Raw genomic sequence first — 71,702 nt, forward strand, 5'->3', positions numbered from 1 at the left:
TGGGAGCCACATTTTGAATAGAAAGGCCTAGTACATTCCAACAAAAACTTAGTGTGAACAACAGCCCCATTTGCATATGTGTTCACAACGGTCAATTTCTGATTGATCAATTTCCCTCTACCCAATTAAATCCACCGAAAAAAGGTGAAAATGGAATTATTCTATTTTGTGAGTACAGAATTTCCCCACTCCATTTCTGTATTACCAGATAGCCTCCAGTCAATACCATATTTTCTCTGCCTGAAAAAAAAAAAAGTGTTTTAAAGCCATGATGTAAGTGAACACTGAACCACATTTCAAGTCTCGGCCATAATGTCTTTGCTACTTGCATTGAATAAATACCTTATATTACAGCTGATATCCTTATATAGAAATGTATTTCCTTTCACTGTCAGCATTGCTAAATGTCTCTGGCCACCCAGCAGGACATGTTTGCAACTGTCCTACACCAAGGTCTTCAAAATGTAGCCCCATTTTGGAAAATGAGAATTTTGAGTTTGCTTCAGACAAAGCATTGCAACCAGGAACCCCGTCAAAGGTGGAGATGCTTGTCTAGCCCCAGGACCAGAGGAGCAGGTGGATCTTGCACGTCTGCAGGGTGCTCAGGGTGGGTCCACGGTGGTTGTTCGAAGGGAGCTCGGCCGTGGCAAGAACTGCAGAGGGAAACCGAGGCTGCGGTTTCTCAGACATTGCTCTGTTGCAACAACAGGCTGCGCAGCTCTCTTTCCCGCTGTTCCTCCTGCCTGTACTTCTCCTCCAGTTTCTGCTTCTCGGAATCCGCGCAGTAAAACGTGCAGTCGGCGCTCTTGCGGATCTGCTCGAACTGACTGAAGTCAGCCACGTACTTCCCGTTTTTGGACAGAGAGACCACAGGCACAAACTCGAAGCCCCAGTAGATCTCCTCCGGGATGTAAGACGTGCGGCTCTGGCAGACGGCGCTGGTGGATTCCACGGTGGCGTTGAGGAGCACCACAAGTTCAAAGTCTTTCTCTTTCAGGTTTTGGGGTGTGAGATCCCTCAGGGGGCTGGTCTCATCCAGCACGTGGTAGAATGTCAAGGGCAGGATGAGGAAGGGGCTCTCCGAAGACGAGTCCACGTGGAACTTGACGCTGGCTTGGTTGAGGAGGATCCGCTCGCCCTCCTTGGTGACATGGGTCTGGAGGAGCTTGCCAGAAAGCTGGCACTGAATCAGGAGACTCTTCCTCATGTTGGCCACCTGGATCACCAGGCACAGCTTCCCGTTCTGCTTGGTGATGACAGCGCAGTGGCTGAACTTGATGGTCTCCGCCCGCTTTTTGGGTCTGGCGATTTTGGCCAGGAAAGTGCCCGTGATGAAGATCTCAATCAAGGTCGTGATGACCAGCTGAGCAACCAACAAGAAAATGGCATGAGGGCATTCCTCCGTGATGGAGCGGACGCCGTAGCCAATGGTCGTCTGGGACTCCAGGGAGAAGAGAAAGGCCCCGGTGAGGGAATCCACCTTCAGGATGCAGGGGGTGTGGTTGGAAACAGGCTCACTCGGATCCAAGTCCCCGTGGATGAACGCGATGGCATAGTAGATCACTCCGAAAAGGAACCAGGTCATCACGAACGTGGCGGCAAACAGGGTGAGTTTGTATCTCCACTTCATGTCAATCACTGTCGTCCACAGGTCTTGAAGGTAGAGTAGGTATATGCCGTCCACTTTGTCGATCCTCACGTTGCTGTGTCCACTCTTGGACATGACACGAGGTCTGTGGGTCTTGAGCCCAGCTCCCGCTGTGTGCTTCACCAGGGGAGCGCTGGACATGCCAAGGTGAATTGGGTCCATTGTCAGCCTCTTGGGACCTCCTTAGGAAGTGAAATAGAGAGACGTGTTATTCTGTCACAGGTGGTAGAACGTGCAGAAAATAGAAAGAGGATAAACGTGTGAAGTAAGTAGGAATGCATATAGAGTTATACAAGAAAGGAGACTTCTGAGGCAAGATGGATCAACTTGAACTTGAGGAAGTGAGGAGCAGAGACCCCGAAGACAAGCAAACCTGGATTCAATGCTGACTCTCCAATTTCTTTGCTGTGTGAGCCAGGACAAACTACTTACCCTCTCTGGACCTCAGCTCTCTACTCTGTAAAATGAGAATAAAGCCTGCTCCTCAGGGTTTTGTGATGGTGAAATGAGATAATGGCTACAAAGCGCAGAAACGGAGCCTCATGGTGAAAAAATGACGCTAATCTTCCCTTTGTGATATTACATCCACACGCATCTACTCCGCAGAGTACTGTGAATTGTTATTCGCCTTCAGCTATCATAGATTTCTAGTATAGAAAGTTTTAAAGTAAGTTGACTGAGCATAGAGTCAGTATGGATATAACTAAAACTTACCATCCATAGATCTTGATAAGCGATGAAGACTAGTACAAAATTTTAAAACTTGGGTAGTGTTAACAAAAAATTTTAAAACTTACCCTTTTGCATGACATTTCCGATACTAGCAATTTATCTCCCCCCACCCAATCTAATGAATAGCTAATCCACCACCTCTCCTAGTCTTGATTACATTGGAAAAGGCTAAGTCATCAAAAGCCGAAAACAAACACATAGTGAATAATTAAGCTTGATTAATGGCTTAATCGATATGCTGGTTAATCTTATAAGTGCTATCAGCATACCACATTAAGTATGGCATTTCAGTACAGCACACACATTCTGTCTTACGTCTTTGGAATCGAGTAGAGCCAGCATAGGAATGTTTGAAAGAGAGAATAAACAATAAACAAGTGCAGGCATCAGACAGTGTAGCGGAGCAGACCTACCAGGAAGAAGGGATGGGGTCCCACGCTGGTTCACAGACAGGGACAAGCTGGGTCCCTGTATCTTATCACCCAGCATCTTATGGTACCTGCCTGGTGACTGAGCTAAGTCACCCCCCACATTCCTTGAAAAGATCATGGGAGTGATTAGGGGAAACTATCTGGTTGGCACGTTCTTTCCCCACCTTGTTGGCATTTGAGAAAGTAAAAAGCAGCCCCCCATAAACAGGCATGGGCGCAGTGGGCGCGATCGTGCCGTCATCTTCGCTGGTAGGGCAACACTTCCTCAACAGGGGTTTGAAAAGAATCCTCTGGGCAAATCCCTTCGAGGAAAGTGAAACGCTCCCATCACAGCCTGGCACCTGCGAAGCCCAGGACCCGTTGGGCTCTTCAGTTCCCGGTTCCATTAGCAACAGTGGGTCATTTCCTGAATGTCTCCTGAAATGATCTTTTTTTTTTCTTTCTTGGAAAGGACAATGACTTTCCTTTCATTGCAAAGAAGGGCGATAAGTTACTCCAAATTCATTTTACCCATTGAAGCCTAGTCACTTATTATGGGATCAATTTAAAAGCAAAGTACAGGGTATAACTGATGAGCTTGGGTCTTATCAGAGCCCCGGCAGCACCTCTCAGTGACCGGGAGGAAAGAGACCATGATGCTGGGGTGGGAACGACGCCACGCTGCCGTGCCCAGGGCAGAGTCCAGCTCAGAACGCCAGCCCTGCAAAACGCAAGGGACTGCGTGCCCTTCAGAAACAACCAGCCTGCCAGGGACAGTGCATGCCATTCCATCCACCGAATAAACACGGAGGCTTAGGTTTTCAACTGAGTGGTACACAGTGTCCTGCGGGCACCAGCTCCGGGGGGCCTCGGCCCTGGGTACCTGAGGGCAGCGCACGTGGCTCCTGCTCTAACCTCTCTCCAAGGGCAGCGGGCCAGCTCGGGATGAGCTGGACCCGGGTCCTTCTGTGCTTCTGCACATCTGGTGTTCCGGTCCACGACACCGGCAGCGCCTCCCATCAGGGTCTGGTAACTGTGCTTGGGGGAAGAGGCGCAGGGCCTCTGGGCAGGTCTTGGGTTTAGCGTCTCTCTCCGCAAAAGAGTGGCCGGTGGACAGCACCCAAAGGGTAAACTTCGTCCCCCCCTCAGCACCCTGGGCCTTCGGACCCGTTTCCTACGTGGTCACTTACTCAGCAGGTCAGAAGCCGTCTTCTTCAAGGCGGGCGCACCGTCCTGGCTCCCCTTCGCCCACCTGGCTACCATGGGCTCCTGCTACTGCCTGGAAGGAAGAGGGACAGGGATTCACAGGTGTTTACAAAGAAGCTGACCCGGTGAAACTGACCCTTAACAACTCCCCCAAGGGCTGGGCCCAGCATGCATTTCCAATCCCTGGTATCTGGCGTGGTGCCAGGGGGAGGGCTCAAGGGGTATTTTAAGGATTAAATTGAAGCCCCAGTCACAGCTTCCCCAGGGAGTCCTCACCCTCTGGAGGGAGCTCAACCGTCAAGCCCCCTGGAAAGAGGGTGATCTCGCCCACTGAGGCCCACCGTCAACTGGCCAGCACACAGGAGGCAGGAAGGGGAAGCGCGCAGGAAGTAAACAGTGAGGACTGCAAGGGAAGAGTCTAGAATATTTTTACCGCCTGTGGAAACGCATTATTATTGTTGAGTCATAGAACATTAGAGTTGAAAGGATTGTCAAAACCAGGGCATCTGCCACACAGTTTTCAAACGAGGTGGCTGAGACCTGGGCGGTCGGAGCAACTCGTCTTCCTCACGCAGGTGGATCATGGCAGAAAGAACGAGGCCGGAGTTCTTAAACCTGATCCCCTAGAGCTTAATGTAATCTGCTGCAGTCAACAGGTTATTTTACATCCTGCTTTTCTGAAACACTTCTTCCTAGACTACACACACACACACACACGCGCACACACACACACGCACACACACACGCACACACACACATGCACACACACACACGCACACACACACGCCGACACGTATTTTTATCTGTCACACACAAAGAAGCATACATACACTTCACACTTCTTTTCTAATCCACCAGTGATTGTAAATAATTGCAATAATGACTCTTTTATCATTTAAGTAGTTCCATTCATTACCCGGTTTAGCCTCTTCTCCACTCCGCTCTCCCAGGGTGTTGGTCTGTTTGGCCAATGGCCTCTTTCTTCATCAGCGGTGGGTCGGGATCCAGCTTCAACCTGACTCGTAAGCCTGCTCAGGGCTAACACTGCATCATGCGCTCTGAATTCATGGTATTTTATTCCCCGGCAGATTTCTTTGATGAAATTTACGTCTTGTTGATGGACACTCTTATTCCATTTACTTTTATGTTCCTGCCTATTTTCCCTTGGTGATTCTGCAACCTACCTGGCTTCGCTCCTAAAAGGTTAAGGAGAACTAACAGTCTACCAACAGCTAAGGATGGAAGTCGATAAGAGATACTCTCTGCTCATGTCCCCTCTCCTGATCCCACAAATCAGCAAAATTCCATACAAACCAAGAGTTGTTTTCTTTAGACTCTGGAAATTGTAATTATTTCTCCAGTTTGCATTATATTGTTCCAACATGTGGGTTGGGATTGTAATTCTTAGAATTGTGAGATCTGATTTATTTGTTTTTTGTTAATCCTCACTGGGGGATATTTTTCTATTGATTTTTAGATAGAGTGAAAGAGAGGGAAGGAGACACACACACACACACACACACACACACACACACACTCCGATTGGTTACCTCCAGCATGACCCTGTCCGGGGCTGGGGAACCTGCAACCCAGGTATGTGCCCTCAACTGGAGTCGAACCCATGACCCTTCAGTCCACGGGCCGATGCTCTAACCGCTGAGCCAAACTGGCCAGAGAAAAATTGCCATCTCTTTACTAGTCTGTGAAACTATTGAATGGAGAGGTCAATATCACATCCTCTTACTTCAAGCCAACAAAATGGACACGCATGAAGCCAGGTGACGCCCACGCGGTGCAGCGCTGGTTCTCTGGAGGTAAAGGAGGGGGAAGCACACGTCGGAAACGGAACTAACAGTAGGCACGGACAAAAGGTCATAGATCTGGGAAGAACCACACTCCCGGTGCTGAGGACAAAGCAATGGGGAAATGAAAAGCAGGTTCCCGTCACCATTCCTGGGGGGAAAGCGATCAGCTTTCCGGAGAGAAGAGGCGTCGTCAGAATGGATGGCCCAGGAAACCAACCAGAGCAAGCGGGACACACGGCCCTGTCCGGGAGACGCCCACCTGCAGACGGCCGGTCAGAAGAAAGCCAGATGCAGATACGAGCGTGAACGTCGGCGGAGCACAGCCAGAAGTGGTCCAAAGCCGGAAAGATGCCGACGAATAATCACAACGGCAATAATAAAATAACAGAATAACGACTCAAACGAGTAATCACAATAAAGCTCCAGACCAATACCAATCGCCATCCTCATAAATAGATGGCGCCAAAGGCCATACGCCAGCCAACCTTGGGAGGCAAGTGCCCTTGTCCCCCAGGAGGAGGGAACTGAGGCACAGACAGGCTAAGTGACTCACCCAAAATCTCAGCAGCTGGCACGTGACAGCAGAGTCCCCAGGAGGCTCCTGAGCCATGCTCGCCACCGCCTCACACAGGTGCTCAGGCTTAGTGGCGTCAGAACTACCCGGGAGGTCAGAGCTCTGATTCGGTCAGTCTGGGGTGGAGCCCGGGAATCTGCATGCCTGACCAGTTCCCAGGTGATGCTGCAGCTCTAAGAACACAGTCGGGAACCGCCACGCGTTGACATAGAGGTTAGAGGGTACCAGCGGCTCAGCCCCACCCCCGCCTCCCCTTAGCCTTCTCAAGCAACACTGTTGCACACAGGCATTGCAAACATCTGTTTATTTGTTTTCAGACTGTCCAATCTATACCATCTTTACAGGTGAATGCCAACTACCCAGTGGACCAATGCCAAGTATTAACTTTTTAAGAGCATTCAATTTTTTTTTTTTTTTTCTAGTTAGTACAACGTTGATACCTTCTAAAAACCTAGAGCTCGGCCGAGTCACATTTTGGAAGTGTTCAGTTTGCCCGTCCTGGGAAAGCTTCATCCTGTGTTCCACGGCGAGCGGATGAAGTCTTTGCTCTCATAGAAAACTAACTAATAGGAACTTGAGGAGTCGGTGGTTCCCGATCCTAGACTGTCTCAGGCCTCAGGTGAAGTCACCCCCTTCGACGGGATTCGGGTTATGGAGGGATGAAATCCAGACTGGAGCGTGACTTCGGGTTTCCGGGCTAAAACTAGAATTTGAGGAGATTTGACTTTCAGCTCTAGCAAAACAGCTTCCTGTTTGTCAGAAAAGTTGCTCCGAAAGCTTTCTTGGATGTCAAATATTTCTGACGAAACAATTTTTTGGTGATCTTTTTTTTGGCTATGAATCCAAACTGCCAGGATTACATTTCACTTTAAAGATACGCAGGTTTAAATATTAAGTAGAAAAAACAAACGCTCGACAAGAATGTGCTTGGGGTTCATTGAACTCAGACGGCTGAAAAGTAATTGAAAATGAAGTCAGTGAGGCTTAGCCACCCTTCCTGTGGATCCTGTGGCCATTGCACGGACCCCGCCGGGGGCCTCCCGCCGCGGGCCTCGCTCCCCAAGCCGTCCAGGACTTGCTGGTCTGACTTCTGAGTCCACGTCTTGATTTCACCCATGTCAGCTGAGGACGCGGGTGGCTTTGCCCTGGAGCCTCAGAGACGAGCATGCTCACTGAGAAAGAATGAGTTGGCCGAAGTTGACTCTCTGCAGATGTCAAAGGGCGGCCCCTTGGTTCTTATCTGCTGGGGAAATTCCTCTTTCCTCCTGCAAACCCATTTCTTCCCTGGGGCCCGGGAGGCCTGGGGATGGCTGGAGGCATGACAGCCTCTGGGAGGCTGTGGAATCGGGCAGCGTTCTCCGTGGGAATCACACTGACGGAGGGGAAACACCAGCTGGGATTGTGGCAAATTCATGACCTGGTTTCCTGTGTCCTAATGATGCATGTTTTAAAGATATGAACTGAGATCTAACTGGTAGAGCTGGTCCTTGTTATCATTGTCCATTGTTTGCGGCTGCCAGCGACTGGCCACCAGCTCTGCTGGGTCTGTCCAGAGCACCCCTCCTGGGCTTGCCCCTGTGGGGGCGTGTGTTCCACCTCTTATGTCCCATGTGGTCATGTGACTGGAGTGTGGGCCTTGGTGACTCACGCCACGCCTGGGCAGAGGCATATGGCAGGCTTGGGCGCGGCTCCGGGTGGGCTGCTCCTTCTGGGGGGAGGGGGGGACCCTGGAGCCCAGCTGCAGATGAACCGAAGCTGACTTGTGACACAGGTGAGGAAAAATTCCTGTTGCTGTGAGCCCTTGAATTCCTGGAATTGTCTGTCACCCAGACAAAACCTGGCGCAAGCCGGACCACAGACACACCCTTTCTACACGTTTCTGTACCTTACGAGGAGGTGCTGTGTTTACAGGACACAGGGAAAGCCTTCCCCATCCTTCATGTGAACTCAACGCTGTTCTGTGACCAAACACAGACTAGGAAACAATTCAAATGAACGAGATTCCAACAGGAAGAAGGAGAACACAGAAAAGAAGTGAAAAGTTGAATAATTTTCCTCATTAAAAAACTCTCAGTCAGTATTTAAGTTTATCTTGCCGAGACGACTTCTCGGGGCCAGGTGTCCGGGCCGTAGATCGCGCCCCTCCCGTGCTGTGTGTGACCAGAAGCCTTCGGTTAGGTTCGCGGTGGCCTCCGGGTCTGCGAGGACAGACACGGGGCGCTTCTGGGGCACCCTCAGCCGTGGCTCCCATTGAGAAGGGCGTACCAGACGCTCTGCAAGGCGGCGGCAGGCAGTGTTCTGTTTAACCCTTCTTTCCCTGTAAAGAACGTGTTTTCTCGGCTTTCTAGATGAAAGCTCAGAGACTAGATCATTCACACACGTTCATAAAGTTCATCTGTGGAGGACACGCTGGCGAGCCAGACCCACCTGTCCCCATCGCAGTGCCCCATCAACCGCTGTCCTGAGACGTGCTCCCGGAGGGCACCCCTTCTCCCTGCACGCAGTGCAGCCAAGGGAGGCCCTGCTCGTGCGTGTCGGCACTGCGCCGTGAAGGTGGACCTGTAATGTGCCGGTCCGTGTGCCACCTTAGTGCTCACACCGGTTCTGGAAGACACTCTGCTATGGCTCCGGGTTCCAGGCGAGGGAGCTGAGGGAGCACAGCGTGAATCCGCAGTCGGGGCTTCTCGCCTCATCTGAGTTCGGAGGCATTTACCTGGAGGTCTTGAAACGCACGTGGCTGGGCGTCACCGTGAGTTTCTGCATTTCTAAGGAGTCCCCAGGTGGCGCTGATGCCGCCAGTCTGGAGACCACACTGCGCGACCGTGAGCTACACTCCTCGCGGCTTAGTGAATGATCGAGACCACGTGGGACATTCACAAGCACGTAACCTGGGTGGTTTAGGAGTTCAGACACACTACCTTGAAACAAAGGAGAAGGAACAGCAGGTTCATGGCGTTGGAGAGACAGATTGGGTAGCTGCCAGGTGGCGTTTCCAAGTAGCCAGGAGACATATCCTGGGGGATAGAAGTTCAGGCATACAGGCATGGGGGAAAAATGAGAATTTCTGCGAAAAGGAAAGCAATCGGCTGAAAATTGCTCTGCAGTTTCCTCTGGGATAGTGGGAACCATCGGAGAAAACAGGGGAGGCCCGAGGAGAAAGCCCAGACAGAAATGCAGCCGGAAGGACCTTAGCGTCCTTGCTCAGGCTCCCCAAGTGTGGGGTATTACAGGTGTTCCCCAAATAAAGTGACTTGTGGGAAACTTTACCTACCAAACCTCTAAACACTCCACCGTCTGCACCCACTGGAGATTCATGCCCCACGTTTGTACAATACAGGCTCTGAGAAGTCCTGCAGCACAGACAGCCGCTTGACTACATCAGGCATTTACCTGACTTGTGGGGGACTATGAAGAGTACCAATCATGTGTAAACTGCACTTTATATCTGGGGAAAAGGTTGATCAAAAAGAGAGTGATTTGTTCAAAGTCGCCGGGCAAGGTTGATCCACTGTTTAGGCAGACACCCCTCTTGTTGTCGTGAACTCTGCTGAGATGAGCTGTCCGTCTCCCTGGACACTGGAGGCAGGGCGGCGTCAGCATCACTTGGATCCGTTAGAAATGCCAGTTCTCAGGCCCCGCACTTGCGCTACTGGATCACAATCTCCCAGTGCTGCCCAAGAACCTGTCTTACCAGGAACCCAGCTTCCCAAAGGCTCCCGTGGCGAGGGCGGGGGGGGCGGTGGGGGCGCCTGGGGAGGCTGGTGGGCAGGGGGCGGCGGGTGCACGGGGGTGGGGGGGGCGGCGGGGGCGCCCGGGGTGGCTGGTGCGCTGGCGAGTCTTTCGTTTGCCCTGTGCCTCACTGGAAGAGCGGCCAGCGCCGCTGTAAAACAAACCCCACATTCTGCATTGCATGGGAGCGTCTAATGATCCAATTTGCCTCTGTGGTCAGATATTTAGCCCTTTTCCCGTGTTTCCATTCCACTATTATTGTTTTGAATTCCATAAGTCCTGAAAAGTCCCTTTCCATCTCTGAATGTGGTTTGCATAGTTATACCCTTCACTCCTCAGTGCGGACTCTTTTTTAACTTTTTTCATTCCGTAGAACGTCAACCCTCTCCGCTCGGCAGAGACAAGTCTCCACAGACACAGGGCTCCTCGGAGACTCGTTCTCCGGGGCAGAGAATCTGAGCGCCGGGCTAAGTCAGAGGTATCATTTGCTGAATATTTTTGTAAAGACAGTTTAATTTCAGGCCCTTTATTTGCGAGAGAGTTGGCTAACCCAAATAAAACATTATACATCTGTCTGTTGTTACGAGTGACCAACTTCAGCTGAACGTTATTACTTAATAGCAGCGAACTTTCCTATAGAGCAGGAATGTGTAGCAGCTGAAGGGCAAATGGAAATTTCCTCTGGTTTACCACCCTCGGTGGCTCCCTGCTCCAACATGTGAGAAACGAGGTAATAGCATATTCTCCCCTCTAATCACAGCGTGGCTTGGATGTGCACGGCGGAGGGGGGACTGGGGAGACTTGTGTCGGGAAAAGCGCGGGCGGACGGGCTGCGTGAGCCTCAGCGTGCACTGCCTGGTCCTCTGGGGGGCGGGGGGTGTCCTGAACGGGCTCGGGGAGGCTTGTCTGCACGCTTTCCCAGGCAGCACAGAGAAGGTAGCTCGCACCGTCCTGTTTCGAGACCTGGAAGGAAACGCAGAGCGTCCGAGCTGGTCTGATGTCACCTGGAATAAGTCAGAACGGAAGGCGTGTCTTCGCAGGCAGACCCCGTAGAGAGGATGTTACTTAGTGTCTGCTACTTCTTGACACTTCAAGCGGGTCTCAGGTGGAGAGTTAGAAAAGGGAGAAAACGGGATGTTGTTCCCTCTCACCCTCGTTGCACTGGGAAGGCGCTCGAGTGGATCACTGATGTTTTTACAAGGCATCGTCAGAGACTCTGCGACATCTCCGATCGATTTCCCCCCAGATAACCTCTCCCGCACGAAGACAGCGAGCGCACCACCTTTAACCACCCACATATTCTGTCTCGTATGTATAATACTTTCTACGATGGTGAAGGCATCAGAATATAGAAAGAGAATGACATGAGGAATATACATACCGACTTCAGGCTGGCTTGCTATCCGGCTTCGAGCTGACTGCTTTTCCTTCTGTGTGAAGTGAATTTGGAACTGCTGGTCTGTACTGATGGATGATTAATGGGCTTCGGTGAGCTTCACCTGGATCCGAGGGTGGAATGCTTCTCCTTGGTGATTTCCATGCGCGTTATTACCACCATTGGAATCTCATCCCAGAAAAAGGAAATTATGACTTTTGCTTGATTTGGAACCAAGTTATTTATTTAACAATGGGACGCGTGTCAAAGGGTTTTGAAATTCAGTTTCACTGTCAGTCTAAACTCTGACCACATTTCTCTGATACAGAAACTGGAGATCACAGGGTCTCAGGGGAACGCAGCTAATACCCGCATTCTTGGATTGTGGTCAATGTACTTTAAGGACTGGCAGTATTTCTGAGTTGTCTGCTTATCCCAAAGTTGAAAACATAGATGCCTGTGATCGCTGAGTGATACTAAGAACATTTCAAACTTCAAAATACTTCCCTTCATCATCCATCAAAGTCTGAGACCTTTGGGAGAACCTATATCCATCGGTAAACAGTGTACGAAGACACGTTCTAACCATCTGTGGTTAATTAGCTCAAGGATCATTGGCCCAATCTTGGTGTTTTTAGGGTTGCCAGGTAAAATATAAGATGCCCAACTGAAACTAAACTTCAGATGGACAACGAATTATTTACTACCAGCATGTCCCGTGCAGCAAGTGACATAAACGCATCCTAAAAACTATCCATTGTTTGTCTGAAATTCATCTGGAGGTACTCTATAGTACAAAGGAGTCCTGTGTTTTCATGTGCTGAATCTGGTATCCCTAGGGAAGAGCAAATTTATGCCTTCACTCAGAAGGCCAAAACACTGAAAGACCAAGTTTAATATACAGACCACATTCTTAGAAGACCAGCAACCCAGATTTTGTCAGTGCTGGGAACCTGAAAACAAAGAGAGCCACTGTGGGGTGCGGGGCAGCCTCTCTGCTCCCAGGGCCCCCCCCCCCCCCGTGTCAGAAAGCCCGTTAGCTGGTCTCATTTTAGCATTTTAGCTTAGGGCACAACCATTTTTGCCTTACAGTCTTTCTTGGCAGACTGGTAATGCGTTTGATTGGCTCCTTAGAATGTGTTTGAATAGATAAAAACGAAACAACTATGATGACAGAAGACACCAGTCATGTTACAACGCACTCATTAAACTCTTTAAAAACCAAAACCGCTTCTTTCCCAGCATCCCTTGGAAGAGCTGGCGCTGTGGAGGGCGGCGAGCGAGATGCTGAGACCCCGGAACGCAATGCGGGGCGAAGCACCACCACACTCGCTGTGAAGAGGTGACTGAGGAAAACCGGTCCTGTCGTTCCCTGTCCGAGGTCCCGGGCCCTCCCCGAATTCCTGATCCCGCAGGCCCCGCGGCCCTGGGGTTAAAGGCTGCTGGGAAGGAGGCTCCTGCATGCGTCACCCCGAGACCCGCACAGAAAGCAGCCAACCTACTGAGTCCTTCGTGATCCATTTCCCCAGGGACACTCCCTTGACATTTCAGCCATCAGCCTAGCAGATACTGTTTCTTCTGTCAGCAGAGGGGACCCTTCACCACGAGGCGCACAGCTGACGTTCTCCTCCGGACCATCACCGGGCCAGAGTGAGCAGCGGCCATCGCCCTGGCCCACGGCCTTGCCCTGGGGACACATCCCAGCACCCCCCACTCGGGAAATCACAGCGCAGCTTCTCTGACAGGAAACAAAGGACGAAGTGACAGCTCAGGTCCCCCCGTAATTCCCTGTCTTCCTGGCCCTCCACTTCTCCGAAATAGAAGCTGGGATTTTATCGGTATCGGTCACATGCAACTTTAGATGGCCATGGTGACATTCTACTCCGTACGGGGCAGAGAGGCTCACTCCCAGAGTATCACTCAGACGGCACTCCCTTCATGTGTCTCCCCGGCCACCTCTGCCGATGACGAATTCGGGACACCTCCCTCTGCCTGCTCCCCCAGGGCGCGGCCGGTCGCGCTGGCCTTCCCCAAGGGCTCCGCCGCCCCAGAGGTTCTCCTCTGCCCTCTGCCCCCACCCCTGCCCTTCGAGAGTCAGGCTGAGGATGACCTGCTCCTAGTAAGACCAGCTGTGTCACTTTGGGCAACTTACTTAACCTCTCTGAGGCTCAGTTTCCTCGCCTGCTGAAGAGCAGTGATAACAATTCCCTGCATGGTGGGGTCAGGTGAGGTTAAAATAGATGGCGCACCCTAAAACGCCGTCTGCTCACACGTAGTATTACACGGGTTAGCTACTATTATGTGTTGACAACAAAACACACGGAATGGGACCCACCAAACGGAAATCACCTTTACCAGTCGAGAGCAGAGGAGTAAACGTGATTATAGAACTGGTTCTTGTAAACCAGTAAGAACCCTCGTCTCCCGAATGGCCGTGTTTCTAAATACAGGGTGCAAGACAACGGAGAAGGTGGAACACCTTGAGGCTATTTGAACAAGCGTTCATTCACTGTGCACTGAGCGCACTGAGCGCCGCCGTGTGCCCAGCCCTGTGTGGGCTGCGGACCTCCCGCAGCGAACAGGGCTGATGCGGGCCTGGCTTTCCTGTAGTGCACCATGGAGCAGGGACGGGTGTGCATAAGCAAATCACTAGACAAGTTACTTAAAGACGCTTGCGGGGAGAACTAGGGAGAAAGCCGAGGGTGGACAAGAGAACAGAACGTGAAGAGTATGCCGTGCCCTGGTCTGGGGTTCCAGGACGGCTTACCCAAGGAGGTGGTGCTGAGGGGGAGCAATACAGAATATGAGGCTGGATAGGAGGCTGGGCAGAGGGACCCCTGGCGTTGCAAAGGCACAGAGCTAGCAAGAGTACTGAGTATGGGGGGGGCGGGGGGAGTCAGGCAGGAGCTTAGGGAAGAGCCATGCCCTGCAGGCTCAGTGAACTCCTGAGGACCATCACTGTCATCCTGGTGAAAGAATCATCCCAGGGTTTCAGTCACGGGAGAGACGGGATCAGACTTGCTTTTTGAAGTCACCGTTTCGGACACAGCATAGAGAACGGGTTGGAAAGAAGCAAGCGCAGATGCTGAAAGCCTGGCTAAGGGGCGCTCTCAGGGGTCCCCCCTAAACTGCTGCGGCACGATCAGGGTGGTGCCAGCCGACAGAGAAGTGGGGCGCTGTGGGTTCCGCATTCCAGAGGGAGTCAAAGGGCGTCTCTAACAGGTGGGCTGGGGCGGGTGCGGACGGGCAGAAGAGGCCTCAAGCTGACCCCTGACACCTTGCATGGAAACGAGGTGGCTGCGTGGGCGGCAGTTTACTGATTCAGAGGACGCTGCCTCTTCCTCCGTGGTGTGAAAATCATTCATACGTTATCAGACAGCCTGTTTGTCCAAACATTTTGCTGTCCTATCGGTTTGGAGCTCACTCCGTACTTGATGTCAGTGCAGGAGATGCAGCTGGGGGACGAGGTTGGTGGGGGTGCCGGGGACACCTAAGCAGAGGAGACCTGGGGTGTGGTGTGTCTGATGTTTGATGGCCAGGGGACCGCCCGTCATGTCTCAGTCTACACATGGAACTGGAGGTGTGTAGGCAGCTGAAATCCTCTTAGACAGAGAGTGTGGGAGCAGCAGTCCCAGACTGAGCCTGAGCCGCTCCAGGGCCAGGCCGAGCAGGGACACTGACAAATGAGACCAAGAAGGGGCCATGGGTCCAAGAAACACAGCTCGTCACTGATCAAAGGCTTGAGAAACCACGTCAGCATTCCGTATGGAGACAAATGGCTTCGTGCATGGCTTCTGATGGAGCAATTTGGAGTAGCTTTTCCTGGCGGCAATTGGACAAGGTGTACCCAGAGTTCAAAATGATTTATACTCTTTGACCCAGTAAGTTTAGGTCTAAGAACGAATAAGGAACGTGCGTCCGCATTATGTATAAATGTAGTTAGTTGTAATAGTAAGACATTCACACCAACCTGGATCACCCATAATATAGAAAAGATTTTAAATTGGTAAAATACGTACAAGCTGAAACATTATGTAGTCTTTCAAAATCACGGCAAAGCTAAACATGTTAGGAAAAGGCATCCGATCAAGCGGAGTATACGGCGTCATCGCTGATTTTCGCTGTAGGTAGGATGAGAAGGAGATGCCTCCAAAATGTTAACAGCGGCTATCTCTTCAAAGGAAAACAGAATTAGGAAGGTTTTTCAATCAGATTTTCCATTTTTAGGCAGTTCATCTGAAAATTCAATTTCCCTAGCACAGCCCATTCCCAGACAGCCCGGACTGTACTGTAACGAGCACTTACCCGCTCCCCTGAGAAGCTTCCCGCACTCCGCCGTGGCCAAGCCGGAGGAGGGCAGCTACTTCCAGAGACATCGCGACCATACAAGTCCAAGAACCGCGTGTCCCGTAGGTGTGCAGGGCTGTCATTTGTGTCAACACAGGGCTTCGTTAATCCGCTGGGTTAGAGTGTCTGCATTTCACCCGAGAGGAGCCGGAGGGAGCCGGCCTCCTGCCCGTCGCTTTTGCTCAGACAGTTCCCTCTGGGTGCCCCGTGCCCGACAAACTCCTCTTTATCCCTGAAGGCCCAGTTCAGAGGTCACCTCCTCCGGCTCCCAGGAAGAGAGTTCCCCCTTCTCCTTCCTTCTGCCTTTTGCAAGCTGTCCACACGTCATGACCACGCTCAAGGTGTTGCTGCAATGATCTGTTTCGAAACGTCTTTCTCCTTAAAGGAAGCTCTGTAGGTGGGTGTTCCGGTCACCTTTCAACCCGAACGCCAGCACGGGGCCTGCCACACGGTAGGGACTTACCGCTGGAGGGAGAGAGCAGGTGGGCAGAGAGGCCGCCCCAGCGAACTCAGTGGTGTCCAGGTCTAGTAAGCGGCGGAGCTCACTTGAAAAAATGGGGTGCGCTGCTCAGGGTAGAGGGGAAGCCAGTGCACACCAGGCACGTTGGGGGTGGGGGTTGTGGCGGAGGGGACCATATATGCCGCTGATTTGAAGGACTGAGCTAGAAATAAAGATTTAGACTTCCTATTTAGATTCATAGCACGAAGAACATCCTACAATATCTACCTTGAAGAGAAAAATGGGTTTTACATTTCTCAAACTGACCAAATTGCTAAGCACCTGGGGTATCATCTATTCTGTTTAGCTAAACAATTTACTTTCTAAGTGTGTGCTGTTGCCCACGAGGCCTTCTGCACGCTGAGCATCATCCACAGGCTTCTCGGACCCCCTTCCGCTCTCCTGTTGCCTCTTCAGGCCGGGCGTCTCCGGTGCTGAACCACGGTGACCCACGAGGGTACAGCAACAGTAGTGATAGCAGCGTTCACAGGTAGCGTCTACTTCATCCTTTTAAATGTTTGTGTTTGGCACATATTTAAAGATGTACGTAATATATTAGTAAAACACACAAAATGTATGTACTGTCCATGGATGTCTCCGTGTGCATGCACGCGTGTGTGTGTGTGTGTGTGTATGTGTGTGTGTGTGAAGAGGATTGTAAGTTTTCGAATCCACAGCTTTAGGCCAGTGCTCATCAAACTTTAATGTGCAGATTCGTGGGATCCTATGAAAATGCCAGTTCGGATTCAGAGGGTGCAGGCTGCATGCTGAGAATCTGGGCTTCTACGAAGCTCCCAGGTGAGGGGAGGCTGAGGCCGGAGGAGGCCTTTGGTCATCACAGTTCCTCGCCCGAGCCACAGCACAGGACCAGAGGACGGTGTCGGGGACTGTGCCCATCTCCCCCACAGATGGCCACAGCTACCACACTCCCGATGCTGGGAGAGAAGGGAGCTCATTCCGAGAAGAGGAAGGTGTGGGGGCTGGTCGGGCTGATTTCTCCATAGAACTCTGTGGGGAGGGGCCTCTGCGGAGCTTGCTGGGCACCGGACTTGAACTGTGGAAGAAAGTTCAAGGCCACTAGCTGACTTTATTATTTTTTTTAAAGAGCACTGTTTATAAATCACCGTACAGCATTCAAGCAGCCCTGTGGGCAGCAGTTCTTTTCCAGTGCTTGGCCTATACTGGAAACTTCCTCTATGAGAGGCACAGCTGGAACCCAGGTCTTGGACATTCCCAACTGTCAAAGATCCTGTGATGCTATGTTAAGAGTGCTGAGTCAGGCATTTCTGGCTAATGAGAGCTGCCGCCACACACCCTCACCCTGATGGGACACTGGTGTTGGGGGTCAATGGGTCACAAATCCTCCCTGAGCAAAGAAGAGCAGAAAAATGAAACACACACACACATAGTCCTTGATGAATGTTTGTGAGTGAACACACACACACACACACACACACACACACAAGTTATGATGAAAAAAAAATGATTCTCTTAATTCACAAAATATACCCAGCGAGTCATGTTTGACCTAGTACAACTTTCCAAAGACTACTCTGGTCTAATTTGAACCACATGCCTTAGCCTAATTTCCGAGCCAGGTTGTGTTGCAAATACGTTTCCAAATATCGACATCTTCTCTACGGTGTAACGGGTGTCCGTGAAGAGTGACGTCTATTCAATTAGAAAGATGCTTCCCCTGAATCTGGGTCCACAGTCCACACAAATACAATGCAAGCCCCGCAGGACTCCGCCTCTAACCACCTTGACATCTAAGCGAGGTCAGAAGTTCATGTTTAACAAACACAATGGAGAGGATGGAAGAGGAAATTCCAAGGGGCCATTAAATTGGCCACTTGAGACGAGTTGGCCCCTGAATGAAACCTAGTTGGTCAATTCTTAATGTTCTGTCTTGGATTTATTTCATCCCTATTTTCAGCCAAGAGATCCAGTTTTCAGGAGGTGAAGTTGAGACCCTGGTTGAAAGACCTGGGTAGTGTCCTCTTGTTTGTTCTGTGTATCATCGCCTGTTTCCTCTTGATCTTTGCTTAAAAGAACTTAAGAAATAAAAAGGCCAAAAACCTGTTTGGATTGTGGGGAAAGACCAGGTGTTCAGGTAAGAAGAGAATGCCTTGCACCATAAGTCAAGCTTTGGGGACCAGAATCGGTGGGTGTGGAGAGGACCTTTAAGGAGGAAAGAAATGCCACTTTGCCTCCACTCCCTTGGTGGCTGTGTGGTGACCCTTCAGCCCACGGGAATAAGTCCTCGCCCACCAGTGCATTCCATCAGAGTCAGTCACAGCTCAGTGAGTGGGCACGTTTTATTCCTCATCGTGTTCGACACCTGGTAGTAGCTCAGACTATTGCTCCAGTCTTCGATGCTGTAGAAGCCTATAGCTGCCTCTCCGGCTCCTTCTCAGAGCCATTTTAGGTGCCTCCTCCTCTTTCAGCCCTTTAAAAGGCATGTTTCCAAGTCCCCATACTCCAAACTATTGTCTTCTCTTTACACACACTGCTGTACCCACCCCCTCATCTGGAGATGCCACCTTCGGGAGGCCTGGACCTTGGGTCTCCATCGCAGGTCTCCCTTGTCACAGCCAGACCAACAGCCAAGGAACTATGGTCTCCCAGGGGACCTCCCACAGCTTCACTTCATTATCCACTGCCCAGGTCACCTCCCCTCCCTTGTAGACCCTCAGGCACTTCAAATTACTGAGCACCCCTCGTTTACCTCAATATCCCTGACCCCTCTCCCTTCCCACTACCACTGCCTTGACCTACATGCACATTCGTTCTTCAGTGACTGCAACAGCCTCACAGTCAGGTCCCTGTCTCAAGTCACCCTCCTTCTGAAGCATCCCCACAGTGCACCTCAGCAATCTCCCTAAACCACTCCTCAGCTGCCGGCATCAGTGGTCCCCTTATCTACAGACCAGAGCCTCCGCTCTGCCCTTATGGACATGGACAAGGCCCTCCCGGAGCTCACCCCACCTACTTTTTAGCCGTGGTACCTGCCCCTCTGCACACAGCCTGCTACCTGCTGAATGACTGGCCGTGGCCCAAATGAATTGGTCCTCCATTGACTGATTCAAGGCCTCTAAACATTCCAGGCCCTCTTCTGGAAAGCCCGGCCCCTTTCTCCACCTGCCTCCTCAGCTCCCTCTTTTGAGACACTGCACATTCTAGGTGGGTGCTTTGTCCACGTGTTCCTGCGGGTTAGGTGCTTTCCTGTGTGCTCCAGTGTGTTTATCTCAATGTAGCGGTTTTGTTGTTTACTTGTCCAGATCTCATTTCAATAACTGTCAAATTAAAAACTACCATTAGTTGGGAATGTACACCTCACCAACACTGTGTTGGCATTTCATATAACTCAAAACTTCAGAGGAACTCGTAAAACTTGTAAAAATAAAGAAGCAGAGGCTCAGATACGTTAGCGAGTTCACCTAAGGTTCTACAACTAGTCAATAGTGGTGACAGTATTTAAGTCCTGGTCTATGTGACTCAAAAGCCAGTTCTTTATCCATCACACCCCACTGCCTCCCATTGGAATGTGAGCCAACTTATCTCATCTTGTGTATGCCAATGCCTGGGCTCTAGCAGGGGCTCAATGTCTGAGGATGGATGGATGGATGGATGGATGGATGGATGGACGGATGGACGGATGGATGGAAGTAAAGGGAGCTTAGAATATTCTAGTTCTGGGAAAGCAGCCTTGGGTCTCCAAAAGAATGCTCTACGTGTTGAGTGTATTGATGAGCTAATAGCATCCCACAGCACACATTACTGTTTAGTGACGAAGACACAGGCGTCATCATGCCTGCAAAGTCGGGGTCCCTGACAGCGAGTCAGCATTGTGCCACACTGCTGTCAACTCTCTCCTTGAACCTGCCCTGTTCCCATATTATTTATTTCCATGCGTGTCTCCATGGTCACCCAAGCCAGGTGCTAAGGTCTGCCTCTTCTCCCCTCCCATTATGACCACGGTCACAGAGTGTTCAGTCTATCGCCCAGATAATTCTTGTTTCCGTCCCCCGCTCCGCGGCCCTTTCATGGCTTCACTCTGCTCGCTGCCCCCTGTTTCTCTCTTGATCCCCCCCCGATCTGACTGCCTTCTACAGCCAGTCTCTCTAAGTGCATATATACCTTTTCCAAAATGAGAACTTGTCCGTGTCTGTTGCCTGCATCCTCCCTCAAACTGCTCTTCATTTCTTCCATGATGAAGTCTCACCAACGTCCCGATGTCCCGTGTCCTAGGCTCTGGCCCCTGGCTACCATTTCGGTCGTATCTCTGGATGTTCTCCTCTCCATTGTCCACCTTCAGTGGTGATGAGCTGCTTTCACATCTGCACACACTGCACGCTGCCCCCACCTTTGCACCCCCTTTCCTCCCCATGTCTGCCTGGGAAGTCCACCCTAGTGTCAGACCCCTCGGTTGCCCTGTGTTTCTTCCCATGGCTAACTCCTCCACTGCAGGTTCTTTTAAGACACCGACTCTCCTTTAGCACTAAAGTGTGACATCTTAGCACAACATCATCATTTTCTCTCTTGTTTTTCCTTTATTGATTTTAGAGAGAGAGGAAGGGAGAGGGAGAGAGATAGAAACATCGATGAGAGAGAACATCGATTGGCCACCTCCTGCATTCCCCCTACTGGGGATCAGACCCACAACCTGGACATGTGCCCTGACCGGGAATTGAATTGGTGACCTCTTGGTGCATGGGTCAACGCTCAACCAGTGAGCCATACCGGCTGGGCTACTATTCTCTTAATGTACCTGTTTCCCCTTCCATGGGGCAAGTTCTTTGAAGGCAGGATTGGGCCATGTGCATATTTGTACCCACAGTAACACAATTCCTGGCATACGGTAGGTGCTAAAAAAAGTTGTGATGGCTCCTACTCATTACTCTATAAATGAGTCAACAAATGAATTATAAATGGATTAATAATCAATCCATAAATTAAAACATGTGAGTTGTTTCAACACATTTATCATTACTTGTGAAGTTTTCTACATTACTTCTTTGAAGTGATTTATATTTACACTTTGTTCTATCTCTGTGGGAAACGAGTGTTGAAATACTCTGGGCTAAGAAACACCTCTTTTATCTGCCCCGACGCAGACCCTCCTGGACGCTGGACTAACCCTGCCAGCTCACTTGGTCAATGACTCTTCTGCTGTGGTTCACGAGTGTCCTCCAAGAGAACATGGCTGTTCGGATATGACTTTCCCTCTGAGGATGGTGTTCTTCTTATGGTGTGATTAATCAGACCTGTAGTTACTGGGAGGATTAAAGGTTTCCAGTGGAGAAGTACCATTACTTTCACATGTATATCTGCTCATTGGCCCTCTTTGTCTCCTTTCATTTGGTGGCCATTTTAATGGCTTTCTTGACAACATCTTTGAGAGGCTCGAGGGCTGACCTCGAAGATCATGGCACAGGCAAGAGGGGGAACGGGAAGCACATGGGTCTGTTGGATGGGCAGATGTTTCTCCTAATCTTTCCCAATCCCAGTTCTTCCCATCAGACAGTGAATCACCCCATTTGATCTCTAGGATTTATTTATTAAAATCAAAGGGGATACATGTGTTTTGAACAGACCTATTACTACCTTCTCAATCATGAAAAATTGAACCTAGTTTCTAACATGTTATTCTTATTACCATTAGAAAAAGCTATGGAACAATGTTAGAGGGAAGAGGTAAAACTCACACACAGCTTAGAACTGCAAATGATGACATAGGTCTTTGAACTTTGGTGAGACACCCCTCTGCCCGGGCCAGGCACTGAACTATGCCGCTATTTCCTTGGAGATGCCACTCTTCCCCGGTGTCTACTAACCTCCAACATACTCTTCATTGACTCAGTTATTCAGCAAAAATTTAATACTATTATAAGAAAGATGTGGCCTTTGAAATACATAAAGGTGAATGATGTATGGTTCCGGCCCTTAAAAATATACCATCCAGTAGAAGAGAAGACATATATATAAACTGTTATTACACCAAGCAGAATAGAATCCTTCTTGTCGAAACACTATCTCATGGACACTTCTTTATTTGTATCATAAAACTTATGATATTCATTGGTTCATGGAAGCTGGACACTACATTTTAAAGACGGTGGCTGCATAAAGGCAAGGACCTTATTCTACTCTACATTTCTGTTCACATGTATGAATGTGATATATAGAGACGTAGTAAGGATTTCCAGGAGAAGGATGGATTCTTTCCAACTGGGAGAATCACAGAAGTCTTCAAATATTTTGTTTGGGAAGAAGCAATAGTTGCTTGAGGATTGCCTACAAGAGGAATTGCCCATGATGAAGTGTGAGGTGGTGGTCAAGTACCTTCCTGAGTATTTTTTATTGGGTCATTTTATTGGGTCATAGGGTCCATGAGTGAACCTCAACCACGGCTACATGTTAGAAACACCCAGGGAGATTTTAAAATGTCCAAATACTACGGCTCCACCGTGGACCAGTTGAATCCGAATCTCTCATGGGGGCAAGGAGAGGGGTATATGAGTAGAAGCCTGAGTTTTGGTACTTTTTAAAAGTTCCCCATTTGCTTCTAATGTGTAGCCATGGTTGAGAGTCACTGTGGAACCTCAAGAAAGTTAGTATGAGATCAGATTGGAAGCTAGACTGGTGATAGATTTTAAAAGACCATGGAGATAAAAACTGAAAAGTTTGATTGTTCGACAGGCAAGAAGAAGCCAGGTTCAGCTGACTAGATAGACTGAGATCGGGAGAGTAGCTACAGCGAGATTACTCGGGAGGCTTCTGAGTTCATCTACGCAATGCACGAACTTGGGAGCATCACTACCTTGATTTACCACCAGACTGAACTCGCGCTCCTATTAGATGTGAAGTGGTGATGGGGAAGCTGGAGCTGAAAGAACAGTGGGATTTGGCGCCTGGATGAAGAGGAAGCCTTGAATGATAAGGAGAGGGCCCTGAAGGCATCATGATGATGTGGACTCTGAGCTTGCTTGCTTTGAGGTGCCTGTCTCTAGGAAATAAATTTGATGCTGGCAAAGGAGATCTGGGAGTCACTGCACAAGAAGTATAAGTTGACCAAATATGAGTCAATGAGATTTCCATAAAAGAAAAATATGAAGACAGAAGACAGCTGAGAGTAGGTTATTGGAGACTGCCTGGTTTGAAGAGGAGAGAGGACTTTCTAGCAAAAAAGCCAGATGGTTGAACAGCTGGAGAAGGAACCGCCAGATGGTTGAACAGCTGGAGAAGGAACCGCCAGATGGTTGAACAGCTGGAGAAGGAACCACCAGATGGTTGAACAGGTGGAGAAGGAACCGCCAGATGGTTGAACATGTGGAGAAGGAACCGCCAGATGGTTGAACAGCTGGAGAAGGAACCGCCAGATGGTTGAACAGGTGGAGAAGGAACCACCAGATGGTTGATCGGGTGGAGAAGGAACAGCCAGATGGTTGAACATGTGGAGAAGGAACCGCCAGATGGTTGAACAGGTGGAGAAGGAACCGCCAGATGGTTGAACAGCTGGAGAAGGAACCGCCAGATGGTTGAACAGGTGGAGAAGGAACCGCCAGATGGTTGAACATGTGGAGAAGGAACCGCCAGATGGTTGAACAGCTGGAGAAGGAACCGCCAGATGGTTGAACAGGTGGAGAAGGAACCGCCAGATGGTTGAACAGGTGGAGAAGGAACCACCAGATGGTTGAACAGGTGGAGAAGGAACCGCCAGATGGTTGAACATGTGGAGAAGGAACAGCCAGATAGTTGAATAGAGTGGACAACCAGGGAGGCAAGATCTCCAGAAATGGGACACGATCCATAGGTCAAAGATTTGAGGGTGACAAGAAGGCATTGATTCTCTGGCCAGGGGGGTGGGGAGTGGGGATGAGGGGATGAAAGTCTTAGAAAGGAAAGGGGCACCTATTTCCCTAAGACAAAAGGGAAAGAGAAGAGATGTGTTCATTGCACATGTATTTATTGAGCACCTACTGTTTTCCAGACTGTTCTAAGCCCGGAAGATGTAACTATACAATCAAGATGCTTGCTCTCATAAAGTTTATGCTCCAGTTGTGAAGAAGGAAAAGAAAGAGAAGAGAAGTTATGGAAAAACTGTGGGCAGTAGAGGATGAAAATTGCGGAACTGCCCTTAGTCCAGGGAACGATGATCCTTTGGTGTAAGAACAGGGCTGAAGGATGTGAAGCAACCTGGGTGAGCTCGGAAGGAGCATGTCAGGGAGGTGATACGAGACCAAGATGGGAATTCAGCCAGCCGCAAGGGCCCCTGGCAGACTCCGGGCATAAACTGGTATCTTCGGTTACACCTATCGTGACGGTACCAGAGCTGGGCAGCCTGGGAACACTCTGGAGCATGGAAGAGGTGGCTGCCCAGAGCTGGGGACTGGCAACGCCTCCATGGTAATGGGTTACCAGGACTGGAGATTACAAATACCACATTAGAAACATAAACATTTGAAAACCACAGAATGTAAATGCTCAAGGTCACAGCCCACTCATCAGCTCATGGAGTCTATATCGTAATTGGGCACATTAAGAAGCCTACTAACTCTGCTATCTAGTTTTAGAAGAGCTATAATTTAGTATCGCTAGGTATCAATTAGTCCCGTTTCCCTCATCTGTAAAATGAGAGGGTTGGACAAAATGACCTCAAAGTTCTCTTCTAGCGTGGTCCATGGTGAACGTTAGACACACGTGAAATTCTGAGAGTTAATTTACTTCTTTAACGTTCACATCGAATGTTTAGCTATCGGTGTTCAAAATTCAGCCCCAGAGCTAACGAAACTCTCGTAGGCCGGTGCACACAAAACCCTCAGTTTTATGAACCATCCCGGTTTTAAAATAAATTGCCCTGTGAAAATACACAACCTAAGTTTTGGTGGCAGAAATCTCAAGTGTCATGGGTAATTGAAAAGGGTAATGTACAGGTCATGGATAGAATGTTGAACCAGGTCAGCTAAAATGATTAGAGATGAATGGGTTCTTATATTTGCAAGCTGGGGGAATTGCTTTGTGCATATTGGGAGAAAAGGGAGAGATATTGGTTAAAGGAAACCAAAAACAAAGAAGAAAAAGAAAGGAAAAAGGAAAGAAGAAAGGAAGGAGAAAGGAGCTTCAGGTACTTTTCAAATATTAGGGCGATGGTAGCTAGGGATATTAAAACGTTATGCAAATATGACTTGCCTCACAGAGCTAAGATTAATTTAGAGCAATATAAGTAGACTCTCTTTCACACTCTCAAAAACTGTGGATAGCCCAGCTGGTGTGGCTCAGTGGTTGAGCATCAACCCATGCACCAAGAGGTCACTGTTTTGATTCCTGGTCAGGGCAGATGCTCAGGTTGTGGGCCAAATCCCCAGTGGGGGGCATGCAGGAGGCTGCCAATCGATGTTCTCTCTCATCGCTGTTTCTCTCTCTCTCTCTCTCTCTCTCTCTCTCTCTCTCTCCCTCTCAAATAAAAAATAAAAAAACTGTGGATAAAAGTTAACCAGGCCTTGGATAGCTCCTGAAGACCTAAGGTAGAATGTGGTCAACTGGACAGTCAGTCAAGATAACTAGCTAGCTGCTATCATTTAATGATTTAAGAATCCTATCACTTCTCACATGTAATAGACTTGTGAATAACACTACACAGAATCTTGAAAGAAATAAACCTAAGTATCTGAGCCTTTTCAACCCACAGTACTTGTTACACATCTTACCATAGAAATCAAGGTTTTAAGACTCAAAACTCTGCTCTAATTCTGCAAGTTATTTAGTTGTAAATTTAATCTGAACAGTTAAGCGCTAATTTTAGAAGCATGTTGGAGGCATTATTATTCGTTTCATACCTGAAGCCTTCGCTTATGCAAATAAATGGAGGTTTCAGTCTTTACAGCATAGTCTACAAATGTTAATTGCTCGTTTTCCTTGCAAAGTTCATACCACATTTTGTTTGCAATCTCATGGAGTACTGCTTGATCACCTTTCAGCAGTTTCACAAGTAGGAGCTTCCTTCACATCTGCAAGATGTGCACTGGTTGAAATGAAAAAGAGTGGAGAGTAGGGAAGAAGATAGGCCTGACGTCAAGATGAATCACTTTGGCTGTACCTTCCAGAAAGTCCCAGGTCCTTTGAGGTGTGACTGTTTTATTTGCTCTTTCTTAATTGGTCAGTGGGCCTGGGGGTCTCACCTTGAGTCCAGGTGTTGAGGTCCAACTCAGCTGAAGATCCTAGAGATCTGGGGAAGTGATGAGAGACCTGGCTCTGTAGGGAGGAGACCTGGGCGGCTGGGAGGGCATGTGTGCAACCAGACCCATAAGCTACATGCTAAGTGACAGCTGAGGGAGTGGCGGGAACATGTCCTGCACCCAGCAGGCAGGAGCTGGGCATTAGAGGCTGCACCCACCTCTAAGGGCAACGCTCCTGGGCCACCAGGCCTTCCAGTGCAGGCTTTGATGTTTATGCGTGAAAGGCAGCCCCCTTGTGTCAAAAGTATTTGTATCTGATAGAACTCCAGATTTTTGTAAAACGATTTGACAACAAAAATTGCTACGCAGAACCTCCACCAAGACCTGGAAGGCAGCGCCACGTTTTGTCACTTTTCAGAGGCACTTGGGGACACCAGGAATTCTTTCTCTCGCTCACTTTCTCTCCAGGGGGCATGATCTGATTGAGCCTCTCGTTGTAGTAGTTCTCTGTCTGTCACGGTCCTCACACAGTCTGTCTGAGCCTGACTGGGTGCTGGTCCCAGGTTCTGTGGTTTGTTTTTAAAACATCAGGCTGCTAAGCAGCCCCTTGTGGTAGGTCATCATTGTAAACAATTGGTTGTTGTAGCTTTGTAGTATTAACACGCTAAGTGAAACAAGTCCAACGAAAGGGCACTCACACGTGGGATAGAAAACAGAAAGCAACAGACAGACTCATAGACACAGACAACACTGTGGTGGTTACCAGAGGGAAGGGGGTTGGGGGTGATGAAGAGAGTAAAAGGCTCAAATATATGGTGATGGAAGGAGACTAGACTTCGGGTGGTGAGCACACAATGCAATATACAGATGATGTGTCATTGAATTGTACCCCTGAAACTTATATAATGTTATTAAACAATGCTACCTCAATAAATTTCATTTAAAAAACCAGAGAGCCCAAATCCTAACCCTAAAACCTAAACCCAACCCTATCCCTATCCCTAAATCTAAACCTAACTCAATCCTAACTCTAAAACTAACACTAACCCTATCCCTAGGCCTAGTCCAAACCCCAGGTACTAATGCTAACCCTAATCCTAACACTAACACTAAACTTGACCCCCCAATTTTTTTTATCCTCACCCGATGACATTTTTCCATTTTTTGTTCAGATAGAGTGGGAGGGAGAGAGAGAGAGAGAAACATCAATGTGAAAGGGACACATCGAGTGGCTGCCTCCCGCACGACCAACCAGGGCCGGGGACAAACTGCAACCAAGGCACGTGCCCTTAGCGGGAACCGAACCCGGGTCTCTCTGGACCGCAGGCCGAAGCTCTAACTGCTGAGCCAAACCAGCCAGGGCTAGACCTCAAAATTTAACTCTTCCTCTAACCTCTACCCTGAAACCCTAACCCTTGACCCTAACCCTCACCCTCTGACCCTAACCCTAGAAAATGAAAACAAACAAACGGGAACACCCTAGAAACTTCCATGACGCCGGATGGACCTTGTGAGCCTTTGTTTTCAATGACCTGCCCATACATTTCTATAGACGTTCTTCCTGGGCCGTCTGCTCCCACAATGACCTCCGGACAGGATGTGGGCGACCTGCATGGAATCACTGACCATGTCCCGCAGGCAGGGCTGGGTTGATTCGATGGAGTAAGCAGGATATCACACAGGCTCACCACTTCCGGTTAGAAAAATGCAAAAAAGCCACTCAGCTCAGTTCCTGGCTCCCCGGGGATTTCCTTGTAGGCTGCCTTTGGGCTGGAGGAGTTCCGGGAAGGAACCACTGCCAAATGTCAGCAGTTGGGAGAGTCAGAGCCTATATGCCTTCTCTACACTTGTAAATGTTTAACCGATTATCTATTATTTTCCATTCATTCTTATCATCTCCGTTTCTAACCTATGACATGGTCCAATTACTTTGTTTCCCCCTGAGTTTGGGTTTATCGTTTCCTCTTTGGGTTCCTCCTGGGCTAGGGGAGGCCTGGCGAGGAGCCCCACATACGGCAGAGGACCCGGCTCCTATACGTGCTACGAGATCTCCAGCAAGTCTCCGGCTCCCTCTGGGCCTCAGTTTCCCCAACTATAACGGGGGGGGGGGCGTTGTACTAACTTCTCTGAAACCTCTTAAAGCTTCGACTTTCTATAAAGTGAAATTTCAAGTAAAAGCCCAGAGAGACTGGACTCCAAACTTGAGCTTATTTAAGCAGGTGGGACCATTGTGTAGAAACAGCGTCCTTGACAATGCCAGGGCTGGTTTGGCCACTCCGATGATTTGGAAAGATGAAAGTCCATTCAGCCAAGAGCCCTGGTGCTTTGGGTGCTTTCTGGTGCCCAGATGCCTTGGCTCGGGGGGGAGAGCCGGGCTGCCACTCGGAAACCTCTTGGGCTAAGGGAGAAATCAGGCTATAAATACACCGGCTCTATTTACACTTTACGATGCATGTGGCATATATGGAATTATGTGGAACCCAGGTGACAAAAATAGTCACACTTGAACACTAACATGCTTATAAACCTTTATAGCCTGTTACTATAAATCAAAGAAGGTGAGAGTCCAGGGTTGCCTTGGCCGTCACGAATACACAGGGAGAACAAGCCCAAGGCATGGAACATTGACACCCGTTGGTAAGTCAAATGAGCCAACCCGACAGGGCCACTCGCTGTGCGAGTCCAGCTATATGACGCTGTGGAAAAGACAAAACTAAGACAGAAAAGGGTTCGTGGTTGCCAGGGATGGAGGGAGTGGGCAGGGATGAAAGAGGGAAGCGCAGGGTTTGGGGGGCAGGAAAAGTACTCTATGATCCTGTATGGGTGGATACGCATCACCATACGTTTGTCCAAATCCAGAAACTGTGCAATATCAAGAGTGAACCCTAATGGAAACTATGGACTCTGGGTGATGATAATGTATCAGTGCAGGTCCATCCTTGGTCAAACATGAACACTGTGGTGAGCGCTGTTGATAACAGAGTAGTCCACGCAAGGGCAGCGCGGGGATGTGGGAATCCCTGCATCTTCCTACCAGTTTTGTTATACACCTAAAATTGCTCTAAAAATAAAGTGTTGGGAATAATACACATGCATAATGCATGATTTTTACATAGATGAAGATTTTTCGTGGAGAGTGGGAGAGGGTATTTCCGCTCTGCTCAGAATTGCGGCTGTGGTCCTAGCCCCTTGGTTTTGACAACATGGGATGAATCATTGCATATTCATTTGCTATTATCCCACACTCAACTTTGTCTTGGGCACTTGGGTGACAGGGAAGCACCGTGATATAGTGGAAAGTTGAGGCCGGAGCCAGACACACAGGCTTGGGTTCAAATCTCAGGTCTTCCGGTTGCAATGACGAGGGGCAAGCTACTGAAAGTCTGGAAGCTGGAGTCAAGGCCGACCTCACGTCCGTGGGCCGGTGATCTTGGACAAGTGATTTCACCTCCCAGATTTTTCCTCCTTTTGGAAAAGGGAGACAATAAAGCTTGCCTTGCATCAGGATGGGGTTCATGCGCCCGACCCGAGGCTGTAGGCAGGACCCGGCCCAGGGTGCCCTGTCCAGGGGCTTGTAGTGTGATGGGGGAGGGGCATCAGCACTGCTCCCATCGGGACACACGCGCTAGGTTGGGTTCAGCCGAGAGGAGTGAAGTTCTGGAAGTGAGCAGTGGTCTGGCTCGGCGCGGGAGGGAGAGCCGAGCGTACGGCCCGAAAGGGTCTTGAGGGGGGATAATGAGCCTGAAAGGAAAAGGAGAGAAGAGAGGCTTCCAGGAAAGAGACCACACAGGCGAAGGCAACAAGGTGGGACGAGCCCAGAACAACTGGACTCGGAGGGGCGGGAGCGGTGTGGTCACTGAGGTCCAGGGGTGGACGGCCCTGGCAGCCAGCAGGCCCTCCAGCGCAGAGCTCCGGGAAGCCCTGGGGGGGGTGTGCTAACGAGGTTCCTTAGATCCAGTTAAGCCTGCTCCTAATTGTAAACATCCCCAAGTCCCAGGACACCTGGTGCTCTCTTGGTGCCAAACTTACTCTCTGTCCCTCTTCTCTGATTTCAGAGAGCACTGCGGTTTCTTTCCATACCAGTCCGTGCAGTGTGTACTCATTTTATAGTTTACGGGGATTTCTCACACACCCATATATGTTTTCCACTTGAGTCTGTACTTTTTCCTAGACCCACCCGAATTCCAGCGCATGGTTCACTTGCTTGCCAAGTTCACAGTCTTTCTCTCCGTCACTGTCCTCTCTTCTGAAGCCCACAGGGAAGTTACCGTTGAAATGCTTCGATGCGTTTTTGACAGAGAAGAATGAAGGACCTCAGAAAAATGATTATGGGGGTAATTTCTGATTCAGTGTTTGTGGAGAACAGCAGTCATTTCTAGAGGCAACCCCAGAAAATGAGTTCTCCCAAGTCTCAACTTCTGTTCATCGAAGTTTTAGTAACTACTTTAACTTATCATCCCTTTTATAAGTTCAAGAAATTCAGAAGCTGCTGTAAGGTTCTTCTAAGGTAGTGACTTCGATTCTGGAATTCTGAGTTTCTTCATCAAGTATGTTTAAAAACAGCAACACATTAAACCGTATGAAAAGGGAAAGTGAGATTATTTTTGGTCATTTTGAGATTCCTTGTTGCCTGTCGATTTGTAGACAACAGAAGTAGTTTCCAATACTTTCACACAACTCGTCCCCTTTAACGCTCCGGCTATCCCCGCCGGTGCGGGTGGAACTCAGAAAGAGGCTTGCGGGAGTATCACGCAGCCTGTGAATGCGCCCGATCCAGGCTTGCTGTTCCGAGTCCAAACTATTTGTTCACCAGTTGTCTGAAGGAAAAGCCTGTGTTCCCCTCGGGTGGGGGGCGAGGGCGAGGAGTGGGTGCAGAAGGGTGGAGAAAGAAGGAGGCAGCCTCTGCTGGTCTTTCCCCCACACGCCCCGCGATGTGCTGAGACCCCGAGGCTCAGGACATCAGTGCACCTCACCCCGGGGTACTACGGCCAGGAGTGCACACCTGGAACGCACATCCAGGAATGTCAGATTCCAGAATCACCTGCCAGGGCTTTTGCTCAGTGCTATCTCACCTGTTTGTTTGTTTGTTTGTTTCTTTTCTTTCTTTTCTTTTCTTTTCTTTTCTTTTCTTTTCTTTTCTTTTCTTTTCTTTTCTTTTCTTTTCTATGGGGCTTCAAGAATTCTTATCAGATATTTATGTTCTCCTATCCAGAAGTTTTCAAAATATGAATTGTTTGACTCGTGCTAAGAAAATGAAGGCTGCGATTCTTTTAACCCACCTCCGAAGACTTCGAAACTACTACACTTTAGTTTTGCTGAGGTTCAACTTAATCCCAGTAGAGCACTGAGCAACCAGAAGTTGGTCTCAGGAAAGCAAACTGGATCCTGTTGGTCCAATGCCAGCAACGACGAACCGTTCCCCAGAACTGGCGTCGCTCATCAGCCACTCTCCACCGTACGACTGTCTTTGTCAGATCCTGTTTGTGTTCAAAAGGTCGCCGGGCTTGTGAAAGAATGAACTTGAAAAGTCTTGCTTTAATCATTGCAGTAATTAGCAAATTTGGACACCGCATTATCCTCCTCCTTTTTATTGGAAACACGTTCAAGAATGGGCTTGTAGTTAATCCGGAGCTACTCAGAACACCAACACTCGCATTCTGTACAATCCAGGTGTTCGCCCAGTTCCGAAGGGGCCTGAGTTGCTGGAATCTTCCTTCAGGAATACATGTAATTGTCCCTTCAGGCTAAGCATATACTTTTAAAATCAGGGCAAATGTTAGTGTATTGACTGACTGGATCGCCTTTCAAGGAGGAAGGAGTTAGCCGCACTTAGAATAGGAAATTGAAGAAGAGGAATATTCACCACCAACAGGCGTAGGAGGAGCCTTCCTCCGGGGACTCTGATTTGCCAGCCAAACAATAGTCTCCGAACCCTCTGACTGCTCCTGGGAGAGTGCGTTGGGCGGGGCTACCAAGCCCTCCTGCACCATCTTTTCTTGTTGGCCCCTCCAGACTGACCCTGGCTCTGTTCCTTCAACTCCCACACACTCTCTTCCTTCTCTGATGCGGGAGTCAGGGCTGTTACTCTAAGTAACCACGTTTCACTCCGCGAGTTCCCACTCTCGGCTGCTACTGGGTCAGAAGACTCTCTCATTTGCTTCTTTGATGATTTATTTTCTTTCTTTTTAGGTGGGTTTTTCCTTCTCCCTCTCCCCCCTCACCCACAATTATGTTCCCCACGGTCTTCACTCATCTTTTATTTCTGTAACACTCTCTCTGGGCATCTCCCCTTGGCCCTCCGACCATTCCCGTCCCAGCAGCTCAGTGTCGCACACCGAGAGCACCGGCTCTGAGAACCCATCCTTTCCAACACCCCTAGGACGCCTGTCCTGGGGAGCTGCCCAGAACTGCCATGCCCGCAACGAACCCCGTGCTATTGTCCCCAAATCCAGTCGCTTCTCCCAAGGCTCGGTTCCAACGCCTGCAGGCTGGACCGCCCGCTCCTCTGTCCCTAATTCCTCCTCTCCTGCCCCGTCCAGAGCAGCCCAGAGGTTCTACCTTCTCAGCGCTTCGTGCACAGTGTCTCCCTCTCTCTCTCCACTGCTCTGCTCTGCTCCGGGTCTTCACTCCCTTGACCCGGCCGGTCCCTTGGCCGTCACTGCCAGACTGACGGTCTAAAGTGCAGCTCAGAACCCGAAACACCCACAACCTTCGGTGAACCCCAAACCGTCCTTCCCAGAAAGCCTACCCTTGAGTCTCATCTCCTGAGGCACATTTCAGGGTGTGGCCTGTAGAGACCCATGACCTTGCTTCAGAGCCCAGCATCACCCCTTCTGAAGCTTGTGACTGCAAGCAAGTCACGTCACCTCTGCCCTCCTCATCTCTAAGACAAGGCTGATAACATCGCCTACAGGACAGGTCGTTGCATCCAGGTGGACCCAGAACGCCTGGCTTTCAGTGAGCTCTCAGGGGTGTCGGCCATCAACGGCATCGTGACCGCTGTCAGCATGTCCCTGCAGCAGACTCAGCCCCTCTGCCACTGCAGGCCTCCTGCACTTGACCTCTGATGCAGCTGGTGCCTGTGACCCCTGACCTCTGGTGCAGCTGGTGCCTACGCCCCCCCTGACCTCTGGTGCAGCTGGTGCCTGTGCCCCCCTGACCTCTGGTGCACCTGGTGCCTGTGCCCCCCTGACCTCTGGTGCACCTGGTGCCTGTGCCCCCCTGACCTCTGGTGCACCTGGTGCCTGCGCCCCCCTGACCTCTGGTGCACCTGGTGCCTGCGCCCTCCTGACCTCTGGTGCACCTGGTGCCTGCGCTCCCCTGACCTCTGGTGCACCTGGTGCCTGCACTCCCCTGACCTCTGGTGCAGCTGGTGCCTGTGCTCTCCTGACCTCTGGTGCAGCTGGTGCCTGTGCTCCCCTGACCTCTGGTGCACCTGGTGCCTGTGCCCCCTGACCTCTGGTGCAGCTGGTGCCTTTGCTCCCCTGACCTCTGGTGCACCTGGTGCCTGAGCTCCCCTGACCTCTGGTGGCTCCTCCTGCCCAGGAGGACTTGTGCAGCCCTGCTTACTTCTCAAATGCCCCAGTAGATCTGGTCTTTCCTTCCTTTTTTAATTTATTTTTTAATCCTCACCCAGATTTATTGATTTTTAGAGCAAGAGAAGGAGGGGAGAGAGAGAGAAACATTGATGTGAGAGAGAAACTTCAATCCATCAATTGGTTGCTTCTCATACACTCACAACTTTCTGGGGCATGGGACGATGCTCCAACTGAGTCACCCAGCCAGACCAGTCTTCCATTCTCCACTGTCCCCAGTCCTTTGCAAAGACCTCTCGTCACTTTCCTCACGTTCTTCTGGTGCCAGAGCTGTGTCTCACTGTCCGCCCTGCTCCGCTCCCACCGCATCTCCTCCCGGCAGCAGCCGGAGGCTCCTCGAGGTCAAGGACTGGTCTCCTTCACTTGTATCTTCTGCAAATTACTGAGGGTTAGAATGTAACTATCCAAATCCTGATCTAAAAACTCATTAAATATACATGTCTGCCAACTACGGGGCTACTAAGTCACAGACTGTTTTTTCAGATATTGAGACTAAACACAGTGCTGTACGAAAGCGCAGTTTAGGGACCGTTCCCAGGATATTGGACCAGACAAGTTAATATCCACAATTATGAACTTGACGTCTAAGTATACATCCCTCGTGCAGCCCGAGACTGCAACGCCACGCACTGGCGGAGGCTGCTCCCCGGCGGAATGAAACGCATTTGATTGTAATCACGGAAAAGTGCCTCTTGTAAGTTCTAGCCCTATAATATTTCATCTTTAAAATGGGAAAAATCTTACAAAATTCTCTTCAGCTTAAAATTTAAAACACATTGAGAGCCAAATACCCTATTGCCACAGGTATGCTAACACAGACCGTGTCTAACCATGGTCTTCGCGAGACTGAAGGGATGTGAATTCCCTTGTCTCCTGGATTGGCCACACTGTGGATCGAATCGCCCTCTTCCACCCCAGGACTGCAGCAAATTCGTCCCCTCCTCTCTTTCCCTTGTTGGCGTTCCCAGGATCAAGCTCTCGGGGTGCGCTCCCACACCGAGCCCTGCGGCTCTGCTCTTACTTACGTTTTATCTCAGTTTTCTTCTTCCCAGAACACGCTGTGTGCTTCCTATTTCCCTCGATGGGGCTCACACAACCACTGTATTATAGGCACGCGGTGCCCGGCTTCTTCTCCCTCAGAGGTGTCTCCCCCCTTCAGCATCCCAGGTACGCACCTGTGACAGCCAATCTATCACTTGGGGATGCTCGCCGCGGGAGAAAGCGCACCGGGTAGTTTTCAGATGTATGTTATTTTCAAAACACTCCAGGTGAAAAGTTCTGTGTTGTGTGTTGGCAGGGTTGGATGGATGGAGGTCATGATGCAACCGAAGAGGTAGTTGTAAGAAAAATTGTGCCCTCACGTTAATGCATGTTGGTTCAACAAGCATTCCCTGAGGAGTAACTCGGCCCAAGGTCTGGGAGCAGAGAGGAAGAATCGGGTAGGCTCTCCATGGTTGTTGGGCTTGCAACCCGTATGGGAGAGAGAGAAGGAGACAGGCCGCTGGGAAGTAGGGCCAGTGGGACGAAGCAGCTGCGTCCAGGGTGGGGACGTGTACAGAAGTCCCTGCCGCAAGCCTGGCAGGTGGCTGATGGTTCCCTGGAGGGGGTGTTGGAACTGAGGCTGAGCCAAAGGAGAAAGTTCCCAATCTCACTTATAGACAAAGAGTACGCACATAGAGACGGAAAGCAGAATTAGAAAATGTGATGCGTGTAAAACTAGATTCAGCGAGTGCCTGCCCGATGCCCAGGTTCAACACGAAGTGTATTTAAAACCTACATTCAATTCTGGGGTCACAGACAAGATTCAGTGATTTTATCAAACTACCTCTTTGAGACATACCCTTATTTTCCTTTTCTGTCTACTTTGAATCCGTGCTGTATTTGTGTGACAGTGTGGGATGTGTCTATGTAAACTCACCCAAATCTATTTTGGAATAAGATGGATTTAAAGAAACAACAACAACAAAAAATGACAAGTAGACACATTTGGGGAGTTTCCTGTCCGTGGCCCCTTGGCAATCCTGAAGGCTGGCCAGTCACCTGCGGGGGAGCTGGGAGCCAAAGGCACGACTCACAGTCAAGCAGGGTGTGGACATCAGAACATGTTCTTTCTTGGAGCACATGACACCTTGCCACTCCACACCATCACAGTCTGCCAAAGTGTCCCCAGTGGGGGGCACGAAGTGTGAACGAGAGAACGACAGCTGTGCGGAGGCAGGGGAGGTGGGAGAGGGCTGAGTCCGGAGTGGTTGTACCGCTTGGGATTCCAGCCTAAGGACTTCGGTCCCGCAGAGTTTTGATATGGTCATGATGGCTATGAAGTTCCGAGAGGGAGCTACAGAGCATGACGGCTTTCCCGATCTGTCTGAGCACAGATCTCGTTTCTTGCAGATCAAGAATGACACAAACCCTCTTCGGGACTCTTCACTTGCCAGGACACATGATCTTCACCGTCTAACGGGACTGCGTTTCAGAACGCTCCTCCTGCCTTCTGGCTAGGGGAACCGCTCCTACCCCCAACCCCCAAGCAGGAAGCATAGGGCCAGCCAGCATCTAAGGGGTCTCCCCCCAGTTCTCAGGACACTGAGTCATGACGGCACAGGAGCCCTCACCCCCTCACCTGCCCAAGGTAGCCTTGGCCAGCCTGGAAGACGCCAGGCCTTCTTCTGCGCAGAGGGGCCAGGTGGGGGGGCCAGGGCGGAACCCGAGTGCTGCTTGATCAGATCATCACAGCTCCTGTTGGCAGGACTCCAGCCCTGCGACCCAACCCCCAGCTCCTTAGTTAAAGAGTGATGGTGAGATCAATGTCGCTGTGACAGCATTTTTCTTTTAAACCCTGTTTAGAGGGCAACTTTGGGGGGGGGGCAGTTAATCTTTAATATGAAACTTGGATGGAAACTGTAGAGGTAAAAGGTATTAAACAGGAAGAACTATTAAAAATAAAGCACCGTTGTGGTGTGACGTGGTTGACATTGTGATCTTCTCTCCCTGCCTCCACAGTCGGTTTTCATCGCGAATGTTCTAGCTAAACACACACCCTTGCTGTTGTCACGTGTCACTATGTGCCTGTATGTGCCGAAACTCATGATCTGTGGATATATCAATTCTTTCCCTGGACTTCTGAAGATACAGAGAAGTCCGGGCAGGTCCTCGTTCCTTAGTATTTAGAGAGGTCCTCGTTCCTTAGTATTTAGAGAATTCTAGACCAAGTGCAAGGTGCCCAGGGTGCTTGCATTTTCCTTCACAACTAGCAGCTACGTGGAGATGGGGTTGTTAGGAAGACCGCGGATGACGCCGAATTTCATGATGCTTCACAGCCAAAGATAAACGTGAGAACTTCAAATGTGTGCTCAAGGGGTAGGAAGAGACACGGAGGGTAACTCAGGAAGTAAGAAAGCGAGATTTGGGGAGTCGACCTTGTATTCATCAGTCTGCAAATATTGAAGATGTAAAGGTCCCTGAGAGAGAGCACGTGTGGCCCCGTAGGCGTGAATTTAGCAAGCATTGTTACCGGAAACGACACTGCTCTCGAACCTGGAAACAGCATTAGGAGACGTCGAGGCAGAAGAGGCTATTTCTGGCCAGACACATAGGTATTTCACTGGGGCAAACCCTCAAGTTAAAAGAGAAGCCTATTCTTGATGCATTTCCCCCTTTATTGATTTTAGAGAGAGAGGAAGTGAGAGGGAGAGAGAGATAGAAACATTGATAAGAGAAAACATTGATTAACTGCCTCCGACATGCCCCCTACTGGGGATTGGGCTCACAACCTGGGAATCGAACTGGCGACCTCCTGGTGCAGGGGTCGACGTTCAACCACTGAGCCACACCGGCTGGACTCCTCGTGCATTTGTAACATTGCTCTGAGTGCTAGGCTAACAGTCAGCATGATGCTCTTTGGGTTCAAACTTGGGGCTGTTTGAATGGACAAAGGGTACCGCTCATTGTCGTACCCACACTCCCAGCTGCAGGGACAGCAGGGCTTTCCCAGCATCTTACCCTTGGCCCAGTGATGGCCTGGAAGTCGACGTGTGCAGGAAGGGTCTACAGTTCATGGCAAAGGGCCAATGAAATGAGGATCGTTCTAGATATCACCCAGGTCAATTTCCCATCTATCGCTCACTGGTCGTGAGATATGTATCAGCGGGACTATTTGGTATTTCCGCTTCCCATTTCTCAGTTACTCAGAGGTCAGTGGGCAGCTACAGTTTCTATGAATTCGTTCCACCAGTCCTCCAAGAAACCAGCGCGGCCTTTGTGATGTGTGACGCAGAGTGGCTTGTCGTGGAGATGACGGAGCTCGGGCTGCCTGCCGGCTCCTCACTGGCTGCAGCCTTCCCCACAGCTTTGCACCTCACTTCCGAGTCCGAATTTTTCACTCGCTTTCCTTGGAGAGGGTCCCCAGATTGTATAATCACCACGCTCCTTAGCATCCGGCTCAGCCTCGGGTACCAGTGCTGGAGAAACCAGCAAGCGTTTCAGCCGGGACCCAGGGCAACTTCTCCTGCAACAGGACGTGGGTTGGAACCCAAGCCCAGCTCCCTGGGTGCTCCGCAGCCCCCGAGAATCCGATCCCTACAGCAGTTTCCACTCTGAGTCGGCCCCTTTGTACCCCGAGGACCCCACCTGGCTCCGAGCACGAATGTGACCTATCATCCCAGGGACGGCGGGGGTCAGGCCCAGAGTGCCATTCCCTGGACTCAGACCCTGAAGGAGGGGGCGAGGGCCAAAGCAGCCCCAGGCGCCTACCCAGCCCCGTGCAGGAGCTGCTGGCTGCCGGATGTGGCCCATCACGTCTGGATTGCTCTGACTGTGAGCTGCGGGGTCGTGGGGAAGACAAACAGACTTGTTCTGTGCTAATTCATCCCAGTGTTTCCTCTCGGTCCTGCGTCCCGAGGCGGCACGGTTGCGCTCTTCCACTTCATCGCTTCCTACCAGATGCGTTTTGCACCCAAAATCGGCACCTTGTTCTTCTTCTTGTGCGTCTCCTGGGGCTGCGAGCAGGAGCAGGTGGCCCTGGTTCATCTCATCTCCGACGAATTTTGCGTCAGAGTCTTCGGCCTGGAAGCACAGAGTGCGCTCCGGTCGGGCTGCGTGTGAACTTGGGGTCGCGTTGGACCGCGGTGCCTCGGGGTGGCTTGGTCTCGACACCAGTGCAGGTACGACGCTCAGCGGAGGGTTTGCAGGCACACAGTGTGCTCACACGCTCTGCCCTTTCGTCCAGAAGTGAGCAGACACATTTTTGGCCAGGAATTCCTGGGGACATGGTGGGACTGTCTGCGTGGACCCCAGCTGCGTCACACTGAGTGGAGGTGGCCACAGCGCCGTCTGGATGAACCCAGAGAGCATTTTGCAGAGGGGATACCATTTCCCAGATAACAACTTTCTTGCCTTATCTTTTATCAGACATGTCTATTTGCTCCTTTTTTCTTTCATCTCGACCAAATAACAATTAGCAAATAAAACTTCTTTCCAAGAACCTTGTTTTTTAAGATTACATGCTATTTTCTCTCCCTCTGTGCCCTCCGTTCTCCCTTTCAAGGTGGGAGGCAGGCTTCCCTTTGTTCCTGTCCTTGGGGGAGGGCCTGGGCCTTCTGGCCACAGGTCCGTCCCCTGTCTGTAGAACTGGCCCCAGGAAGCTGCCTGGGCGGCAGCAAAGAGCCAGGTGTATGGGTCAGGTCTGTCCCCTCCATGGCACGGCATCCTGGGGGGCACAGAGCAAGAGAACCTCCCTCGGTCACTTTGCTCCTCTGCTAATCCCAATGCCCAGCCCCGCCACACAGCCCACTGCCAGGGTGGCCGTCTGAGATAAAGGCGAAAAGGAGGCGAGAGGGAGGATGGGTAAGAGCCGCGGCTTGACCTGCGTCCTGCACACGTGGACGCTGATATTGATCTTGCCATAGCTCCCTGGCTATTTTGGGAGCAGGCTTGTTTTGACTTCAAAGAAGAAGTAAAGCAACACAGTTGGAGATACCCATTGACTCCACTGGGAAGTGCTTGAATTGTGGAGAAAAGACAGTAGCTGAATTGCCCACACATGAAAGGCTGAAGGAAGTGATTAGGGAGGTTTATATGCCTTAAGCCCTCGCTCCCAGGGGCCAGGCGTCTGAGGCCGTGCGCGGCTTGGGGCTCGTTCTGCACACTGTTATGTTGGTTCCCAGACTGTTGGGTCCACCAGGCCTCTACAAAGAACTCCGGCCCTGAAGCCCTGTGTGAGAGGAAGTCGAATTTTGGAGGTGAGCTGTCGGCTCCAACAGATGCGAGGGGTGCGGCAGGAAGGGATATTTCAAGTACTTGACATTTACTGATTCGGTCCGAGAACATTCGCCTCTAGTCGGTGCCTAAAGCCGCGTGCCGGTGGCTTCCCTCGCACCAAGCACGCTGTTGTCATTTAGGTATATAATTGCACACACACACATGCACACACACATGCACACACACATGCACACACACATGCACACACGCACATGCACACACACCGAGACAAGAGAGTGCAGCCTTTTCCAGATTCCTCCTCGCAAGCGTGTGCTGAGCCCAGGGTGAAGCAGCCAAAAGGCCTGCTTTTGTTGGCTCTGCAGGACCGCGGGTGTGGGAAGGCTGGGGTCTCGCCCCCCCGCCCCCCCCATAGGGCTGTCTGCACTGGCCAGAAGTGTGAAGGGAGGAAATGGGGGAAATAGCACTTTCTGTAAACTGACCACAACTTCTAGGGGAAGGAAGGAGTGGTAAGAGGGCGGGGGGACTTCTTAAAAATGTGTTTTCCTTAAGCAACCAGAATCACAAAATTCAACTAGGTCTGTTTCTATAAAATCCCCCCAACGACGTATACGTTTATTTAACTCGGAGAAAACATGTCAGCGCCGGTATTTCGTGAGCATTTCTCAGGTGCGACCACTGGCGACGGGGCTACGCTCTTGCCACACGGCCGCTGGGCCGCTGCCCCTGCGCGGTCATTTATTACATCCACAGCTAGGGAGGAGGAAGCGGCTAAAAATAAAGCCCAGGAAAGAACAGCCCCGGGGGCGGCGTGAGGTAAGTGCTTCTGGTTCAAAGGGAAGCCTCCTGATACCCAGTTTTCACGAAAGGGTGACATTTAAAAGTGCATGGTCTTGTATTTGACTCTCTGCTTCTGATACTTCGGACGGTTCTCAATCGAGAGAGGGAGAGAGGTTTTCACCCAAGGCTGTTGTTGATCATTACATATTTGTTTAAACATTTACCAGCGCAGACAGATTGGGACAGGGTCTAGGATTACAGCTGATTATGTGTGTGAGTGTTGATTTTCAGTTTAAAAAAAAAAAAAGAAACTTTAAGAATCACTTGTCATTTTTTTTTCCCCCCAAAATCCTTCCTTTAGGTCAAGAAAACAGAAAGATTAAGCTCTTTTCTGATAAGAAGAAATGCATCTTAGTGTTTGAATTGAGTGTGACCAACTTCAGTCTTTCATTGTCCCCGGGTTAAATAGCGCAGTTGTTGTGAGTTCCTGAACCTGTGACTTAAAGTAATTGTGAGGTCAAGAAACATCCACTGAACAACACATTCTTATTTCCTCCAGGCAGCTAAATGCGGAAGAGCGGAGAGGAGATTAAAAAAAAAAAAACAAAACCAAACTAGTTTCACAGGAGCAAAGTGGAAATTTCACCCAGTAAAACCTTTCTCGGCTGAGCATGGTCGGAAGGGACCTCAAATCCTACCCAGACGATAAAGCTCACTGTGCGGGGTCGTGGGCAAGGCTCCGAGTGTTTGCAAAGTCAGAACTGTTTACATTCCTTATACCTACCACGGAAAACTTACATAACTTTTTCTCATCCGGATAGGTAACAGATTTTTAAGTATTCCAGGGAGGTTTCTGCCTCACGGCAATCTAAGCTGATTTCTCTACCGACCGAGGGAAACTCAGTGCCGGGGAAAGACCACAAGAACTATCTAATCGCTGAGAATCAGTAACAAACGCGCCCTGACAGACGGCAGAAGTCGGAGCCGCTCTTCCCCCTTGATCTAGATCACTTACACCCACAAAAAACAAGACAACATCTGGATACTGTTTCACAGGCAAGAATAAAGCACTTTTTTTTTTTTTTTGCCCCATCATTAAGTAAAAACCCGTTTCCCACATGCAAACAGCGTTTATAAATTCCCCCAGATAAGCTTGGACGCCTTGAATGATTTCAGCCAGTTTGAAAAGAATCCCATGTTTTCATTACCTGGAGAAGGGACGCGCTTCTGAGCTATCGCCCGCATGCTGTCTGCTCCGCTCGGACTCGGGTGCCTCTTACCTGCACGGACGGACGAGGCAGGCTCCCGGCTGGAGGTGAGCTGTCGGGGCAGAGAGGGGATCAGTCCATACAGGTCGCCTTGGGAAAGATGGGTGTTTAGGTTCCCTCAGAATGAAGAAAACTCTCACTGCTCCCTGTCAGTCAAAAACGAGTTGGTACAAGCTTGAGTAGGATTTACCTGAAGGAGCTGAAGAGAGAAAGAAAGAGATTGGAAGAGACTGGGCGGAAGGAGGGAGGGCCGGGAAAGGAGGGAGGGAGGGAAGGAGGGAGAGAGAGAGAGAGAGAGAGAGAGAGGAAAAAGAGTCCATGATGTAAGCAGTGTGTCTTAAGGAAATGTACAGACAGCAGAGAAATCTAATGGACACCAGTTCTGAGCTTTGCACACACCTGTGTAAAAGGACACAAATGCTTGTTAAAGAATGCCAGTTACTCTTTGAAGAATTTCAGCCACTCTTCTCAAAGCCTTTTTCAGGTCCCTTTACCTAAATAAAGTATAAATAAATAACCAGATTATTTTTCCTAGCAAACTCTCCTTTACCCCAGGTTGTCCCTCCCTTTCTGCTCTCCCCACTCCAGATGAACAGTATCAGTGATCCCTGCCTCCGGGAAGAACCAGGGCAAACCATACAGATAGCACATACGTCAAATGTGTATCCACAAAATGTCACAGGGGAAAACTGTTTTTAGCTCAGTTCCCTCACAGCCACGTGGATTTTCCCTGTAGGCTGTTTCCCTTGATGGGAAAGTGTCGAGAAGCGGGGAAGAGGCAGGTACCGTTGGGCCCTCTGGCTCTTAGAAATTGGGATCGAGCACCCGTGTTGGACCTGGTGTCCGGCTGTGTGCACAGAGTCTGGCACTTCTATGAGAAATGGTCAGAACTCCGTCCTCCAGGCAGGAGTCGAGGGGCATCTCTCGGGGTCGAGACGCAAAGGCAGCAAGCGTCTCCCTCGCACGCAGCAGCGTCCTCCCCACGCCAAGTAGCTTCTTGCAGCCATTGTGCCGAGGGAGCCGGGCTGAGGCCACATGGGTCACCAAGCTTCCCACGGTCACAGTGCACGGAGACCCTGGCAAGTTCTGGACCAGAGGACGCCTTTCCCAGTCGCCTTCTCCAGCGAGAGCCCCTGCGCTGGTCCAAGGTCCCAAAGGAGTCAGTCGACGAGACGCTCACACGTCCCCTGCACGGGCACCTGGGCCAGGGGGACGAGGCTGCTTTAAATGGGAAAGAACAGTGGGTGACGTGATTTCATGGAAGCAGAGGACATGTCCCTGCCCTGAGTTCTGGGGTCTAGAGAGGAAGGTATGACCTCCTCATTTCCCCTCCCTCTCCTAGACTCAAAGCCTGACCTAAGTCATCCCCTTTCCCTGCTTCCCCAGCATCCTTCCTTTTTATTCTTCTTTTCCCCCATGAACCAAGGGCTTCCTCTTCAGCCTGAGAGAAAACAGTGACCCCTCGGGAACTCTGGCCACCCAGAGGCGCAGGGCTAGACGGACCGGACACCATGCAAGGTTCAGGCTCTTCGAGCTGGTGGTCTTTCTCCAGAGTTGTAAAATCAGGCAGACCTCACAGGAGGAGATGACCGAAGTCCATGTAAAACAGGTACACACACAGGTGGGGAAAAAGGGAAAATCCAGAATTCAAAATCTGATCACACCCTACCTCAGATGATTTCCCCAGGCTGGCTCTTCCGTCCGGAGTCTTCTCAGCTCTTCATTCATCCGCCTGGTCTTAGCCCAAATGGCACCTCCTCCGGGATGTCATTTTTAAGGTCCTCACCTCGTCTGGTACCAATCCAACTCTGTATCTCAATATTGCCTCCTACTTTGAATGCCACTTAGCAATGTCTGAATTGTCCCAACACAGCGCTTCATGGTGCACCCTGTTCCACTTCAGACCTCTGTCACACCTGTCTTGTTCACCGCGTGTCCCTTAAGGGACACCTGACATGTCATTGTTCCTCAAAAAAAAAAAAGATTTGTCAGGTAGATTGATAAAAGATTATAAATGGCAGGTACAATTTATTGCACATTCGAACTTTAATTCTTATCTTCTTAATTTTTAATTAACATTTGCAGTCTCCCCTTTAATTAGTCAACTAACACGAGTATTTTCTCTTCGTTTCTAAAGCTCTTTCATTAATGTTATAATTTGATGATCGGGCCAAAAAGGCATGATTAGTTGCATTTTAAGGGTAAGAAAGTGAAAACCAGAGAGGGCGAGTGATTGGCTTAAAGTTACAGAGCTAAAAAGAGGTGGGTTGAGGCTCAAAACATTTCTTCTCACTTGCAGACCATGCATTTTTCATTAGGCTACATTTTTCTCAAATTAGTCTATTGCGGGCATACATATGCATTTGTAGATTCCTTTGAGTATCGAGTAATACACGACATGAATTATAATCATGGTCTAATACTCTGGCAAGTTTTATTTCTTGCAGGACCATGCAAAGGAGAGCTCACACTCATTCATAATAGTCTGAAAAGTGATGAAAGAAGAAAAGGAGTCCAAAGGAGCATGAATCCATGACATAACTTAAATATTCAGCCAATACTCTCCATTCGGTGATGTTTACCTGTTTTCATTCTTTGTCACGTGGAGATATTCAACAATTAGATATCGAGGTTGCCGATCTGAAAGAATTCGCAAAAGGAGGGGAGGCATTATAAATGTATGATTAAAGTGTGGAAAGGGGAGTGGGAAAGTTCTAGAATATGCATCTATACATCTATGAGATTTCTGTCACCTAGGACAGACTTTATTTGACATGTTTTAGTAATTGAATGATCTAAGTATTTCTGGAAATTTCTGAGGCTAATGAGGAAAATAAAACAAACAATTAATATTAACAAAAAATATTGTGTTACTCAATCTTGAACTCATTTACTTTACAACCTGATTCTAAGGAGTAGAGTCTGGAATCCAACTTATAAGATTACTTCATAATAGTTAATCATTTTGTAACTGAAGATGGTCAGTGGTATTGATCTTGTAGCCTAAAAAAAAAACCACATAAATAATTATTCAATAAATCACCTTTTTTTCTCTTTCTTTCTTTCTTTCTTTCTTTCTTTCTTTCTTTCTTTCTTTCTTTCTTTCTTTCTTTCTTTCATCTCAATTAATTAAAAGCAAAATTCTTGCATGTGTCAAATTTAAATAGACCATACATCTAAAGTCTGGATTTTTACCCAAAGTTCTAAAGAGATGTCTAAAACTGGGCAGAAAAGATCACAAGAACTAGCTTTTTCAGGAGAGCCATTTCCTAAGAATAATTTCCAAAAAAGAAAAAAAATAAAAGTACTGTCGTGTGTCCAATTCTCATCTTGGCTTGAATTGAGACATAAAAACTTTGAAGTGTGATGGGAGGGAATAAAAATACACTTTTACCTTTGAATAGGCCTACTTAAGTTGGGGTAGATACAGAACTGTTAAAGGGGTATGTCCGTTTTAAAAATCGTATCAAAGGCTCCTCATGACCCCCACCAACTTAAAGGTCCTCCATAGGCCAGGCAGGATTTGGACATTTGCCTCCAGGTTGCTCCCACCACCCCTGTCCCAAAGGCATGTCAAAGGCCCCCCGAGAACGTAGGTGAGCGATGGAAAATGAAGGATGTCCATCGTAATCCGTTCAAGACCCTGCAGGCCGGAGGCAGGACCTGCCTGCCTTTGGCACGTCCAGAGAGAACCTTATCTTAGGAAGCCACAAAGTTGAAATCTTCTCTGGGAGTTGGTGTTCTAGAAGCAGATGTTGAGACAAACATTGAAGAAGTGCTTCTGGGAGGAATTCGAAGGAAAGGAGGGGAAGCAAGCGAGGGGAGGGGGGAAGTCGAGTGAGAGTGTGATTGTAGCCCCAGGTCATTCCCTACCCGAATCTGGGGTGAGTTCTGGAGTGAGAACAGCATCTTAGGTAAGGGGTTGGGCTGTCACGCTCTTGGCCCGGTCAGCCTTGCCGAGATAGAAGGGGTGATGTGCACGCGGTCCCCCAAGTGCTCTGGCTTTCCGCACCTACAGACACGTGCAGTCTTGGGCCGTCTTAGGGAGCTGCCAATGGGGCTGCAGGCCAGCAGAAGTAATACACTTGGACGCATAGAAATGGGCACCCAGAAGCAATGGAGGATCCAAGGGATCTGAGATCACCAACAGCATTGGCTCCAGTCACGAATCCTGTGAAGGCCGGAATGACTCCTTTCCACGGGCATGAGTACCTGCCTCGTTGCGGCCCCTCCCTTCCTCAACATCCCCCACCCTCTTCCTCCACCGCCCGGTTCCCGGTCAAAATAAAATTGGGAATCTCAGCACCACAATTTGAAGTTTTATTTAAGATGTACATGCATGGGCCCCGGCCAGTTTGGTTCAGTGGTTAGAGAGTTGGCCTGCGGTCCAGAGAGACCCGGGTTCGGTTCCCGCTAAGGGGCATGTACCTCAGTTGCAGTTTGTCCCCGGCCCTGGTTGGTTGTGCGGGTGGCAGCCACTCAATGTGTCCCTTTTACATTGATGTTTCTCTCTCTCTCTTCCTCTTTCTCCCTCCCACTCTATCTAAACAAAAATGAAAAAATGTCCTTGGGTGAAGATAAAAAATATATATATGTACATGCACAGTATCAGGGTGCACAGGGCTAGTTGCTCACAGTGCCAGGACGATCCCAGCAGAACCTGCTAGTCCTAACAGAACCCTCTGTCACTGATGTCATGTGAGTGCAATTCAATTAGTAACTAAATTAGATGCCTTTTCTTTGCTGCATAGAAAGACTGCACGGTCCCTGCACTGGACTCAATGACAACTCAGCAGGAAGGTGGGTAATTAGCTGACCATAATTCAGCATGATAAGTGGTATGTGATCAAAACATTTCCAGAAGCCAACAGGAAGGTCAGTGAATTGTGCCCGGGAGTTTGAAGGTAGGCTTCCGGAGGAGGGAACAATCAGGTTCAATCAACAAGGTTTCCAAGGTGAAGACAAAGAAGGGTTGTAGGCATTCCCGGAAAAAGTAACAGAATAAATAATAGTGGAGATTGAAAGAGCCAAGTGAGCTAAACACTGTCACTCTAACCTTAGCGTCACAGAGTTTACATAGCAAAAATCACAAGAGAGAAATGGACTTGGTCATAGAGTCATTAGGGGTGTTTCATGAAGAATGAAAGGCTCTACGTCAAACTTGCCTTAGGACGACCTCATGGGACAGAAAGTCACCCTTCTCTTAATACTACCAGAAGAATAAAGGCCACGTTTTGTTTATGAGCACTACCGTTTTGTAACCGTTATTCATACTTAAACTTAAGAAATCAGAGCTCAGCTTTGTTCTCTACCATTCTACCGCCCAGATGTTAAAGTGCAGCAGGAACGAGCTGCCGTGTTTGAAGGAAGCTCGCTGCTCTTCGCGCCGTCCCATCCACTTAGCGGCTCTCCTCTCCCCTTTGCCTCCCTTCTCCTGCCCACCAGCTTCCCCCACTCTGAATCCCTCTTCATGGCTTGGCTCTGAGCAAGAGGGAGACTTTCACTGACGGTTACATTCGGAAGGAAAGCAAGGAGAGTCACAGAGGCGTAGATAGAGCTGGAAAGAACCCAGAGATCACCCTGCCCAGTGTTTTCATGTGTCCATTTCAGACACTGAAGACCAGAGAGTGACTTTCCCAATGTCCGCCCAGCCTGGAACTCGGGATCTACATCAACTGAAGGTTCCACCTCATTGAAGGTTCTCATTCATCACCTATGTGATGTTAGTCCCTACATCTACATGTTTGTACCCATGTAAGCTACTCAAGTGGCAGGAACCTACATTAAAATTTTTATTGGTGTAGAAAGAGCTGTGGGTGTCAGTTTGGGGCTCTCAGAATGTGACAGCAAGCTTCTCAACTCACTCTCTGCCCTAGACTTGGCTGATGGGCTCAGAGGCTTAAGCCAACAAAGTTTTAGTGGGACAATAATTACTCCAAAGACTCAAGCATGAGAAGCTCTCCTTGGGCAGGAAGCCGGAAAGTGTCCCCAAGCATTTAACTCGAAGTGGAAGCAGATGCTGCCAGCCCCTGTCCCCAAAGCTCCTGGTGCTTCAGTGGCTGATCACTGAAGATATTTAGAACATCTCTGAAGAATATAAAGTCTTACTCCAAAACAATTCCATTTTTCCTCGTGAGGATGGCGACCAGGCTAGCAGTCTCTCCTTTGCTCCTTCCCACAGCTCATATGGCCAAAACAAGGTCCCTGCTGCATTAACTTCTTCCTCTTCTCAGTTTGCCTTGACCCAGAACTCATAAGCCACATAATTTTTTTCCTAACTAGAGATCCAGCCAGATAGTGATAAAGATAAGTAAGTGTGTGATAAGTGTCGAGCCCTCTTCGGTTGAATGCAGACAGATTCATGACCACATGCCAAGATTAAGGGCGTTATTAGAGTGCAATGTGGCTGTCGTGTGTTCTGCAAAAGACCTGAGACATTTTGAAATGATCAACAACAATAAGATACATTTGAAAAGAGCTTAAGAAGCCAGCTATCCAAGACACAGAGGCTGGCACTGAGCAAATAAGGCCAAGTAGAGGTCTTCTCATAACCCTAATCGAAAAGCCGGCCTTGGGGGCGAGCTGGCTTTTAAGAGTCTCCTAGAACTTGTGACAAGGCCAGTTACTCCTGTTTGACTAACAGAAGACTTGTAAAGAAAAGGTGACTAGCTCTGGCTAAATTCCTTGAAAGTTTGTGATGGGCCCTGGCTGGGCAGCTCAGTTGGTTGGAGCATTGATTCAATATGCCAAGGTTGTAGGTTTGATCTCCATCTCTGGTCACAGCACATACAAGAATCAACCAATGCCTGGCTGGTGTGGCTCGGTGGTTGAGCATTGACCCATGACCAAGAGGTCGCCGGTTCGATTCCTGGTCAGGACACATGCCCAGGTTGTGGGCCTGATCCCCAGTGCGGGGCATGCAGGAGGCGGCCAATCAATATTCTCTGTCATTGATGTTTCTATCTCTCTCTATTTTCTTCTTTCTAGAAATCAATAAAGAAAAAAAAAATTAAAAAAAGAATCAACCAATGAATGTATACATAGTGGAACAACAAGTTGATGTAGCTCTCTCTCTCTTCCTTGCCCTCTCTCTAAAATCAATTTTTTACAAAAAGTTTGTTATTTTCTTCAACTATTTTTCACCCACTGGTTTTTAACCCAGGTCCTTTGGGACAACCCGTCCCCACCTCCCCATGAGGAAGGTCATCTGCCTGTGACCTCCTCCAGCAAATGTCCAGTCACCAGGCTCCTCTTGTCCTGCGTGGCTCTGGGGGAGAAGCACACAGGAGCGAGCACAGCCTCTGGCCTCCCACTGGGGGCTTCTCCGTCTTCCCACCACCATGTCCGACAAAAATAACTCATCCTCAGGAAAACACTGAAGCCGTGGTGGGGCTTTCTCACATTCTTCAATGGGATGCCACAAAAATTGTCCAAAAACACAAGTGTTGCCTCCAATTTATTCCTCTGTAGGTAAACAGCCGTCCTGGTTTTCCACGACCGTCGCAGACTCAGTAGGAAAATCTGACCTCCCTTGGTCCCACACCAACCACGATGGCTGGTCACCCTCGTTCCCTGCATGTCCTGAGCTCTCTCATAGTCAGGTGTCAAATTTTAACACACCTAAGAAATTTAAGTGCTAGTACTGGCACCATATCCTGATTTGTTAGTACCAACTGGACATTTGCTAGGGCAGATGTAAAATAGAGGCTGGTCACCTTCTTTTAAACCTCCACTGGAGGTAGCTGGGGCTTCTGGGTCCCCACCCACAGCCTGGCATGGGAGTTGGAGACCGCTGGGAACCCGGTGGTGAGCTTGTTTTCTCTCGCCTTATGCGGGTTGGCCTTGGTGGTTTGTACAACCTTCTACCTATGTGAAATACACACACTTTGTCTCCGGTTCACTGCACACACACTTTACTAAGTGAACTGTTCTGGAACATCCCCATCAGTGACATGACAATGACATTTTCACAGATGGCAGCATGGGATGGTTGATAGAAAGGCAACCTCTAAAGGGGAGAGGTCCTGTCTCCAGGTCTCTTTTCTAAGCCCAACCACCTCAACAGTTCAGTCTTGTTGCTGTTAACTCTGAACTAGCTCTACAGGTAACCTCCCAGGCCAGGCAGAGAGGTCCCTGTGGCCACGGACCCTGTGGCCAGATGGACGAACATGTCATTTCACACACACTAGATCGAATCTGAGTGCAAACTCCAAAAACCACATTTATTCATTTTATTTCTAAGCGTCTCTGCAATTACTTTATGTATGTAATTATTTTTGTACTTTGTATTATTTATGTGATTGTTTTCATTTCTCTGGTTTTATTGAGAAATAATGGGCAGACGTTATATAAGCTTAAGGCACATACATAGAGTTTGATTTACACACATTGTGAAATGATTACACAGTATCGTCCATCTTCTTGCATAAATACAAGAAGAGGAAAAGAAAAAAAATCTGTGATGAGAAGTCTCAGGATTCACTTTCTCAACAATTTTCCTATATCTCATATAAAAGCCACATTTAGAATATTTGAAATGGAATAGTGCAGAAAATGCTATTGTCTCCCTGAATAACCCAAATCATCAATGGGGAAGGCAACAGTAGTAAATCATTCTATGACACCCCATTTCATACTTTAGCGATTGGTTCTCAGTGATAAAGCACATACTTCAGCTTTGAACAGCAGAGTCGATGGGGCACCTTCCTTCAGGTGGTGACAACAATGGACAGTCAGTCATCCTGTCTGCCTCCATCCACTGGCACAGGCTCCATCCTCCATCACCCGTGCCATCAGACGGTCCCCCCAACCTGTACAAGCCTCACTGGTTCCAACCCTTCTGGCCATGATGCTTTGGTCTCTGAGCACAGGTAGGGTCTCTTTCCCAGTTTCCCCAAGTTCACAACCTGGCCCCTGGCACAGGCCACTGGATGCACGTGGTATGTTTCTGGCCTGTATTTGGCTTCCCTTTTAGTGATGTTATGATGCTGTGACCTGCTCCTTTGTGATGGTCTGAATCACTTCCCTGTGAATCCATACAATTTCTATCTCTGATATCCACAGAGAAAACGTCACCAAAACCCCAATTCTGCATCAGTACCCCTATTTCTACGTGGAGGAGAATCTCGGAGAATGCTCAGGACTCCTCCTAGGTACTTATTAGCAGAACTGGGTAAACAACTAGGGTTTTCTTTTGTTTTTTTTTCCCTTTGGGATCTTTTCCAGTGTAAAAGTGTACCTTTTTGCCAGCTAATCTAGTTAGGGTGGAAAAAATGAGCAATTCAAATTGGCTAAATTATGTACACTGAAAGATCTCGGCCGAGCTGTGACCAACTCGGAAGGACTGCGCACGTAGTGTCACTATAGGAGGGGGGTGTCGGGCACGGGAAGCCTCAGCCACACAGTCACCTGCTCCTTACGGCCTCAGCAGAGGGGAGGTGTGAGTCAGGCAACCCTGCCTGGAGACGTTGCAGAGATGCTCATTTGTGTACCCAAAGCTTCCCAAATTGATGACCGAGAAATGGACACAAAGGGAAAGCTGTGCACGGCCTCTCTTGTTCTACCGTTGTACGTTCTATCGGCACACGTGTAGACTGCTGAGTCCCCAGCAGAGAGAGATGATGAAGAATGCCAGTGAAAGGATATAGTTTTCTCGTTGTCCACCTCTTCAAGAGTCCAACCTCACGAACAGAGGCTGGAGCACAAGGAGGCAAGTCTGGGCCCCTGGAACCAGTCAACAAGCCTTGATTCCGGTGTTTGACACCCGGAGATGGAGCGACCGGATGTTTTTACTCCCCAATTTCACCTTCATCCATTTACCCTTAACTTCGTGCTGGAGAACATTTTGTGTCTCTGTGCTGCGTTCTGTCCCCCTGACTTTGGTTCGCCGCTGTGGTCACCCTAACCCGGAGTGAGGGTGGACTTAGGACCTGCACGTCTTCACACTACTTTCCCTGGAGAACTGCTAACCCTCGACAGCCCACCGTCAGGGACTACCCCGAACGCACTTGCCTTCTGAGACCTGTGTGCACTTAGTGGACAGCCGCGACCCCGAGGACGCGCTGGTTTATCAGTTCCTGGTGGCCAGTTATCACTGGGGAGCGCACCCGCCAGCGTGCTGGCGTTACTGGTCCAGACTCGTGACAATCTCTCGGGCAAACATCGTGAGGTTGTGTCTTCCCGATTGCCGAGTGGTGCGCCTTAACGAGCGGACCCTCGTTTCCCGGTGCCGACGCCCACAGAACAAAGGAGGCTCAGACGTAACCCTGCCTCCCAACGCCCAACCCTGTGTTCTGTGCGGCAGAGGACGGTATGCTGGGGGAGCACATGCTTAGGCACGGAGCGTGTGGATTCAGTTCCAGAATAGCTGGGTACCAACCGCGTGACCGGGGCAAACACCTGTCTTCTCGGAGCTGGTTTCGCACCGGGGAGCCAGCGAGAAGACATGTCCCTCTCGGGGCTCCTCGGCGGCTCAGGTGAGGATGGCCTGGTGCCCTGCCCCAGCAGGCGGAGAGGACATCAGGAAGTGGAGTTTCACAGTGAAGGCGGCCGGCCTGCCCGTCATGCTCGGCCACCGTGACGGGACCCCTCCTTGTTTCGTCCAGACGTGAACCTAGGAACGGTCGTGTGCCGATCTCTGTCCTAATACCCAGATTCTCCTTTCTCCCTCGTGTTTGACCTGTGGGAGGGGAAAGCCCTTCCGGGTGTGCCGGGCTCGCACTGGTTCTTGTATGAAGACCCTGAGCCGGCTCACAGCGCTTCGGATGGTCCGCATTCGCCAGCCGTGCGGCGCTAGGCCCCCATGAGTCTCCCTGTCTCTTTGATCGAGGGCCACCTGAGTCGTCAGATAGTTTAGGCAACTTGAATAAAGAGAATCAAATGAGATGTTCCTAGGAAAGTGAGTTACAGCGCGCCAATGTCCCCGAGCGCCTGGCATCGCAGTGATGAGCTGCAAGGTCAGCGCCCCTTCGCTAAGCACTGCGTCTTCACTTGTAAGGAACCTTCGTGTTCCCAGCAATCAGGCAGAAGCATCTCTCCTATCTCGGTCACAGAACCTCGGCAGATAGTTGCCGCGGCTCAGACCCCTTCTGTGCTCCGTTCGCTGTGCAGTGCTGGCCCTGCCTGGCCCCAAGTCAGGCACAGACTGAGCTGTTGGCTGGTGTGTGCACGGCCTTGGGGACAGCGCAGGGCGTGCGTGTGCTGTTGCTGGGCCCGGCGATGGCGTGCGCTCTTCTGGCAATCAGTACACAGGAAAAACTTCCACCCGAACTGTGGGAACCATTGGGCTGTGTCAGCATGGGCCCGGTTTGGAAGCAATGATATTTGTCGGTTCGCTGAGTCCGGGAGGTGGAGTCTTCGTGACGAGGGCTGCCTGCGTCAGCGAGGTTCTGCCTCGTGTTTGTGAGGTGTTGGTTTCTTCCATGGACCGCAGTGAGGGGTGGCAGCCAATGAAAAGCCCCTTTCCACAGCTACCCATGCTAAAGCATGTGTGTGATTATGAGGAACATGGGAAAACATGGGACCTGGGCAGAAGGTAGGACAGACATGATAACCGTCAAGTCCGCCTTCCGCCAGAAGGCTAACGTGGCCAGTGGCCGTGAAGGACAGGTGGTCATACAGAGTAACCATTTTCTTTTCTTCCCAGGGTCTTGTTACATCAATTGATCTAGCTAGCCCTCCGCCCACCTTCTTGGCCTTCATTTTCTGGTTGCATTCTGGAACTTTGCCACTTTCTTAGAACTGAGGTTCAAGATAACTTCCAACTTTAAAAGCCTCCCGTCAGAAGGGCTAAGTTCAAGCTTGGTTCTCAGACACGCTATTTGTGAACAGCAAGGCCCAGATGTTAAATTTGCAGAGTGGGCCTGGCACCGGTCTGACGGATAACGAGGTAAACACCGGTCCCTGTAACACAGAGGCACTCACGCCCCGCTGGCCACACAGCAAGCATTGTGGTCGCACGCAGGGCAACATAAAACACGACCTGCCTCCTACAGATTATGGTGGGACTCTGCTTGCTTTGTAATACATTTCCTCTTTATTCTGCTTTAAATTGAAATAGAGCATGGGAGAGATTCATACGTTGCCTAAATGCTTCACCCTGATTGCAACCAAGACTTCAAAATCACTTCCCCTGGGTCAGCATAGCTCACCTCTTGACCCCCAGCAGATAGTATGGGCGATGGAAATATCCTCACCCTTCACATGAGCTGCTGGGAATCCAAAGGAAATCAAAGGCAGCCCTGGAATTTTTCTTTTTGGCCTGCGTTCTCCAGAAAGGTTCCTCCAAATGTTTGTCTTCATTGTATGCTGACAGCAACCAATACTCCTGGGTCTGATTGAACTTGGCAACGCAAGAAGACTCTAGTGAGCTCACCGCTTCGAGAAAAATCAGGACTTTATTAGTGGGTTCGGTTCTTTTTCTTGAGCCGTACAACAAGGAAACGAAACTCTAGCCCAGAGACACCATTTATTTTAGTTCTATTAATAACAACTGCCATCTGCTGAAGGCTTAGCACGGGTCAGGAGCTTGGCTTAGGTGTTTTCTGCCCACCACCTTGTTTAATTAGTATGAATTATTGCATTTGACTATCATACTAACATGTCAGCTTCTGCGAGGTAGGGATGATGTTTTTCCTACTTCGTAGGTGAGAAAACTAAGTTTCAGATTAAGTCCAAGTTCAAACAGCCAGGGGTGAGAAGCACAGAGGTTCAGGTCTCACTTTGAAGTCCACACGCTGAGTGACGGTGCGTGGAGCCCCCCGTGAATCCACAATCCATGTGGGTCATTCTCAACGTTCACAGAGGTGCCTTCATGGACCACTCCCTGAGGAAGGCTGGAATGGCTGGCAATGTACCCGTGCATCAGAACTGAGTCCTGCAGACACCTTTCAGCATCTATAAAAATGTGAGTGGAATTAGTTAGGAGGGAATCTCATGGCCTGGTCTCAGATGCAGCCTTCTGGAAGGATTCTGAGGCGGCCGGTAACCTTCCTTATTTCTTTCCAGTAGTATTTTTCTGCCTCACAACAATAATAAAGTAGAGCTGTGTGGACCCCAATCCCAAGCACAGAATCCCCCAGAGAGACTTTTTAGATGGTCACGTGGTTCTGATGTATTTGGTCTGGCGGACGCTTGAACATCAATGTTGTCATTAAGTTCTGAGATAATTTGCTTTTCATTTGTTTTGCTTTTTATTAAGTGCATTGGCGTGACATTGGTTAATAAAATTCTATAGATTTCAAGTGTACAATTCTACAATACATCAACTGTATACTGCATGGTGTGCCCATCCCCAAAGTTAAATCTCCTCTCACCATACCCTCCACCCCCTCTACCCTTCATTACCCTCACCCCCTTTTCATCTGGTGACTCCCATACTGTTGTGTGTGTTTATGGTTTTTGCTTGTTTGTCCTCTTTTTTCTACCCCAAAATATTGAAAACATTTATTTGCAAAGACATATGCACCCCTATGTTCATGGCAGAATTGTTCATTGTAGGAAATACAACAAGAAAGGAGGAAATACTGCCATTTGTGACAATGTGGATGGATCTTGAGATTATCATGCTCAGTGAAATAAGTCAGACAGAAAAAGTCTGAGATGACCTGAGCGAAGACAGGTCGAGAACCACGGAGGTGGACGTGGAGAGACGACGTGAGGAACAAAATCAGGATGAGGGCAACTCGAATTTCAAACCAGGTCCCCAGCCCCTCACCTCCTCGCACTGTGCTTCCCTGCCCAGCTCCTCCCGTGTTCAGACCCTGTGATGATGGTGCCTGGAGAAACCTGTGGTCACAGGAAGGCCATGCCTTTCTCTGCACATCATAGGTGAGTCACCAACCCCCAAAAGAGCACCTCAGACCCACAATGCCCATGTGGTCGTCTCCTCCGATTCTCCCAGCCGGCCGTGGGTCCGTTCCCAGTCCACCACTCGGGTTACTCTGATGACCTCTTATTGAGAAGGAAAGAGGCCTTTCTTCATCCTGTCCTGAGAACCTACTGTTTTCCATTAGCTCTGCAGAATAAACGCCGTAAACGTTACGACAGGACGAACCCCCACTGTCTCATTAGCCACAGTGCTTTGCCCCAGGGTCTGGGAGGAGACACGGTTTTGCAGGGGTCAAAGGAAAACATTCTCCTTCCCACTTCTTCGTCTCGTTGAACCTCAGAGTGTGTCGAGACGAGGGTGGAACCAGTGACAGATCTTTCTGGGTGGACCCCGGCGGAGGCAGGGGTGCCTGGGGCGTGCTGGGTGGCTCCCGCCAGGGCAGTCAGCATTCCCGTGGAGACTGTCCCTGAGCGCCCCAGGTCAGACAGGGTGGGCAGCGTTGGCCAAGCGGAAGGCGCACCTATGCCGGAGTAGGCTTGGTTTCCACCGACGGGAGAAGGACCACAGCTCCGCATCCAGGCTCAAGGCCCTGTTCAGGTCGGGTCCTGTGCGGAGCCTGAAGGGTGGACCCCTCTGTTTCCTTGGCATTTTTAGAGTCTCCGTGAAGGGACCAAGGTCCATCCCTTTGCCCTCCCTTGTATACAACTCGTCTATGAGTGTTACTTGGCATTAGGCCTGGGGAGAATGAAGGAAGTACAGTCTGGTTCATATTACATATTGATCCCCCCTCAAAACACATCTAATCTGGTCCTTTCTTTCCCACGTCCAGAGTCTGCGGGTGAGAAACTAGTTTAACCACAAAGAGCTTAGTGAACAGGCACTAGACGCTTGTCTCAGGTTCCGTTTCCGTACCGAGATGGTCGCGAAGAAGGAGTATTTTTCTAAAGGAAGACAAAAGAGAAAGCGGTGTCTCACCCTCGCCTCGGCGGCTCAGGTTTTACAGAAGCTAAAAATGAAGTAAATAAGGACTCAAGCTTGGGAGTCACTTAGCGAGTCTTTATTCAAGTAACAAAGGCCAACAATAGCGATGAAAGTGAAGGAGTTTGACGCAGGAACGCAGTTTGTGTCTAATTCTGAAATGCAGGGAACCGTGTGTGTCAGGAATGGTTGCTTTATGTCAACAACGGTCTAGCACAGCGGCCAGCACACAGCCCGCAGGTCAAATCCACCCAACACCTGTTTCCATATGTACAAATGCATTGCACCACAGCCGTGCCCACGTGTATACCAGTTTTGTGGCTGTTTGCATGCTAAAATGAGACACTTGTGTAGCTGTGACAGAGAAGTGTGACCTGCGAAGCTGAAAATATTTACTATCTGGTCTTTGTCAGGTAGCCCTAGACCCAGCTGAGCAAATACTATAAAATGGATCATTTGAAACAACCTTCTTAGTCTCAGCGAGTAGAAGAACTCTCCAGAAAAAAAAAAAAACACACACACACAAAGAAACAGAGGTTCTTTCCAACAAGCAAGTATGGAGCACCCAGGGCAAGCCTTGTCCTGTGATTCTTAGAGAATAAAAAGTGTGTATTTTATAACCCTGCCCTTACGAAAATGATAGCCTAGAAGGAAAAGTCAGAAAGAAGATAAGTAACTCTAAAAATGTATAGCTTGAAAAACCATCCAAAATTCTTAACGTTTTAAAACGTTAATCTCAGTAACTGTACAGACAAGAGCGTACAGACAGGGCTGAGGGGCGGAGCCAGGTGAAGAGGCGGGGGACTGAGTCCCTGCCGTGTGTCCTCCTGTACCCCGCACCTTTGGGCTTCATGATTTCGTTTATTCAACATCCACCAAGTTTAATCAAGCGTCTACTATGGGCCAGACGATCTACAGGCCATGGAGTCTCCCCCCCCCAGGTGAACGTCTAGCTGCCTCTCTCGTTGCCTTGAGCTTCCTAGTCAGCGTGTGTCATCGTCTGTCAGGTGAGAACGGATGTCACAGAAAAGAAAGCAGGTGAGGATGGGGACTCAATGAGGTGGACGCGTGGCCAGGGCGGTGTCACTGACGGGGCGCCGTTTGGACAGAGACTGTAGGGATGGAAGAGCCAGCCAAGGAGCCAGCTTAGGCGGGGGGCCCAGAGGAGAGAAGGTGCAGGCGTCTGGCAGGAAGGGTGCGTGCACGAGGGCGAGGGGCCGGCATCCTGCGGGCTCCGCAGACCGTTTCAAGAACTTGAACCGAGGCTGCAGGCATGGAGAGTGGTTCCGAGGTTGGATGAAGCCTTCACACTTCCTGCTCGGGGTTTTCGTCTGCCTCGACCTCACAGGGTGTGCGTGTGGGCAGTGTGGGAAGGGGACCCTTTCCCCATGCGGCCTGTGCGACCTCCCGCGCTCAGGTCACCGCGGTCACGCCCAGTGGCAGAGACGAACATCAGGAGCGACATGCATTTAGGAACAATTCCGAGTCGCTCTGGGAAGCACGGGACCCCCGCCCCCTGTGCTGCTGGCTCCCGCATCGCATTTTCTGTTCGGCTCAATGACCGAGAGAGAGAGTATGAAAAACACACCATCCAAGCCTTGCCTGCATACAGCACATGGCCATGGGGCAGAGGTGACGAGTGCCCAGGAGGATGACCTGGCCCAAGGTGCTCACGCTCTTATTAAGCACAAGCTTTCCTGGACAGAAGAACGTAGTTTGTCACATGCCACCCCGGGCCTACGTGGACAAAAGGACCTAAGAGAGTAAGTCACTCTGAAAACGTTTAGCCTAGAAAACAAGCTCACTCCGAAAGGGTGGAATCCCCCATTGCCCCGGCAGTATGTTTTGCCACCACCGACTTAGGTGGTTGCCTCAGCTCTAGGCACGGTGGCCAACTTGCTGCTCGGAGCAGAGAAGCTGGATCCGGAAGCGTGAGCACATTTGTCCAAGATGCACATTCCCCCAAGCTGCCCAGTTCCTGTCATTCACCAGGGGACAGCGTGTCCAGCAGGCTCCCCCGCGGAGGCCGCCACGGGGGCTGTGGGCTCCCGCGCGCTGCCCGCTGGTGTTTGGAACTCCAGGACCCCAACCTCCGGTCAGACATCTGGAACAAAAGCCATGCCCCACGGCTTAGGAAGGTGACCTGGCTGCCTTCTGCTTGGAGAAACTGCAAACCTGAAAATTCTCAGCAAGAAAAACATGTCTTACCAAAGCGCAAACCAGACACTTGGCACCCACGCTCCGTGACGCAGGGCTCTCCGACTGGCAGGAAAACCGCAGTAAAGAATTGATTACGCTGCTAGGACACATTCCACGGGCTGTCCAAGGCTATTTTTATTCTACAATAAGGTACAATATGTTCCATGATGCTCTGTGTCCTGGACTTCTTAAAAATTATATTCGCATATTCATTAATCCCAGGAACTCGCAGCAAATCCGTCAATGATGTGAACGAGGGAACTGAGTGGGGGTGTGTTCATTAAATTCAATGGCAATAATGACAACACACACATCATTTTCATTGTAACGCCGATGACTAGTACCACCTGTTGACTCGGGAAACCTTTCTTGGGAGATGGGCATTTTGAGAAGCTGAGCCCCAGGAAAACGGTTTTACGGACCAAATGCCTGCATTTTTTTAGTCTTTCTTTCCTCTTTTAAGGGAAGTCAGTTGTGAAAGCAGAGTTTGGTCAAGTGTTATTTGGTCAAGAAATCTACTAAATCCTGGTCATAGAGCATTCCAAGAACTTTAGCCCTAAGAAAATAAATGTTCCTGTTTTAACTGAGACGCCATAAAAATTAAAATTGTTTTGGAGGAAGGACTCGCTTTTCTGAAACATAATGGATATTCAACAGCTCAGATGCATTTTGAGAACAACTTTCCACTCACTTCTGCAAGGAAAACAGACAGGCACTGTGCAGGATTACTCATAAAGCCCAGACCGTGCCTTGAGACTCACACTCAAGAAAAACTTCCTTGCTAATGCTTAACTTGTTATCATAACCACTTTTGCTTTTTCAGAACTTCCTAGCTACTTTTTAACTAGTTTCAGCCAGGAAGTGTGGACAGAGGGCATCAAATCCAGCCATTAGGCCCCCGAAGGGAGGTCTAGACTTGATGAACTTTGAGAAGTCCCCATTGTTTTTGTTATTTGTGGACTGAAAATCTGGAGGTCAAGAGAGGGTTAGCCATGTCCAGTGCCTTGGTGGGAGTCGACACTTCTTGATGGCCATTAAAAAGGGGGGACAGATAAGGGGTTAATTTCCAATATATAGAGAGTGCTCATACAACTCAACAAAAGAAAGACAAAGGACCCAATTAAAAAATGGGCAGAGGAACTAAATAGACACCTCTTCAAACAGGACATACAAATGGCTAAGAGACATATGAAAAAATGCTCATCATCACTAATCATCAGAGAGATGCAAATTAAAACAACAATGAGGTATCACCTCACACCTGTCAGAATGGCCGCCATCAACAAATCATCAAACAACAAGTGTTGGCGAGGGTGTGGAGAAAAGGAGACTCTAATACACTGCTGGTGGGAATGCAGACTGGTGCAGCCACTATGGAAAACACTATGGTGTTACCTCAAAACATTAAAAATTGAACTGCCATTTGACCCAGTGATCCCACTTCTAGGAATATACCCTAAGAAGCCTGAAACACCAATCAGAAAGAATATATGTACCCCCATGTTTGTAGCAGCACTATTTACAATAGCTAAGATCTGGAAACAGCCCAAGTGTCCATCAGTAGACGAATGGATAAAAAAGCAGTGGTACATATACACAATGGAGTACTATGCAGCTGTAAAGAAAGAAAGATCTCTTATCCTTTGAGACGACATGGAGAGACCTGGAAAGTATCATCCTAAGTGAAATAAGCAAAGCAGAGAAAGACAAGTATCATATGATCTCACTTATTTGTGGAATATAATGAACATAACAGTCTGAGGAATGGGGTAGTCCCAGAGACGTGGAAGTGGGGTACAGACTGATAATCCCCAGAAGAGGGGGTGGTGGGGGAGAGATAAACCACGGAACTTACATGCATGTGTGCATGAACAATGGACATGGACAACAAAGCTGGGGACAGGGCAGGGAAGGAGGGGGAGGGGGGAATCAGTGGGGGGAAAAGGAAAAACATCTGTAACAAAAATTAATTAATAAAAAAAGGGGGGGCAGTAATAGAGTGTACTTTATCACCGTGGTCCTTGGAGAAGTAAGGTGCAGGAGGTAGAAATAACCTCCCCAGTAAATTTAAGTAATAAATGGTACTATTCCTAACAAAGAGAAGGAATAGGGAGCACACCCCAGGGCCAGAGCTCGGTCGGGGGCTGCAGTAAAAATAACTCCCACATATGCAAATTTACACCTCCTAAGAAAACGTAAATAAACCAAGGCTCTTGTTCTAATTTTCTACCATCAATTTTGCTGACAAGATCAGAAGCCTTGAGCCAGACATCTGCATCACATGATAATGTCACGGCAAAAATGTCCTTTTTCCACTGTAGGGCAGACACACAGCGACGCTGTCTGCTCCCACTTAGAGTGGAGATGAGCATCCCGGCCGGCTCCCCAGGCTGGGGCGGTAGCAGTTGCATGTCCTTGGTAACCCTCATTTGTATTTGAAGACAAGGCTGGAGAAGCTGACCGTTTCCATAACTTTGGTTTGCTCCTTGGCCTGCAAAGTTCTGCACATCTATGCCGTACCCCATTCATTGTTTAACTATTATTTTTATTTAGCTTTTATAGGGTACCAAAAATGTGGTTGGCATTAAGTACTTTTTCTGCCTTTCCAGCTAGAATGGAAATTATTATTTTAAGCTCTTCAAAAGAAAAAAGGGGGCAGGGAGGGAAAAAATAAAAATAAATCAGGACCCCAGAAGAGGTTTTTCCAAACTCCTGTGTTCAGATTCCTTGCCGGTGAAGTCTGGTGGGTTGCCCGGGACTTTCTGGAAGTGGGCCTTCGGCGGCTATTCCATTTAGGCAACTTTCTGACTTGGTGTCTCTGTGACCTTGGGCTGACTGAGCAATGGTTACAAAAGTCAACGTTGGAAAGTAAATGTCAAACCAAAGAGATTTCTGGTTGAAGTCACGGTAGTAAGTGTGGACATACCTCCAGAAGCATCTGGCTCCCTGACAAGCTGAAAACAACCCCAAATCCCTAGTTGTGGGTCCTCCACCGGCTCCACGTGGACAGGCCCTTGCTCCCTCTGTGACAGCACAGCTTCCGGGGCCCCGTGGAAAACAACTTCTTCCTTGCAAGGTGACCTTCATCCAGAAACGCCCCAAATGTCCACTGTCGTATTTGCCGAACTGCTGGTAATGTTTGGACTTCCACGCCTTCCCAAGGGAGGTGCCTCCCAATCGCAGGGTCATTTTTAACCAGGGCGCAACCTCTGAGCGTGCCAATGCCCTGTGAGGAACGGACAGGTAAAAGAAATGAAAAGGGAGACACATTCTCTCCTACAGTCTTGTTTTCCCCACCAAGGCCTGGACCACAGTATGGGAACACGCTTTTATCTACTCATTCTCTCTCTCCCTTTTCTCCTCCCACTAGGAAAGAATTCTTCCGCTGGTGGAGAATCCTCAGAGGGCTTCCCTCCTAGGGTTTAAACTACCCCAGTCCCCAACCTGGATGTTAGAATCAGGCTGGGTTTTTTTTGTTTTTGTTTTTGTTTTTTTAAGTGTGTGTTCATTTTGTCTTTGCAGTTAACAGAAGGGTGCATGGTCCTTGCGACCAAGCTTGGGGAGGCTTGGGTCATAAGCGAGCCCGCGCTCTGGGTCTGTGACGGCCCAAGGAATAGCTCAGCTCTCTTTGGGAGGTTTCCCTGTTGCTCCGTGTGCCTCGGGAAAGGTCGCCTTACTGTAGTCCACCGGACCTGGTGGTCTGCCCGAACTGAGCCAAGCGCCTGAGCACCATGGAACAGCCAGAGGGAAGCGCCCGCTGCCGCCTGCCCAGCTCCTGCGGCTCTTCCCGCACCGGCCGCAGGTCCTTCATCCGAGCCCCGCACCGGCCGCCAGTCCTTCATCCCAGCCGCTCAAACACCACATTGCTCAGCTGTCGGGCGTGCGAGCAGGTTGCTGAGCCAATGAGAGTCTCGCTCGATGTTTGATGTCTGAATGCTTTCAAGTCCCCCTGCCCCCCTTCCCTTGTGTCCCACATCCAGGAAGCTGGGGAGAAAGCCCGGGTGCCCCCTCTTTGGCATTGGGGGAAAGTGCGCACCCCACAAGCCCTTGCCCACATGCAGGAATGCTCACCCCAACCTCGTCCCCTCCCCATGACACAGGCCAAGCCAGTCTTCTTTCTCTGCTCTTAAGCTATTTGGGGATCATCCTGGGAGCCGGCCCCGTGCCCGCATAAAGCCTCGTTACGTGAACAATCAACATTTCCATACTCTCCGTGCGGTGCGGAGCGCCAGTCGCACATCTGCACCGAATTTCGTGCGAGGGTCCAACCACATCTGAAAATCTCTTTACTAGGGTCCACTTACCCGGATGCGTCATTGTTACCATCGCCCTCTCCTCGGCCGGCTGGGGCGGACCGGGGAGCAAGCCTGTGCTGAGAATGGCTGAGAAAGGAAGAGGGGACCCGGGCTCCTGACGACCTGGGGAGCTACCCTCCCACCCCGGACCGCCTTCTGCTGGACCTCCGGGGTCAGGAGGAACACGCTGCTTTGTAGCCGCAGAGAGTTCTGGACACAGAGCTAGGACGCCACTGTTTCTTGACCTCATGCGCAGAAACCGGGATTTCTCTGAGATGTGAACAGGTGAAGACCACAGCACCACACCCAGGACTAAACTCTGTGACAGGGCAGCTGTTGACTAGTTCTGGGCTGAACTGATCTTGGGATAAACAAGGTTGTATAAACTCACAGAGCGCCAGTTTCCACAGCTGGGAAGTGGTCTGGAAATCGGTCTACAACAGAATTCACAGAGAGGCTCAGAACCAAGCGTTTCCGTTGGGCAGCTACCCTCGTATCCATCTCAGGCTTCACCAAGCCTCCGAGAAGCGAGGCGGCGGGAAGGAAAGCGCCTCCTTATTGAGGCGGAGTCTCACACCCTAACGCACCAGATAGGCAATAAGGAGACAGATTCCTCCCCTTCACCCTGGTGGAGGATGCTAATGCAGGAATCCAAAACAGTCATCAATGACAACCGCTTTCTTCTAACAAAATTAGAATTTGATTTGCTAATCGTTTAAATTGTGCAAAACTTTTGCTACATCTATATTTTTGTAAATGGACACGAGCAGTCAGCTCCAGGGATGAAGAAAAATCATGAGAGCCAGGCACAGGAAACTGACCAAAGTCAGCTCCACCCTCACGCCCTCGGTAAGCTCAAGTGCGCCCCCTTCGGACCCGGTGGCTAATGTCTGGGACACCTCCTGATGGCAAGTCACCTCTTCTCCAGCCTTGCGATGAAGCAACACAGTGCTTATTTTCTGAAGAGATGAATGAATTAAAAGTTTATGGGCCAAAGAAAGTAATAATATAACGGCAGAATGAGAAGATTAGCACGGTCCAAATCACCTCTTTAGAAAAATGACACGCCTATTCCAGAGACAATCATCCCTGACGGGAGCTCATCAACGATCCACGTGTTGTGTGTTCACATGTCTCTTTGTTGTCAGTGAAAGCAAATGATGAGCAGAGTGCTTCACAGACTGAGAGACCCCGCGTTCATGGCTCGAGAGGTCCAGTTTCGTGAAGTAGTTTTAAGTACTCAGTATCTTAGTATTTTTTTTTTATCCTCACCCGAGGACATTTTTCCATTTTTTTATTCAGATAGAGTGGGAGGGAGAGAGAGAAAGAGAGAGAGAGAGAGAGAAACATCTATGTGATGTTAAGTGGCTACAACCTGCACGACCCAACCAGGGCCAGGGACAAACTACAACCGAAGTACATGCCCCTAGCGGGAACCGAACCCGAGTGTCTCTGGACAGCAGGCCGATGCCATAACCGCTGAGCCAAACCAGCCTGGGTTCTTAGTATTTTTGACAGTCCACATTTCAAAGGCAAAATGTGAAACATTCACATTGCTGACAGAGTCAACATACCATCAGGTCCCCTGACCAGCCTCCCATCACAGCGCTCCCCGAGGTAGCACGGGGGTGTCCACCCCTTCTTTTCCAGGAGTAAAAATAACCCCAAAATCCGGTTCAACGTTTTGGGCAAAAGAAGACAGAGCTTAGCCAAGACATGAGGCAGTTTGTTGAAGGATTTTCTAACAAACAACGGCAAGAAGGAAAGAGAGGAAAAGTCTTACATTCCTTCAAGGAAGGCCCCCTGGACGAGCTCTGTGTCCAAAACCTACCGAATCTACTGAAACTGTTCATTGGCTGCACTGATTTGCCTTGATCTCCGTTGAACTCCCAGCATTTCTTGATTTGCACAGGAGGCTCCCTGCCCTGGGTGTCCAGACCTCACACTCTGTTTGAACATGGAGAAAGTGAGCTAGCAGCGCACCTAACTTGCCTGACAGGTATTGCCTCTACCTGGATGGCTGATTCATGAGTCAGAAAACGCCTCTCTTGCCAGCTCTGCATTTCATTTCATTCTTAGACTTGTCTGACTCAGGATGCTGAACAAGTTTTAAGAATTCGGGAACATAAACCATTGTAAAAAGCATTTGCTCATTATTTGGCTTCCTGAAATAGCAGATGTCTTTATGCATAAACTCGTATTTATTGAAGTGTTTATACAGGCAAAAAGAAACCCTGTAATCACACCAGCGACAGCGTGCAGACTGGCTCTCTACGACCACAGGAATATCAGCCACTGAAGGCAGTTGGGATCAGTTCTGTGCATCAGGGGCCTGTTCAGAAAGTGCTCCCTGCTGTGAAGCTCCCTTTGAGGACTTGGGGAGGATCTTTCCACCCAGCCGTGAGCGGATCCCAAAGTCATGAAGTCCCTAATTGCCGTTGTTATCGCTTGCTAGAAAGACCTGATTTCATTTGGTGCTTCTCTTTGGTTTATAAGGAACCCAAGCCGCAGCAACTAATCACTTTACTATATTGCGTAGGACTTTTATTCAAAATATGATTCACACCCCGGGCTGGTTTGGCTTGGCGGTCGGAGCGTCAGTCTGCAGACCAGAGAGTCCTGGGTTCGGTTCCCACTAGGGGCATGTACAAAAAATATATATATATATATAAATATATATATTTATATATATATATATATTTTTTCAGGGATTATAACATATACCAACATAATATACCTGACAATAACGGCATGATGGGGGGTGGAAGGGAACAAAGCTATGTGGGAGTCAGGAGATGATACCAGATGGTAACGTCAACCTACAGGAACAAATAAAGAGAAGCAAAAATTTTAAATAATATTGACATAGCTGTCTTTATATATATATATACTACCTTTCCCTTTCTTCTCTCAGCTTCCTTAAAATATATAAAGTTATAGAAATGAACAATTATAGCAATGTATTGTTGGGTTTGTAACATATATAGAGTTAACACATATAACAATAATATCACAGAAAAGGAGGAAGGGACACCATGGCTGAGTGGCTCAGCTGGTTGGAGCATTGTCCCATACACCAAAGGGTTGTGGGTTCAATTCCTAGCCAGTACACATACCTAGGTTACAAGTTTAATCCCTAGTTGGGGTGAATGCAGGAGGCAACCAATGGATGCTTCTCTCTCACACTGATGTCTCCCTCTCTCTGCTTTCTCTCTCTCTTTCTTTTCCTGTCTTTCTTTCTTTTTCTTTGGTACATGCCCCTAGCAGGAACTGAACCCGGGACTCTCTGGTCCGCAGGCCGGCGCTCCAACCGCTGAGCCAAAGCGGCCAGGGCTCTCCTGTCTTTCTTAAAATCAATAAAAACATATCCTTGGGTGAGGATAAACATTTAAAAAAGTCCCAAAGTCCCAGAAAATAGCTTACAATAAGCCACTAAGACTATAACTAAAAAAATATAGTAAAAAATTACTAGAAAAATTAAAATATTAGACTAAAAATATTCACATAATACAAAAGAAAGTAGTAAAGGCTTGAAACAGAGGAACAAAATGTGCCATGAGATATATAGTAAGCAAAAAGTAAAATGGAAGACACAAATCCAGTAATAACAGTGGTAAATGTGATAGGTTAAACAGTCCAATCAAAATGCATAAATTGTTACATTGGATAAGAAAACATTATTCAACTATATGATGCCCACAGGTCACAGGCTAAACAGCAGCCATAATTAAACTACTAATATCAGGCAAAATAGACTTTAAGACCAAAAAAAAGTCACTGAAGATTAACAGGACATTTATAATGATAAAAGGGTCAATCTATTAGGAAAAAAAACATATAATAATTAAAAACATAGGAGCACATACCAACAGTGCCCTGAAATATATAGCAGAAAATGACACAAATAAGGAGGAAATGGACAATTCAACAATAATAGTTGAAGACTTCTATATCCCTCTTTCAATCGTATATAGAACAACTAGGGAAGTAGGTCAAAAGGATATAAGACTTGAGTGACACTATAAACAAACATTTATAGACCACTCCACCAACAATAGTAGAATACACATTCCTCTCAAACGCACATGGAGCATTTTCCTGGATAAACCATATGCTAGGCCATGAAACACGCCTCAGTAAATTTAAAAAATTTGAAATGATGTCAAGTACGTTCTCTGAACCACAATAAAATGAAATTAGAAATTCATATTAGAAGGGAATTTGGGAAACTAACAAATGTATAGAAAATAAACAACATAATCTTAAATAACCAACGGATCAGAGAAGAAATCACAAGGGAAATTAGAAAATACTTTGAGATGAACGAAAACAAAACACAACATATCAAAACTTACAGAATGCAGGTAAATCAGTGCATAGAAGGAAATGTAAATCTGTAAATGCCAACATTAACAAAGAAGAAAGATCTCAATGAATAGCCCAGTCTTCTACCTTAAGACACGGGAAAATAAGAGAAAACTAAAGCCAAAATAAGCCTAGGTGGTAAATATTAAACATCAGAGCAAAAGTTAACAAATTAGAGATTTAAAAAACCATGTAGAAAATTAAGGAAAACTAAAGTTGTTTCCTTGAAAAGATAACAAAGTTAACAAAATTTGGGTGAGACTAAGCAGTCGCTCTGATCAGTTTCATAGAAATTAAAAGGATTACAAGGGAATAGTATGAACTGCTATGTGCCCAGGGCATAGATGACATGGATGAGTTCCTAGGAAGACACAAAATAGGACAACAGACTCAAGAAGAAACAAAGTTTGAATAGACCTATAACAAGTAAAAAGATTGAATTGCTAAGGTCCCACCAAGAAAAGCCCCGATGACTTCACTTGTGCATTTTACCAAACATTTCAACAAAATTAATAACAACTATTCAAAAATTATTTGAAAAAAATAGAAGAGAAAACAGCTTTCAACTCATTCTATGAGGTCAATATTACACAGAAACAAAGACCAAACCAATACATTATAAGAAACTCTCCAAAGCACAGACCAATGTATTTTATGAATATAGACACACACAAAATTTTCAGCAAAATACTAGCAAACTGAACCCCATAATGTGTAAAAATGATTATCCACTATGACCAAGTGGTATATATCCCAAGAATGTAAGACCGGCGTAACATGCAACAATCGATCAGTGTAATTAATACACCACATCAATAGAATAAAGGATAAAACCACATGATCAGCTCAATAGAGCAGAAAAAGCATTTGACAAAATCCAACCCCCACTTATGATAAAAACACTCAACAAACGAAGAACAGAAGGAAATTTCTTCAACTTGATAAAGGACGTCTACGAAAATACCCCAGACAATATCAGACTTAATAGTGAAAGATTGAATGCTTCTTGCTCAAAATCAGGAACAATACAAACATGTCCACTCTCACCACCTCTATTAAACAGCATTCTGGAGAAGCTCATCCGTGAAATTAGGCAAACGAAAGAGAAGCCATGCAGACTGTAAAGGAAGCAGGAAAGTTATCTCTATTTACATGTGGCATGATCTTGTATATAGAAAATCCGGAGGAATCTACTAAACGTATTAGAATAAATTAGTTTAAGACGATTGCAGGATACAAAATCAATTGACAAAAATCCATTGTATTGCTATATGCTAGAAATGAGCAATCTGAAAAGGAAATTAAAATAATTTCATGCATAATAGTGTCTAAGAAGAATAAAATATTAAGAATAAATTTGACAAAGTAGCTTAAGATCTGTACACTGAAAACTACAAAATATTGTTGAAAAGAAAAAGACCAAAATAAATAAGACATTCCATGTTCATGGATCGAAAGACTTGATATTGTTAAAATGGCAACACTTCTCAAATTAATCTACAGATGCAATGCAATACCTATCAAAATCCCAGCTGGCTGTTTTTCAGAAATTGCCAAGGTGATCCTAAAATATATATGGACATTCAAAGGACCCAGCATACCCAAACATACTTGAAAAAGAACAAATTTGAAGAACTCGCTCTTCTACAAAAGTACAATAAACAAGACAGTGTGGTGCTGGCATAAGAATAGACATAGATCAATAGGACAGACTTGAAGTCCAAAAATAAACCCTCATATTTATGGTCAATTTTTTTAAATAAGGGGGCCAAGACAATACAGGGGGGACAGAAAATCTTTATACCAAATGGTGCTGGAACAATTGGAAACCCATAAGCAAAAGAATAAAGTTGGATGCCTTCCTTACCCTCTACAAAAGAATTAACTCAAAATAGATCTAAATGTAAGAGCTGAAACTATAAAATTCTTGAGAGGAAACACAAAAGCAAATCTTTGTGACCCACCGTTAGGCAAAGCCTTCGATATGACATAAAAAGCACAAGCAACAAAAGAAAGAAATGGGTAACTTGGAACTTATCAAAAGTAAAAATGTTTATGCTGCAAATGATACCATCAAGAAAGTGAAGAGACAACCCACAGAATGAGAAAATATCTGCAAATCATTTATCTGATAAAGGACTTGTGTCTGTGTAAAGAATGTTTAATAACTCAATAATAAAAATATAAGTAACTAAATTAAAAATGGGTGATTGATCTGAAGAGATGCTTCTTCAAAGACAGTAAACAAGACTGGTCAATGGAAAGGTGAAAAGATGCCCAACAACACGAGCCATCAGGGAATTGCAAATCAAAACCACAGTGAGACACACTTCCCACCCACTGGGATAATCATAATGAAAGGACAGATGATGGGGGCGTGGAAAAACTGGAACCTTCATACATTGTTGGTGGTCATTTAAAGTGGTTGAGCTACTTTGGAAAACAGTTTACCAATTCCTCAAAACAGAAAACATGAAGTTATGTGATATAGCAATTCTGCCCCTGGATACACACCCAAGAGGAAGGAAAACATACGTCCACACAAAAACTTGGACACGAATGTTCATAGCAGCACATTTCAAAGTAACAAAAAAGTGGAAACAACCCAAATGCCCATTAACTGATGAATGCATAAAGAAGATATAGTTTATTTATATGCCAAATTATTCATCAATAAAAGGGAATGAAGTGCTGATGTATATCACAACATCAATGAACCCTGAAAACGTAATGCTCAGTGAAAGAACCCATACACAGAAGGTCACATATTGGATAATTCATTTTATGTGAAATATACACTATAGGCAAATCTATAGACATAGAAAGTAGATTAGTGGTTGCCTAGGGCTTGGGAGGGGTTGGGGGCGGGGGAAGGTAACGATGATTAAAGCATAGGTTTCCTTTGAGGGTGGTAAAAACATAAAATGGATTGTGGTGATGGCACACTTCTGAACAAACTAAAAACCATCGAACTGTGCACGCCAAATGTGTGAATTGTTTGTTATGTGAATTACATTTCAATAAAGGTGTTAAAAAATCGAATCCATGTAAATCAGTGATGTAGTATGAGTTTTGAACTCTTTAGAAAAATCATTTAATACAGTAGCATCTATCCACATGATCACTATTAACATTTTGGGTTAAATGATTATTTGCTGGGGTTTGGGGGTCCCTCTGACCTTTGCATTGTGGGATGTTAAGCTGCATCCTTGGCCTCCACCCGCTAGATGCCCAGCACATCCGTCCCCCCAGTTATAACAACCAAAACCGCCTCTAGACATTGACAAATGTCCTTTGTGGGCAAAGGAGCTCCGGGTTGAGAACCACTGTACAAAGTATTTAATAACAGTAACTGAACAAAATCTGCAGGTGTCATTTCTTATTAACACTTTATATTTCTAGAAGCTTATTTCTCACAATAAATTTCAAAAGCAGATTCCTTCTGTTACTTTCAGCTCATACCCTGGAGTTCAAGGGGACCCGTTAGGAGAGTGGTGGAGGAGCAACTAGACCTTCCCCGGGGTCAGAGCCTACACCGGGTCTCTATTTAACTACTGTACTCGGCACCGTAACAGCAGTGAGTGTCCAGTAAGATCCTGAGTATGCTTCCTACACATTTAGTGGAGCATCCCACTCAAGTTAGAAAATACCTAGAGAAATAAAAATGCATGTATCTCT

At 48.5% G+C, this 71,702-nt stretch overlaps 1 protein-coding gene across 6 annotated transcripts; it reads right to left on the reverse strand.

Annotated features, from left to right (window-relative positions):
- Positions 1-243: 243 nt before the first annotated feature.
- Positions 244-42,395, reverse strand: KCNJ15 (potassium inwardly rectifying channel subfamily J member 15). 6 transcript variants are annotated; one of them, XM_036242890.1, is made up of 5 exons: positions 15,785-16,162; positions 15,499-15,652; positions 11,486-11,668; positions 3,981-4,069; positions 244-1,830 (listed from the first exon to the last, which is right to left on the reverse strand). In XM_036242890.1, exons 4-5 carry the CDS (start codon positions 4,051-4,053, stop codon positions 683-685), a joined length of 1,221 nt encoding a protein of 406 aa, XP_036098783.1. In that variant the 5' UTR covers positions 4,054-4,069; positions 11,486-11,668; positions 15,499-15,652; positions 15,785-16,162; the 3' UTR covers positions 244-682. The 6 variants fall into 6 exon arrangements, with proteins under 6 accessions (XP_036098783.1, XP_036098782.1, XP_036098787.1 ...); XM_036242889.1 differs by lacking the exon at positions 11,486-11,668; XM_036242894.1 differs by lacking the exons at positions 11,486-11,668; positions 15,499-15,652; positions 15,785-16,162 and adding an exon at positions 42,372-42,395.
- Positions 42,396-71,702: the final 29,307 nt, after the last annotated feature.

Source organism: Molossus molossus, unplaced genomic scaffold (assembly GCF_014108415.1).
Source record: "Molossus molossus isolate mMolMol1 unplaced genomic scaffold, mMolMol1.p scaffold_m16_p_5, whole genome shotgun sequence".
NCBI classification, from domain to species: Eukaryota; Metazoa; Chordata; class Mammalia; order Chiroptera; family Molossidae; genus Molossus; species Molossus molossus.

Excerpts from the sequence above, each read along its gene's own strand:
- KCNJ15 (XM_036242894.1), bottom strand. The coding sequence starts at position 4,053 with ATGGTAGCCAGGTGGGCGAAGGGGAGCCAGGACGGTGCGCCCGCCTTG. Across the intron at positions 1,831-3,980 it reads GACGGCTTCTGACCTGCTGA|GAGGTCCCAAGAGGCTGACA; the intron begins GTAAGTGACCAC and ends TCACTTCCTAAG.